We start from the raw sequence: 72,089 nt of genomic DNA, 5'->3' as shown, positions 1-72,089 counted from the left end.
TCAGATGAAATAATGTTGATAAAGAGCTTTGCAAATCTTAAAGCATGATTTAAATGTGAGCTGGTATTATTACATAATATCAGAGTCGGAAGGAACCTCAGAGCTTCCATCTAATCCAACCTGACCAAAAATCTCTAACATAAAAGCCAAACCCTCTTGAAACCCCGTAAAAGTCTTGATGTAAAACAAATAAGAGAAACATGTTCCCTACCCTCTTTGAATCTGTGAAAGACACTTAAGGGTACACTGTACTGAGAGAAATGATTATTTCTCTCTTAGATACTAATCATCAATTCTTGAATTACATTGAACTGAAGGACATTGTTGATGGATGAGATTGCCCAAATCTCTGGGGCTCATGCCTTTTGATACGGGGGGGGGGGGAGACCCCACCCAGCTGGAGAACTGTGCAAGGAATTTAATCTAAGGTGAATTCTGGCCTACTATGTTCCACTCAGCCAGGTCTGAGCTGAGGTGGACCCCCTTTTGTCTAGACTGCCTTAAGCAAGGGTACTCTGGATAAGAGACAGCTCTCTTTGTCCAAGACTGAGTGACCAGAGTCAAGTCCCCCAGCCCCTAATTAAAATAAGCCCACCTCTCATTAGAATATTCATTCTTCTCATTAATTATTAACCAATCAGAGTTGATTGTCACCCTCAGGAACATGGACTCTTCCAAGGGCAAATAAGCATTGAATGGGTTCCATGAGGGGTCTTTGGGATTTGAGAGTGCCACTAAGCCCTTTTATTATATGCTAGCATGATTAATGATATGATTAATTACCCAGAAACTATGTCTCTCAAACTTTTTCTACATCACAGTATCCAGTGGATCATTCCACAGATGTCATGGGATCAGGTTCATAGGATCTTAGTTCTAGAGATGGAAGAAGGGACTTCAGAAGCCATCTAATCCAAGCCCCTCACTTTACAGAGGAAGAAATTTAGGCCAGGGAGGGGAAGTGAACTGACTTACTAAGGTCACCCAGGCAATAAGTGCTGGAGGCAAAACTTTCACCCAAGTCCTCTGTCTCTATTTTAGCAGAGAGAATGGTCACAACATAGCTGTGGTTTCTCTTCATCTTACCCCTCAGAAGCCAACATGGTTTTATTCATTTTACTTTTATTTCCTTTATTTTTCATATCACAGTCATCCTTTCTATAACCTCCTTTGTTCTCCCTCCAAATTGCTTCCTTAGCAACTTTTCAATATTCCTCACTCACCACAAGAGATCAAGAGCAGAATAATCCCCCCCCAAAGAGAAAGAAGCCAGAGAATGTTTGTAGACAAACATGCAAAAAATGATCTCCATTTCCTTTATATAGAAATGCTCAGCATCTCCTTGGGAAGCCTACATTTCCTGCTTGGGCAGGGAAAAGATGAGCATCATAAAGCTGCAGTGGCATCTTGACTAGGTTTACTAAGACATGAGATCCTTCAAGGCCAGGAGAGTGAAAGCTGCTGGATAGGCAACTGGTTAAGGGAGGCCAAAGAGGGGCTTTGCTGCTAGGTCTCCAATCCCAGAGGAAGATCAGTCCAAGTGCTAGGATTGCTTTTGGTTCCCTTTGGTCAGAGAATAACCGGTTCAGAGATTTCAAGCCAGGATTCAGGCAGCATTCTCTGCAGGGATGGTCTCACTTCTCAGCTGCTTGGTGTGTCAAATGGCCCCAACAGGGGCACCCTCCTCTGCTGGGGACTCCAGCATAATGGCCCTCAGGTATTGCCTTTCTTAAATTAATATTTCAATTAAGACTTGCCATCTTGATCAGAAGTTGTAGCACGAAAGGCTTGATAAATTTGGGTTCCCATTGTCAATTCCCCATATGGGGAAACAGAGCATTTTTTATTTACTATGACCTGACACTATAATGGAACCTTTTACTGGAACAATTAGCTTTGCAATGGGAACTGTGAACAAATGATTTGTGGTTTCCAAGCTATCATTCCCTTCTGCAAATGTTAGTTGATCCAGGAGAAAATATACATTCAATGTTATAGGAAGCAAAAATTAGTAAGACTTAGCTGCCACTGTTTCAGCAGAATCTTCCAGTTTTCTTTTGAGCATCCCATCTGCATTGTTATTCAAATACAGTTTAAAAAATGTCAGGTCATGTCTCTTTTCTGACCACGTACTACTTGCAGCTTACCAGATAGAGTGTCGGTGGGGTTGTTTCTTTGTTTGTTTTTGGTCCCCAAATGGCATTTTTCATTCTCCTAGCTCCATGATACACAGCTAGGAAGAGGAGGAGGAGAACAGAGAAGGGAAAGGGGAGGGCCCACAAAAGGTGAGGAAGACCTCCAGCCCCAACCCAACTTGCCCCTTACTCCCAAGGAAAGCTTCTAAAAACCTTTGAAGATACTAGGCAGCATTGTGACCCTTCCCTTTGGCTGCTTTTGGAGAATTCTAAGGCAAAGCCTTTCCCTTTACAGGTATTGAATTGAGTAAAGTCAATATTTCCTCTCTGAATAATAAAAGCTATCCTTAGCATAACTGCTTTAAAGTTTACAAAGCACTTTATGGGAATTAGCTCATTTGAACAGTACAACAAAAAACTATGGTTCGAGAATCAGAGGTTGTCATCCAGTCATTTCATGACCCCATTTGGGGTCTTCTTGGCAGAGATACTGCAATGGTTTGCCATTTCCTTCTCTGGCTCATTTTACTGATGAGGCATCTGAGGCCAAGTGAAGTGACTTGCCCAGGGTCACACAGCTAGTAAGTGTCTGAGGCCAAATTTGAACTCAGGTCTTCCTGATTCCAGGCCCAATGCTCTATCCATTTAGCCTTCTAGATGCTTCAGAGGACCTAGATTCAAATCTTATCTCAAATGTGTATTACCTATGCCACTTTGGGCAAGTCACTTCTCCCTGGGCCACAGTTTCTTCTTCAATAAAATGAGAGAGCTAATTGAGGGCTTCTGAGGTCCTTTCCAGCTCTAGATCTAGGATCCTATTGTGACCTTGGGCAAGTCAGTTCCCTTCCTTTGGTCTTAGTTTTTCCCTCTGTAAAATGAGAGGTTTGGATTAAATGCCTGCTGAGGTCCCTTCCAGCTGCAGATAGATGAAGCATGAACAACACTGTGAAGGGCTATGAAATGACTTGCCCATGGTCACATAGCCATTTAGTCTCAGAGGGTGGGATTTGAACCCAGATATCTTCTGACAGCAAATCCAGGTCTCTCTGTTGCCTCACTAAACCAAGTGGAAAAGTAAGTTTGCTGGTACCACAGAAGTGGCATTCCTGTTTCTCCTTTTTTGATTCTTATTGCTATGTCTTGTTTTTAGATGACCTTCATTTACAAATAAATGCCACACCACCCCACCCCACCTCCAGTCATCCCTTGTAACAAATATGAGAGAGAGAGAGAAAGCAGTTCAGCAAAACTAATCAAACAATCAGCTGGGTGCGATGGAAAATAATAACAATATGAATAATTATAATATGCGTGTGTATACATACACACACATATGTCACTTACTAAGGGACTGTGTCAGGCACTGTGTGAAGTGCTTTACAATTATTAGCTCATTTGATCCTTGCAACAACCCTGAGGGAGGAAGGTACTATTATTATCCCCATTTTACAGTTGAGGACACAGAGGCAAACAGAGGTTAAGTAACTTGCCCAGAGTCACAGAGCAAGTGCCTGAGGCCAGATTTGAACTCAGGTCTTCTTAGATTCTAGCCCCAGGTAATTCAGTATTTTTGAGCAACAGCTCCGAGCCCAGTGCTCTATCCACTGTGCTACCTAGCTGCCAATGCAGCTATGTGGACCTATGCTCCATGTTTCCCACCTATAGCGCCACCCCCTCCCACATCCCACTGAAAAGAAAGAAAAGAAGTCTGTTTTTCCCTCTAACTAAAGAGTAATAGCCACAAATGCCTTTGTGCAGTTTTCTTACTTCTAAATGTGTCTTAGATTGCTGGAGCTTCAAAATCACAAATTCCAATAAAGCAAGCTAGCTTGAATCTGATAAGTACAATAAAATTATCTTTGAGGAATTTTAACTGTAGCTATGGGGGGTGGGGGTGGTTGAGTCCTTGGTCTTGACATAATCATTGAAGTAGCAAGGAGCTGAGGTATTTGTGACTTCCATCCCACTTAATAAACTTTAAACAAAGGTATAATGGTATTGGTTGTCATTTATATGAAATAGGCAAGAGAATTACCCAGCCCCAATTATACATTGCAGAGCACAGTGATTGCTTAGAATCTATTATCTCAGTCAATATTGACCAGTAACACTTTGCTGCAACACAAGACAATTCAAAATGTTCTGTCAATGAGGGTGTTTACATGAGGTGATCAAAGGAGGCAGCGGGTGTCATTCTCTTTACATTCAATAAGAATGTCTGAGATTCTTCCCACCTTGTCCCTCTTGTCCTTTCAAAACTCAAAAATCAAATGAGGTTTCCAGCTACCTGATACAAAGGACCCTTTGGGAGCCCAACCCTGGAGAACACCTTGAAGCTCATTACGGCCAGTAATGAAATGGAAAGGCTTTGTTAGAAATATCTGATCCATAGCTGTTGTCTCACTGGTGTTCAATGAAACTGCAAGGAAGGAAGCGAAGGGTGGGGGTGGGGAGCAGGGCAGCTGCCTCTCTGCTCATCAATGCTCTCCTGTTGGGTTCATTTCAATTCATAGCATCTCAGCCTTACTGGGTCTCTCAGAGGCCAGCTAGCCTCCCCAGTACCTGCTTAAGAATGCCCCGAACTTCCAAACAAATGGGCATCCAACGCCTCCTTGGAGACCTCTAGGGGAGTGGGAAGATGGAGCTATTGCCCAAGGAAGCCTGTTCCACTTTGAGGCAACTCTGGTCATTAGAAAGTTGTCCCTCGAGCTGAACCTCTCTTTGATTCTTTTCCTCTCCCACTCCATTGTTCCTAGTTTTGCCCTCTAGAGCCAAATAGATCCAGTCTATTCTCTCTTTCCCATAGCAGCCCTCTGAATACTTGAAGAAAGCTTTCACATCCATCCCAAACTCTAAGTCTTCTCTATGCTAAACATGCCCAGTTCCTTTAATGGAGACTTTGTATAATACACTCTCCAGTTCCTTGACCATTTTGACTCCACTCCTCTACTCCAGTTGGTCGATGCCTTTCGTAAAATTGTGATTTTCAGAACCGAACACAAGACTCCAGACATCGTCTGACCAGAACAAAGCAGAGTAAGGTTACGCACCTACCATATTCTGGTCACTGTGCCTCTCTTAAGGCAACCTGAGCTGGCATTTGCTTTTTTTGGCTGCCTCCTGCAGTATACTTATACTCCCAGATCTTTTACCACACACACCATAGGCTAGGCATGAGTCCTCCATCCTGTAGTTGTGAAGTCTATTATCAGGAGAAGTATAGGGCTTTGGAAGGAAGGGGAAGAGGAAGGGGTGGGAAGGAGGTAGAAGGAGGAAGGAGGAGGAGAAGGAGGAAGGAGGGAAAGAAGGAGGAAGAAGAGGAGGGGAAGGGGGGAGGGAGGGAGAAGGAGGAAGGAGGAGGGGAAGGAGGGGGAAAGGAGGGGGAAGGAGGGGGAAGTGTTCCAGCTTCTTACTAAAGATACTCAGCTTCTTACTAGGGATATTCAAGTAATGGTAAATGCCTACTTGTTGGGGGTAAGGTCTCTTGCAACTCTGAGATTTGGTGGTTTGTTCAAGTGATATTATTCCCCCCATGTGAATCCCCAGAAATAGGTAGTAGTCATCAAACTTAGCAGTGCTCAAGGCTCTTCCTTAAAGGCATGTAATTATCCCCTCTTAGCTCCAAATTTCCAATCCCCCCCCACTTTCCCTTCCTTCTCTCTGTCCCATTCTTCTACCCTCAAACCTCCAGCTACAAGCCAAAACTACAGTCTATCTCATCACATCTTTTTTTTTTCTTTTTCATTCCCTCTCATTTTTTGTTTCATCCTTGAAGCACTCATTCTTTCCAGGCTTTCAAGGAACATTTAATTCTCCCTGGTAGCCTGAAGAGTAGAGCAGCCAGCTAGCCACATTCCTCCTAGCCCTTTCACTTTATCCTCTAGGCTGGAGATGAACCTGAATTTTGTGCCTGCCTACAAGGCTGTTTCTTGATATTGGCAGAACCACACACACACACACACAGCCCACACTCCTCATGGGTTAACTCTAACCCTCATCTTTTCCTTACCTTCCATGCTTGCTTGAAGCCAGATCCTTGATTCTCTGTCTTCTTTTTGTTAGTTAGCTGTTGGCTAGCTCTTGTAGCTAACAGTTAGGGAGAAGTGCTCCTTTGCCACACCTAGCATACTGGGGGTTTTCTAGCTTTGGGCAAGGGAATGAGGCTACCTTCTCAGCTGCCTTTAATTAGAAGTAAGTACATTTTTGCTCTACCCTACTACAGACATAGGCAAAGAAGAGCTGATCCACAAGCAGGAATCTCATTATCTTATTAGATCTCTCTCTATCTCCCTCCCCTCCCCTTCTTTCTCTCCTCTCCTCTCTTCCTCTCTTCTGTCTTCTCTCTCTCACTTTCTCTCACTCTCTTTCTCTCTTGCCCCCTCTTTCCACCTCTCCCTCCTCCTCCCCCTTTCCCTCTTCCCTTCTCTCTCTTCTCCCCTCCCCCCCCATGCAGCTAAGCTCTCTATTTTCTTATGTGGCTTTTTTTTTTAAACAAAACAGTTATGGATTGTTTATGCTAAAGATCTACACTTCTCCTATCTTAGTCTCAAAAGTCTAGCAGTTCAGTTACCATGTCAAAGGTGAGTAATCCCACCACATGTTGCAACCAGCCAGTTGGTATTTTTCTTTTCTTTTTTCCCCCAAAGCTCCAAATAACCATGTAGAGGCTTCCTGAACAAAATGCGAACAGAACACTAGATGGCCAGGATAATCAATCCCTTTTGGCCTTGGAGTTCCTTAACTGGAATTATGGGGAAAAAATAACAGCACTTTGTAGGTTCTATTTCTAGTGCCTCTAATAATTCTTTCCCTAATATAGTACAAGCACATGAATTATCAATGAAAGAATTAGTCACAGTTTGTTGCACTTGTCTCATTGTATAAATGCAAAATGGCCTTTGTACTAAAATTTCCAGAAAAGGGAAAAAGAAATTTTGTGAGTTACCAAGGCTATATATTATTTTAAAAGATGCTGGCAGATAATGAGAGGAAAAAAACAAACACTGACAGCCTGTTATTTGAGTCAGCCTTGATTCCTGAGATTTGCCTCTCAGACATTCAAGCTCCCACTTTGCAAGGGGGAGGGGCGGCACAAAGGCAGTGGGGAAGGGGTGTAAATAAAACCAGTACGCTTGGAATCTCCTTTCTCTGGGTGCTTGTTTACCTTACCAATGCTAAGAGGCAAGAAGGTATAGTACAAAAAGTTCTGTATCTGAAATCATGGAACCTGGGCTCCAATTTTTTCTCTGCTGTTTATTATCTGTGTGACCTGGAGCCAGTTACTTTCTCTTTCCAGGCCTCAGTTTCCTGATCTGAAAAATGGGTGGGGGGGCATGGACTCAATGACCTCTGAGATCCCCTTCAATTCTAAATTTATGATCCTGGTGTGTAAAGATTACATCTCTAATGCCCTTTCAGCTCTAATAATTGAATAAAAACTCTTTGCTATTAAAATGCCAATGAATGCAACTAAGTTCAAACTCTTTTTCCTCCCTCTTCCCCCTTCTTCCTTCTCTCTCTCCCCCTTCCCCTTCTCTTTCTCTCCTCCTGTTGTCCCCTCCCTCCTTCCTCATCCCCTCTTCTCTTTTTGTCCCTCCTCCTCCCCTCCCCTCTTTTTCCAAAACACTCCCCTTTCCTCCTTCTCTCTCTCCCTCTTCCCTTTCTCTTTCCCTCCTCCTGTGTTGTCCCGTCTCTCCCTCCTCCCTCCTCCCTCCTCCCCCCTCCTCTCTTTTTCTCCCTAACTTCCTCTGTCTATCACTTGTCGATCTAGATCTATAGGAGAACCTCGAAACCATGGAGTCTAACCCCTCATTTTACAAAGGAAGAAACTGAGGTCCAGGGAAGGGAAGTAATTTGCTTAAGATTACCCAGTCAATGCCTCAAGAGTGAAACCCAGGTCCTCTTGACTCCAAATTCAGAGAATGACAAAAAGAAAGAAGGAGCAGATCTTGCTGACCTGAAGCAGACCAAGTCTAGAACTGCATCTTGGAATAAGAAGTTTTCTGTATTCTTCTGGATGCAGTCTACTAGCATTCTTACATGACCAGCTGGGCTGCCAGCTGTGACTGTTCCTGAAGGAACAGAAGCAAAGCAATGGGCACTGGACTTGACAAAGCTTGGCTTACCATTTGAGATCTAGTCATTATTTGCAAGGAATCATGCAGAAAATGCTTCACTATGTCACATCTGTTCATTCACCTGGGCAAAGCTGGGCACATACTGATTTCTCAATGCAAATCCATCTTGCAAACTAAATGTTTTCTTCCTTTGTCTGCATATCATTTGGGATCCCTGCATGCTAATGGACACTGTTCTATGACTGTAACCTAAGTCTCACAGCCAAGACATGAGGTCATAGGATCAGAGATTTAGAGCTAGAAGGGACCTCAAAGACCATCTAGTCCAACCACCTCATTTTACAAAGGAGGAAACTGAGGCCCAGAGAGGTTAAGGGACTTGCCCAAGGTCACATAGATAGTGAGTGGCAGAGGCAAAATTTGAATCCAAGTCTGCTGCTGACTCAAAATGCAGTACTCTTACTTAGGGTAGGCAGTGGTGTTAGAAATAGTTCAAAACTTGATAACAGCATTCTCTCTCTCTTTCTCTCTCTCTCTCTCCTCTTCTCTCCTTTTTTCTTCTCTATCTCCTTTTCTCTCTTCCTTCTCCTCTTTCTTTCCGTCTCCTCTCTCCCCTCTCTCCTTTCTATTTCTGTCTCTGTCTCTCTCTTCTCTTCTCTCTATAGTCTTTCCTTTCTTTGTCTCTCTCTTTTCTGTCTCTCCCTTCTCTCTTCCCTCTCTCTGTATTCTCTCCTTTGTTTCTCTGTCACTTTCTTTTCTTCTCCCTTCTCTCCCCCCCTCCTCTTTTCTTCTTTGTCTCTGTCTGTCTCTCTCTCTCTTACATACATACATACACACACACACACACACACACACACACACACACACAGAGGAAAATCCAATTGAGCATCTGGCTTTAGCCCAATTGGGACATGGTTTTCTCCATACATAAATCTTGAGTAGATAGCCCTACATTTATGATTTGAACTCCTGACACCCTGAACACAATGAATGGCCCACAGAGCAAATGATGAAGAAAGACAGAAACAGAAATCAAAATTACAAACCCAAAAGAAAATAAAGAAGCTTATCCAAAAGGCAAATCACTAATGTGAGACTGAGCTTGAGGGGCAGGAAGGTAAGATCACATTGGCCCTACAGTCAGGAGATGCCCAAGTTAGCATCCTGACTCCCACAGCTGCTGTGTGAACCTGAATCATTTAAGCTCTGTTCCTCAAGTTTACTGATCTGTAAAATAAGGATAATACTATTTATACTGCTTCATAGGATTTCAATGAGCAAAGCCTTTTGTTAACCTTAAAAATACTAAAGAAATGAGAGCTTTGATGGTTATTATTACTATTATCATGACAGATTTCAGGAAACTGGTAGAGGCTTCAAATCCCAAAGTTCCAAATCAGGGAATCTAGACCAGCAAAGGCAAAGATCCAGTTGTGCTGTTGGCCAAGCCAAAAACTTGGAGGAGAGAACAATGGTCATCCCCTCATTCTGCAAATAAGGGTTGGCTACACGATGTCAAACCAACCAATCGGCTCAGTCAAAACTTAAGCAGAAGCAGTTGGTCAACTAGATTTGGCTGAATTGATTGGTTATTTGATAAAACTAGTCCATTTGGTTAAAACAGTCCATCAGGAGATGTTAATAACATAGCCAGGACCCATTCAATCATGGGCCTCCAGGGAGCTACTACAGATTCAAGGCATGCTTTGGGTTAGCATCCACTCAAAACCACTAATAAGTCTTTCATCAGACCAAGCAGAAGATTATTAGTTCAAAGCAAAAGGGATTTACCTGAAATAGAAGTCAAATTTTTAAAAATTCAATTTTATTTTATTTTCATTTCCAGATTCTCCCCACTCCCCCTCTCCTTCCCATTGAGAAGGAAAAAAATAGAACCATTACAAATACATATAGTCATGCCACATTTTAGTGTAAGAAGGATGGGGGGGAGGGGGAGAGAGAGAGAGAGAGAAAGAGAGAGAGAGAGAGAGAGAGAGAGAGAGAGAGAGAGAGAGAGAGATTTCAGTCTGCACTCTGAGTTCATCAGTTCTCTATCTGGAGGTGGATAGCATCTTTCACCATGAGTCCTTGGAATTATGGTTGGTCATTTGTGTTGATCAGAGTTACTAAGTCTTTCAAAATTGATTGTCTTTACAATACTGTTGTTACTGTATAGATTGTTCTCCTGGTTCTGTTTACTATTCTATAACAGTTCATGTGCGTTCTTCCTAGGTTTTTCTAAAACCATACCCTGCATCATTTCTTATAGCACAATAGTATTCCATCACAATCTTATGCCACAAGTTTTTCAACCATTCCCCAATTAATTCAATTTCCAATTCTTGCCTACCACAAAAAGAGCTGCTATGAATATTTTTGTACATATGGGTCCTTTTCCTCTTTCTCTGACCTCTTTGGGAATGTAGATCTAGTAGTGGTATTGCTGTGTCTACGGATATTCATAGGTCAATAGCTTTTGGGACATAGTTCCAAATTGTTCTCTACAATGGTTGGACAGCTCCACCAACAATACATTAGTGTACCTGTTTTCCCACATCCCCTCCAGCATTTGTCATTTTGCTTTTCTGTCCTCTTAACTAATGTAATCTGAGGTGCTACCTCAGAGTCATTTTAATTTGCATTTCTCTAATTATTAGTGATTTAGAGCATTTTTTCCCATATAATTATTGACAGCTTAGATTTCTTCCTCTGAAAACTAGAAGGCAAGAATTTTGAAAAAGGGTTAAATCATCAGACGCATTGCCAGGACCCATTCCTCAAACAGCTGTCTCAACCCCACATATCTTTCCCAGTTTAGACGAATGCTGGTTTTGGCTTTCACCTCCACGTCACAGCAGGCACAAAAATCCAAGTCACACCAGCAAGAAATGAGAGAAATGTCTCCAGCAACAGCTTTAAGTGTACTGGGGCTTGGCTCTGGCCAAGTCAATTTAAACTTTCCCTGCCACATCCACAGGGCAGGCAAAGGATACAGACAGTTAATTCGCAAGAGGGGGCGCCGGTCATCTTTGGCTGGGTGCCAAAACAGCCTCCTATGCTTCCACCACTCATATATCAGGGTCCAGCTTATGTCTGCTCCATATGACACTACAGACAACTTCCTGGGGCAATGCTCCAGCCTAGTGTGTAGGGCATTTTTCCTTGTTGTCTTCAGATCTGTTACTTTCTCCCTTTGCTTCTGATTACAGCTGTCCCCAAACCTTCTGCTCCAGAACATCATCATATGCTTTATTCCTGTCAATTCCCTCCTGGCTACAGCACAGTGTCTCTGTTAGCACCACCCAGGAGGAATGTGATAGACCTTCAGAGAGGTGGAATACAATGAGAGAAGTAACAGGCGTTTAGAAAGTGTTTTACATATTGTATGGCATTTGAGACTCACAAAAAAACCTGTAAGGTAGATACAGCAGATACTATTATCCCCATTTTATAGAGCCTCAAAGAAGCCAGATGCTCTAGGAAGGCTAACAATAATTCCTTACATGTATCTGGCCTTTCACAGCTTACAGAGTATTTTACTATCCATTATTCCCATCTAAGAATGTGGGCTCTTTAACAATAGGTACTGGTTCATGTTTGTCTATGTATCCTAAGTACACACAGGAGAAAATTAATAAATTTAATAAAATTGAATTATCCTCCCAATACTCTTGGGAGAGAAGCAAGGTAAAGATAATTATCCTCGTTTGACAAACGAAGAAACTGAAGCATAGAGAGGTCAGGTGATTTGCCCAAGGTCTCATAGTTAGGAAGTAATGAAAGCAGAACACAAAGCCAGCATTCTGGTCCCCAGTCCAGGTCCTTTGCCATGACATTCAGGTGACTTCTCAAGGGACTCCTGAACTGGACAAGATGTTATACCAGATGACATCTGAGGTTTCTTTCAGTTCTATGATTCTAAGTATCTTCCCTTAACATGCCGCTAAGCTCTAAAATTCAGTGATTTTACAGGAAGAGAATAAGTATTTTTTAAGAATCTACTGTGTGCCAGGCACTATGGTAGGCACTTTGCAAATATTTTATCATTTGATTCTCATAACAACCCTGGGAGGTAGATGCTATTATTATTATCTCCATTTGACAGTTGAGGAACCTGAGGCAGACAGAGGTTAAGTGACTTGCCCAGGATCATACAGTTAGGAAGTAACTGAGACTGGATTTGAACTCATGTCATCTTGACTCCAGGCCTGATGCTCTAAAGAAGACCCATTGAATCATAAAGTTGTCATCTAGTCCAATTCTCTCATTTGAGAGAGGAGTAAACAGAGATCTGAGGAGGTTTAAGATTTGCCCAGTGTCATTGGCAGAGTCTGGATTAGAACCCAGGTCTCTTGCCTCCCACTCCTAGGTCAATGCTCTTTCCTCTGCACAGAGATGGCCCATCATGACCCCACATCAAGGTCATAAGTCCAGTTCAAAGGAAGCCACCTCCCTCTCCCCCCAGCCCATTAGGCTCCTGTTGGAGAGTACTGATCCCTTGGGCAGCCCTGGGTCTCAGATCTCCCTTCCAAAGTGTCCACAACTCATCTCTTCTGGGTGTTCTCTTCTCTCCCTCCTGTGCATTCAATATAAACAAAGTCTTGCTTACTCTAGGCTCCTCCTGGCCAGTTTTTCTGCAGACTTCCATCCCTGCAAGACTGAACTAGCATTCCCTAGTTTTTTCTCTTCTTTTCTGTTCCCCATTCTTTCTATTGCAAACCAGAGTGAGCTTTGAGGGCCCTGCCAGGTGCAGGAACACAAATTCATGCGCTTAACTGCAGCAACTGCTTGGCCTAACGGGGAAGAGGAAAAGGGGAGGAGAGGAGACAGGAGCATCCCTCAGGTTCTTTCCAGACTATAAGAGTTAGCCAGTCTAGCGCCTGACCTCAGAAACAAAGATACTTCTCAGGCCCCCAAAGTTGGGAGGGGACAGGACAAGAATGGAAACATCCCCCCCATTTGTTTCAACTGGGATGTGGTACAACAGAAAGGGTGATGAATATGGGGTCAGAGAGCTGACTCCCAAATCCTGGCTCTGCTGCTAACTGTGTGACCTTGCCCAAGTCCCTTCCCCTTGATAAAGTAGAAAAGAGTGCTTGAGGCAGATGGAGCAAGCTAGAAGATAAGATGCAGGATGTGACCAATCAGAAAAGTGATCAAAGAAGACTATGCATTGAAGCCCCCACCCTGAACTTCTCTGTGTGCTTTCACAAAGCACCTTCAATTCCAGAACAACTCTTCCCTTCCCTTTTCCTATTCTCTTTGCTTCTCACCTCCAGACTACCTAATATCCCAGGCATTTTGGAGCCGGGCTGGCTCCTCCCCTTCTTTGCCCCCTTCCTGCTATTCCATAAAATTGTATTTAAACCATACCTTTGACCTGAACCACCTTTGCCTCCTATGGGAAGCAGGGGCCTGCAGCCTATGCTCTGCCTCCCATGTGGAGTAGAGCCTTTCCTTAACTTGGAGACTGTCCGAGCGAACTCTTTCAGGACACCAGGACCCACGTGTCTATTCGTCATTATTTCAGGTAGCCCCAACATTCTTGGAGTCTACTCTGAACTCATCACCAATGGCTACAAGAGGTCTTTCACATCTGAGCCTCACTCTCCCAACTCTGACCTCAATGCCCTCCCTGTACCTCAGTTTCTTCCTCTGTAAATTGAGGAGGTTGGCCTAGATGGCCTCCAAGGTCTCTTCCAGTTATAGATCTAGGATACCATGTGTGACCCTGGACAAGTCACTTTCCCTCCCTGGGTCTCGGTTTCCTCATCTGTGAAAAGGAAGAGATTAGACTCAATGACGTCTGAGGCCCCTTCCAGCTCCAGATGTAGGAGTCTATAATTCCATAAGCACAGATATCTGTCCTCACTAGGCACAACTGTGATGGCTTCTTCTTCACCACGCCTGAAGAAGACTGGGTAAAGTATCATTCTCCCCATTTTGCATATGATAAACTAAGGCCCAGCCAGAAGCCAGTAACTGGAAGAAGGTAGAATACCTTTAACTACCTGTATTTCTCTACCGAGGACAGCCACGTGGCACCGCAGTTGATAAAGAGCCGGGCTGGAGTCAGGAAGACTCATCTTCATGAGCTCAAATCTGGCCTCAGACACTTCCCAGTTGTGTGACCCTGGGCAAGTCACTTAGTTTTATCATCTGTAAAATGAGCTGGAGAAGGAAATGGCATCTTTGCCAGGATCTTTGCCAAGAAAAACCCTAAATGGGGTCATGAAGAGTCAGACATGACTGAACAACAACTTTTCTACCTGTGCTTCCCCCAGCCCTGTTAGCCAAGGCAGGGACAGTGTTCAGCAAAGCTGGGAAGGAGGCCTTCCTTTCCCCAACATCTTCTTCCAGCCATCCTTCTAGCTACCCAGTAGAGAGTATGTCCCAGTCTTGTTACATAGAGAGTGATCTCATCCATCCCATAAGTGGCTCAAGTGGTTCTTACATTTTAAAAGAGAAAAGGCAATGCTGAATCCTGAAGAATGCCTTTTCTGCATGACCTTGGACTGCAACTTCTCACACAGAAAATGAGGGAATTAGACCAAGTGAGTCCTAAAACACAATAAGTTCTAACAACCCATAACCTACAAATAGTGACAATACAGAGCCCGGGGCTGGATACAATCAGCCCTGCAAGTCATACCCCAGAAGCTCTTGTCTCCATTACTTATGCACCAGTCAGCTTTCTGGCTGGTTTGAAACAGACAGCTTCAAGACACTTGCTAAGAATGCCTGGCTCAGACAAGAGCTTGAGTAGTGAAGTGTACCATTAGCAGTTGTTTGAGAATTTCAAGCACATCTGGTCCAGGTCTGTTTCTGCTCTGTGTGTGTTTGTGTGTATGTGTGTGTGTGTGTCTGTCTGTCTGTCTCCCTGTCTGTCTCTCTCCATCTCTGTCTCTCCATCTCTGTCTCTGTCTCTGTGTGTCTTTGTATCTCTCTGTCTCTGTCCCTCTCTGTCTGTCTCTCTTAAAGGAGGAAGAATACAGACACACACACACACACACACACACACACAATTGCACACTCTTTGAAGGTTTGTTAACTGTCAGGGAATCATACATTGGACCATAATGCTATAAGACAGGATACTCAAAAGCCCAGCTCCAACAGCTCTGGCAGGAAGAGTTCAAGGTTGTGGGAGAAAGGAACAAAAGGGTACAACTGAATAAATGTGGGAGCAGTCAGAAGACTACCCACACTGACAGGCTGATCGACTTTTCTCCCCCCCTCCAAATGGCTACCTGGTCAATTCCTCAAGTGGTCATGCTCAGCCCAGACCCATCGAGCCCTGAACATATCAATTTACACATTTGCTCCTTTAAAAAAAAAGAGACAGGTGCGGACCTGGATACACACACACACACACACACACACACACACACACACACACACACTTCAGTTTCTATCACACTACCCATCATTTACCTGCAGAGAAACACCTCCTTGTTCTTCTGTAGGAAAATGGTATGAATTATAAAAGCTAGAAGGGAGACAGAGCAAGGAAGTAAAAAAAAAAAAAAGACAGAAACATTTCCATTTGTTTCAGGCTTCAACCCAGGGATTAATTAGTGCCCATCACTCTTGATCTGTGAGGCCACTTCTAATACACTGCAACACTATCCTTACTTGAGATCCATTAATCAAGCAATCAACCTCCAAGCATTGATTAAGCACCACTGTGTGGCTGGCAGGCACATACTAGGTGCTGCAGATTCAGAGACAAACAAAGCAGTGATAGCCTTCAGAGAGCTTACATGCTAGTGGGGAGATGACATGGTCACATAGGAGAACATACCCAATATACTCAAAATGAATGTAAGGCAATTTGCTGGCGGGGAAGGCACTAGCAGCAGAGGGCATCAGGAAAGGCTTCTTGCATGAGGTGCTTCTTGACCTGAATTCTGGAGGAAACTAGGGATCCCAGGAGGCAGAGGTGAGGAGAGAGGGCATTCCCGGCATGCAAACCCCAGTGCCAAAGATGGAGCATCATGCATAAGGGACTGCAGGAAGGTTTGTTCAACTGATAATGGACCATAAGGTGCTTGAGAAGAAATAATGTCTAGTAAAGCTGGAAAGGTGCGTTGGGAAGGACTAACAAAGGTATTTGTATTTGACCCTAGGGGAGCCATGTTGTTTATTTTTGTTGTTGTTCAGTCATTTCAGTGGTATGGGACTCTGTGACCTTTGTGACCCCATTTTGGGTTTTCTTCACAGAGATACGGGGGTGGTTTGCCATTTCCTTCTCCAATTCATTTTACAAATGAGGAAACTGAGGCCAACAGGGTTAAGTCACTTGCCCAGGGTCACACAGATATGGGGGGCATAGTATTTAAATATGACACAATTCACTGACCAGTAGAATGATATGTGTTTGGAATCGATTTTTTTCCTGCACACTTGATCTCCTCAGAACCAATGGTATGCATTTGCAAGAGCTCCAGTCTGGACTAGAAGGGGGCAGAATTTTTCCCCAGAAGTACTAGAAGTCAAAAGATCTAAGGTCTAGTCCCAGTTTGGTGACCAACTAACTGTGTGACCCAGGGTAAGTCATTTAACCATCTGGACCTCATGATCTCTAAAGCCCCTTTCAATTCTAACATTCTATGAGATGCTTCTTTGAAGTTATTCCCTGGGCATAGCTAACTGGTTCACATGTAGATAATAAAGGATATCTGTCTCTGAGATTTGCCTCAGTTTATCCTTCTGGTAAATGTCAATCGAGATAGACAGAAGCTATGTGATTGGCATCATTAACCTTGTTTTCTAATCAATGGGGTTAACAGATCCAGACTTGTAAAACACTCTACTAGACTCCTGAGGGTGCAGATGAAAATAGTCCCTGTTTTTAAGTATCCTTCAGTCTAGCACGGGAAATAAGGCAAACAGATCATCAGCAATAGTCAATGGGGCGTAGGAGAACTGGGCACCTTCATCAGGGGTTCTGCACCTGCAGGCCTGTAAGTTGCTACAATCTATTTAGGAATGGATTCATGGCAAAAAGCCACAGATATGATCTGAAACCAAGCTCATCATTTTGTAATCGTGGGGTGAAATACTGGAGAGAAGCCAAGAGGGAGCTGGAAGAGATCGGCCTCACAGATTTTGCATTTTCTCTACTTACTCAGGCAGTGGGTCTGAGATCTCCAGGCACCTCTCACCCACAGCACCATCTCTCCATCTCAGAAGGCACCTCTAAAGTGGGTAGCTCTCTAATGGAGAACCTTAGTCATCAAGTTAAGCCGACTGGAGATTCCAGCAAGGGACATGAACAAATCCCAAGATGGAACCAGCCAGGATGAGATGAGCGCCCTGCTAAGTGCTGTCAGCCTCATGCTGCTTGAAATTTCCTATTTCTTTTCCCATGCAATCTTCCACCAATACTTCCAGCCCCAATCTTTTATAAAGAGGGCGGTGACTGACCCCACCATGTGTGGCTGGGACCAGGCTTTGGAAAGCAAGATGGTGAATTCACACTGGAATTCTGAAGGAATCTAATCCTATACCACCCTCTTCAGGGCTGTTTGCTCCTTTCCTCGTACTTTCAACACAAGGCAAAGTCAGCATATCCCTCACTTCCCATTGCCACTTCCAGACCTTCCCTCTGTAGCAATCTCTTCCCAAGTACTCCTCTGGGATTGGTTTTGCCTGCTCATATTATCCCATCATCTTTGTTCCTGTTATCAGTGGACTTCCACATCACTCTCCCTCATTTATCGAATGGGGTTTAGTACCCACTTCAAAATCTTCTTCACCCCAATCCCTCTCCTTATCCTTGGGACTTCAATATTTACATCAATGTCCCTGGCCTCCCTGCTCAGCAGTCTCTTCAATTCCCATAACTTTCATTTCTATCCTCATCAGCCACCAAGCAAGGAGTTCACACATAGGCCAGGAATTCTCAATCTTTTGGGGGACCATTAGCAGTCTGGTAAAGCCTGTGGACTCCTCTAAATGATTTTTGAATGCATAAATGCACTTAAATTTTTTAAATTAAAAAGGAAACCAATTATTGAAACACATCTCTCAATGTATGTATATATACATGTATGCATATGTATATACACATACAAAAGTTTGCAAACCTTAGATTAAGGACCCTTGCCTTAGACTTTACCATGAGTACAAACTGTGCCACCACCATGATCTTGAACTCTAAAATGTACCTGTGGGATCATAATCTCCTTCCCTTCCATCTCTTGCATTTCTGTAGTCTTCCTAAATCTACCCATTGTCTTCACCTCTACCTCTAGTTTCCCTAGTCCCTTCCTCCTTTCCCATTCTCTCACCCCTCCTTTTCCTCTCTTCATGGTCCTGATCCTCCCATTAGACAGTTCAACAAGACTTGTGCCGCATTTGTCCTCTGTACTTCTACCCTTCATACCCTAACAATCCTCTTAGGCTACCCCATGATCCCCCGTTTCTGTTCCTATAGGTGAGCAGCTGAATGCTGTTGGAGAAAATCATGCAATAATATTACCTAAGTCAATTACAAATTCATGTTAAACTAACCTCAGCTGTGTCATAGTTGCTTTTATTCTTCTCAGAGACTCTTTACCACACTCCCCACAGTTGTTACTTCATACCTTTGCCCCCAGTCTCCAAGGCCCTAATGCCTTTCAGCAGATGACCTTACCTCCTACTTTGCTGAGAAATTTGAGATGATCCACCATGAGATTCCCCTAGCTCCCTTAATCCACTCTGTATATTCACATGTTCTTTCATCTTTTGCTCCAATTATAGGGCACAAAGTAGACTCTGCCAAAGCTAGCTCCTCTAATTATACCCTTATACCCTTGACCCTGCCCCATCCAACTTCTTTGGGAGTTTCTCTCTCTCTCTCTCTCTCTCTCTCTCTCTCTCTCTCTCTCTCTCTCTCTCTCTCTCTCTCTCTCTCTCTCTCATCTTTATCTCTTTAATTTTAATCTGTCTCTATCTACCAGCTTCTTCCCTACTACTTACAGACATGCTCAAGTCTCTGCCACCAGTGTTGAGAGATGGGGTGTCTTCTTCGAGGAATTTAAGTAAGGAGGCTAGTGTTACCAGTTCGCAGAGTACGGAGGGCAGGGTCAGGTGTAAAATGACTAGACTGCCAGCCTGTTAGAATCTTTTTGGATCCTGAAGCCAAAATCCAGAGTGTTAGCTACCCCTCCCAACTTTGGGTCATCAGCCCGTGACAAGAATACCAGCTATGCCTTTGAATGTCACTGATAAAACTGACAAATAGCAAAGGTCAAGGGAAGATCCTTGAGCCATTCCAATACGGAGCTGCCTCCAAGTTGGTATGGGAGCATTAATGACAAATCTGTTGGTCCAGTCACTGAAACAGTTCTAATCCATCTAACTGTATTGTTATCTAGACCAAATCTCTCAGTGTTGTTTGAAAGAAGAGAATGAGAGACTTTGTTAAGTGTTCCAATGAAATTTAAGCACATGCACACATACACACACACAGATTAAGGGGATTTGTTCTGTGAAGTTTGGATTCAGTCAACAGGCCACACTTGAGGAGCTACAGGGCCACATGTGGCAGCCAGGCCACAGGTTCCCCACCCCTGGTAGAGTTCCAAGGCAGACATTTTGAGTGTGAAATACCTATGGGATGTCAAAGTGAAAAGGTCCTGCAGACAGTGATGTGGGAGAAAAATGAGAGCTGAATATGTCAATTGGGAGACATCTATGGAGAGATGCTAATTAAATTGATTGGTCACCAAGAAAAAGAAGAGAGAGAAAAGGGGGCCCAGGAGAAAGCCTTGGAGAATAACCATGGTTAAGTGGTGGGACATGGATAATGATACAGGAAAGAAAATGAGCATGTATTAAGCACCTACTAGGCACTGGGCTAAGTGCTTTATTAAATATTTCATTTGATTCTTACAATAACCCTGGGAGATTTATTGCTTTGCTGAGACACACAGTTAGTGTCTGAGGCTGGATTTGAACTCGGGTCTTCCTGACTCCCACGTCAAACACTGTATCCACTTCATCACCTAGTTGGGGAATCTGTCAGACATACCTCTTCCAACTTAAAAAAATACTCAAATTCTGTACCTCCTCTACCCACTGAGCTCACATCTTCCTCTAGATACTTTTACATTTCATAGGTCTCACAGCCACACTCTACATGTCCATCTGATATCTTGGTGGTGGGCACAAATGGTAATAGGTGCTTAATAAATGGTCAAGGAACTCAATTAATTTGACCTGTTGTATGACTAGACCCCTTTCCTTTTTTGATCATTCTTATTCTCTGCGGTATCCCTTACACCAGTGGTATTAAATGCAAATAGAAATACATCACTGCAAGCTGCATATTGACCTAGAAAACCACAAATTAACATTATCTATGTTGTAATTGTAGTTCTACTTATTGTGTTCAACATTTCCCAATGACATTTTAATACTGTTCTGGCAACATTGGCCAGTGTTGCAGCCTATGTTTGACACCTTACACCACTGTAAATAAGCAGTCTACTTGAGTTCACCACACATCTGACCATTGTTCTTTAGGTCATTGGCAACTTGGATTCTTTGGAGATTGGATGTTGATGTTCCATGATTTTCATAGAGACTGTGTGGTATAGTAGATAGAAAGAGCTGGCCTCAGAGTCACTTTTAAATCCCACTTTTGATACAATTTGACAACCTAGGTCACTTTCCAGGGGCAGCTAGGTGGTACAGTGCATAGAGTGCTGGCCCTGGAGTCAGGAGGACTTAAGTTCAAATCTGGTCTCAGACACTTACTATCTGTGTGGCCCTGGGCAAGTCACTTAACCTTTTTATCTCAGTTTCCTCATCTGTAAAATGAGTTGGAGGAGGAAATGGCAACCCATTCCAGTACCTCTGCCCAGAAAACCCTCAAATGGGGTCACAAAGAGTCAGACACGACTAATTGACTAAACAACAAAAAACCAACTTTAAGTTGCACAGAAAATACCAGCTTTCATTGGCAGAAAGGGGTTTCTTTCCCTAGGCATTTTTTTTACCAATGGGGTCACAGGTCTAGTCCCTACCCAAGATGTATAACCATTCCAACCAAATGGGAGAATAATTATATTAAGCAGATGAAATTTCATGCTGGGAAGCAGTTTGGGATTGTTAAAAAGCCTTGTGAAATTTCCCAAGTGCAATATCCATCTCTCTTTTCCCCCATATTAAATGCTGGGCCCAAGTCATTGCACATCTACAGTCCCGTATATATGTACTTCCATCCTAACTCAATGGACCATCTCTCTAGTTGCATATAGAGGCTAAACAATAGGATCTTGCATACCTGCATAAATTGGTAGGCTCATCCTTTTTGAGTAATCACGAATCTCATTAAGGAGGCCCCTTAATATGTTGGGCTTGATACAATCACAGCAGTATCATCCACAGACAGGACTACCCAGACGGACAGCAATAGAGAATCTCTTCCGTTTAATCACTGAACAGAACATCTTCCATGACAATACAGTTATCCCTTCCACATAGCATGGGTTAGAGGGGGCGATGCTCCTGCGATCTGGAAAATCCATGTGAAAATTTTTGGCTCTCCCTTCATACCAGAGAAGTCTGAATTTTTTCTTTCTTTTATGGGGTATTTGCAGTATTAAAAGATAAAACGTGTTGATATTATATAGTACTATACACATATTTTATGCATTTTTGAGTTTCTAAACTTTTTCTGTGCCATCTACTGGCCTTCATGTGTCGTCTGCGGCTTCCACAAAACTCCCCCCAAATTCCTGTTTAATTTCTTATGCTGACCCTCGATATATCAAAACCACTATGGGGAAAGTCGCAATGTGGAAGAGATAACTCAAAGTATCTTTGGTGAGTCCCCATCCTCTTCTTATTTCTCTCTTTGCTATGAATAAGCAGAGTGTTATTGAACAGTAATCTCTGGGGGTTGAGTTTATCCAGAATCCTGTATGATCATAATATAATCACCAGAGACTCCCTGTTACAGCAGTTTCTAAGGCTGCTTTTTGCTCTACCTAGATTGGGTAGGGGGTGGGGGTGGGAGTGGAGTAATAAGTTCAGAACCTCTGATTTTTATTTGTGTAGGAAACTTGTATTTAGGAAACTCCCATAACCAGTGTGGATCAACACCTGCTCTGTATCTTAATTCATTTTTAGTTTTTAATTTTTTCCCAATTACATGTAAAAACAATTTTTAACATTCATTTCTTAAAATTTTGAATTCTGAAGTCTCTCCCATCCTGCCTTCCTTCCCCCCTTGTGTATCTTATCATTTTGAAGAGCTGCTTAGAACACTGAGAGGTTAATAACCTGCCCAGGGTCACCCAGCCAGTATGTGACAGAGATGGCACTTAATCCTACACTCCAAAACCAGGGTTCTAATCATTATACTACACTGCCTTTCACCAAGTCAGGTGTTTTTTGGTAATAAGCATTAAACACAGTGACCTCTTATATTACCTGTACCTTTCAGCAAACCTTAAAGTACTAGATGAATGTGAATTTTTCTTATTATTTCAGGATGAGTGGAAGGAGTCACAATTGGTTTAATAAAGTCTGGATTATAAAATATATTCAAACAAGTGTTATTTATTCCTTTTGGAGTTATGCACAAATTAATGGCTAATAATATATGGCCAATTCTTGCTCCCACAATGCTCTGCACATGAGAGGTGATTAATCTTAGTGGAATGAAAGAAGGAACATATGAACATACAAAATGACATTCATACAATCCATCATTTTTAATTCAGGCCCTGCCATTTATAATTCGTGACTACTCGACTTGGCCTGAATTGACTGTGCACTATTGATGAGAGAAAAGTCTGCTAAGGAAAATTGCTATTAAAATTTTTAACCTACTCCAGAGAATAGTGAGCTTATCAAGCAAGATAAAGAACGGGTTTTCCTTTAAAGTATTTTAGCAGGACCCATTTGCAGAGCAACAACAGAGGTTCCAGTTTCAAAGAATCCTTATCAATTTATTCAAGCAGACCTGGCCGGGCTTCTACTTTGACATGTAAATATCAATGAGTTGAGTGTTGGAAAGACCCCTCAATTTGGAGTCATTAGATTTGAGTTCAAATACTGGCTATGACAGTGATGTTATGTGTGTCTTTGGGTAAAGTGATTTCTCTCTTTAAGACTCAGTTTCCTTATCTGTAAAATAATAATGAGAATCCCTATATACAACTGGTGAGAGAAAAGGACTTTGTAAATATGAGATATTACTACTAGAGGATTCTGGAAATACAGGGACCAGTGAGTGAGTACTGTCATTAGATCACAAAGTCCTGAAAGGCAAGGCCTATAACTTATTTATCTCCATATCCACAGTGCTTTGCATGTATTAAGCATTTTATAAATATTTGCTGGATTGAATTATGCACCTGAAGTAGACATCAAGAGGAGGATCCCTGATGACAAATTTCACTTACAATTCTGTCCAGGGATACACTTACATGATCTGAGGCCAAATCATCTGGCTGATTGTCAGATTTTCACTTGATACAAATACTGTACTGGTGCGATTATATATTCAGCCAATCAGAGAGGCAGAGCAACTGAGCTATAGGAATAAGAAGGCAGAAAGTTGATTCTAATAACCCTCATGTGTGCACCAGCCTCTCTCCTATTCTGAGGCTACTGGTAAGCAGAAGACAAAACAAGGAGAGCCCAAATCCTTGGGTTGATATCCCAAAGTTGGACTTTATAACACAGCTACAGGACTGATTGTGTTGGAAGGAGGGAGAGCAAGAATTTGAGAGACAGTTGTGACCTGGTAATGTCACAGCAGTGCTGCTCTGGGGTGTCTGGTCACCTGGGTAGATTTCCCTGTTTGTGAATGTGTCACCCTGAGGAAAATGTCACTCGGTTGGGTAGTAAGCTATCTAAGGGGTTGGGCATAGAAAATATCAAAGGGATAGGCAATGATAACTCTGTGTCAGAAGGTCAGTGATAGATGTGGTCTTGAGAATACCGTCTGAGCTTTTCTCTGTTGTCTCAGACCTGTCTGTCATGGGGTCAAAGTACCCTGGCCATCAGTAGTCAGAAAGCCCTCACAGTATAGATCACAACCCCAAAATGAAATCTTTTCAAAGAAAATATATATATATATACATATATATATATATAGTACACATTATATAAAGCTAGACATTGTATATACATACAATATATGTGAATATATATTTACTTTGTAAATGTATACAATATATAAATGTGTATATGTATGTATACATATACATATATGCACACAATGTGCAAATATATGTAAGTAGACACTGTATAAAGGTAGACATTTTGGTATATATGTATGACATATATCTATATAGACAGACTTTGTATAAAGGTTGACATATATATATTACAATGTATGTCTACGTAATATATAAATGTATACTGGTAGATACTGTATAACGGTAGACATTTTGGTATATATGTACAATATATAACATATAATATATAGGTAGACTTTGAATAAAGGTAGACATTGTATAATGTATAACATATCTCTATACAATGTACAAATATATACAGACAGAGAGAGAGAGATGTAGACATTGTATAAAGTCAGAATGCAAACCAGATTTCGGAGCGAAGTCTGACCCATAATTGGCCCAATTTCAGAAATGAAGTTGAAGGAGTTAGTGGGCACTCTCACTGGCCAAAGAGGCAGGTGACTAACTTTGTGTTTCACTTTCCCACCAGGGGTTTTCCAGCACTCTTTCCACCCCTTCCCCCACCCCAACTTGGAGAAAGCCCTAGACTAGTGAAGGAAGGGCTCCTAAGCACATAGCATGGAAAATAACGAAGCTTCTTTTAGAGGCCATGTTGGCAGCCGCTCACTGAAAATGCAGGCTAAGGTAAAGGATATGGAAATTGCCAAGAGCTCACAAATGGAAAACTGTCCACTGTCAACAAATTCGAATGCTCCATTACTCTTGCAAGCATTAGCTGCTCACTGCCTCTTCATTGGCGGAGGAGCTTGGAACAAGGAGAGACAGGAAAGAGGCCCAAGGAGAAGCAGTGAGCAGCCTCTCGGGTCCTTTGGGGAATCTCGGTCCTGCAGTTGCCTGGCACATCCTGTCATGACTTGGGCTTTGCTGTTCCAATAGCTGTCAGCTCTATGGGCTGGTTGAGCTCTGCCGAGAGCAGAGACACAGGCAGGATGCTTTGCATGATAGAATGACAGCGCATAAATATTCATATAGCCATGCAGTACATCCCCATCACTATTCATAGCAAAATAAACATAGCTAGGTCAGTTTGTCATTTCTCCTCCAAGCCTGGAGCTCACCTTGAATAACTAGGGGGAAGGGAAGTGGAGAGCCAGAAGAAGGGAGGAGTTGATCTTTGTCACTTATATGTTGTGTGACTCTGGGCAAGTCCTTTTTCACCTCTCTGGGCCTCCCTCAGTTTCCTCTTCTGTAAAATGAGGGGATTTGTCCATCTAGACCCTTTTCCAGCTCTGGATCTAAGATCCCAGGTAAATCTAGATCTATGATCTAGAGGTGTGACCTTGAGCCAGTCCTTTCATGTCTCGAGCTTCACCTTACTCTTCTGAACAATGAAGGGATTGAATAGGCTTCTGGGATCCCTTATAGTTTTAGGTCTAGGGACCTATGTGTGACTCTGGGTCAGTCACTCTTGGAGCCTCAGTTTCCTCATATGTAAAATTAGAGGGTTGGGTTATCAGGCCTCAGATATCCCTTCCAGTTATAAATCTAGGATCCTAGGTGAGGAGTTCTTAATCTCTTTTATATCATAGACCCCAGTAGTGGTCTGGAGAAACCTTTGACCTCTCCTCAGAACTTGTTGTTTTTAAATTCATTAGTGAAGGAAAGACTAAAGTTCAGTTAGAAGTTCATGAAAATAAAAATGTAAGTTCTCCTTCCCATCCAAGTTCACAAACTCCCTGAAATTTAACCATTGACACCTTGGGGATTCACAAACCCCAGGTTAAGAGCTCTTGTCCTAAATGATCCCTAAAGTCCCTTCTAATTAGAAAAGCTATGAATACTGACACCAGTAAAAATCATTTCTAGAACATTTTAAGAAAAGGGTTCTTAAGCGGGCAGGGTGGGGGGGGCATTATTCATGGATAGAGTTCAGGAGTTCCATGAACTTGGATTGGAAAAAAAAAAACAAATTTTATTTTCATTAACCTCTAACTGGTATCTAGCATTTCCTCAATTATGATAAAAAAAACCCAGCATTATTCTGAGAAGGGGTCCATAGGCTTCCTAGGACCGCCAAAGGGTTCCATGCCACAGAAAAGAGAAGAGCCCTTGTTCTGAGGCTTAGAAGGCATTTAATTCTCAACAAATCTGGGAAACAAGCAGAACAAGCATTAGCATCCTGTAGTCACAGACCTCTCTGATCTTCCAGTCCAATTTGTACCTGATCAAGGTTTATTAAACGATCAAACGTTTATTAAGCACTTACCATAGGTCAGGCCTTGTGCTAAGCACCAGACAAGGACCTGACCAAGAATATCCTCTACAGTGGAGGTATCAGATATGGAGCAGTCCTCACAGCCCAAACCAGATGAAAATGGAATTGGGAAATATTTAACAAAATAAATGTTAAAATGCAATAAAACATGGATAACATTCCATTTTATAACTGTCAATATGCAGCCTACATGGATCCTTCTATGCAGATTAGTGACTCCTGTTTCTATTTGAGTTGGACATTTCTGTTCTATAGCATCCCAGCCAAGAGGCTGGCCAGCCAGCCTCTGCCAGAAGGTAAACATGGTGAAATGCCCCCACATTTGCATTGGGATGTATTATTTGGGGGAGGGGAATGGAGAAACAGGCCTTTCCAATCTCATAGTCACACAATTAATAAGTATCACTGTCCAGACTGTGGCCTAGGTATTCTGACTCCAGGCCAATGTTTTATTTATGCACTGCTCTGAATCTATAGGAAAAGCATTTTTGAGCAATTATGGCAGAGGTTCTTAATCTGGGTCTGTGAACTTGGGTTTCTAAATAGATATTGATAACTATATTTCAATATAATTGGTTTCCTTTCTAATCCTATGCATTTAGAAACATTATTCTGATAAGGCCAGGACCCAGATGGCTCCCGAGAAGAAAGTGAGGCTGGTTGCTTTGCACAGCCCTCCCTCATTTCAATCCAATTCACTTGAAAGTCATGGCATCACCTTCCTGGTGGCATGGTCCTCTTTGAGAATGAAGGACAAACAACAACCTCTTACCTAGCCTTAATCACTGAATGGGTGTTGCCTCAGTCAAACTGAGTCCTGTTAAAGGCCTTACCTTTAAAAGACCAAGGTCTCCCACTGCATCCTGGACCATCTCCAGTCATTTTGATCTTTATCTGGCCACTGGACCCAGATGGTTCTGGAGGAGAAAGTGAGGCTGGTGACTTTGTACAGCCCTCCCTCACTTCAATCCAATTCATTTACAAGTCATGGCATCACCTTGATGGCATGGTCTCTTCCAGAATGAAGGATAAACAACAACATTCTTATAAGGCATCCACAGGCTTCCCTGGGATGCCAAAGGGATCCATGATAACACGGGCACACACACACACACAAGATTAAGAATGCTTGTTGCAGAGGAAAGGAGAGCGTACTTGTTCTGGGTGTTATAAGCAGGCTTAGGGGCAGTATGAGGACCTTTCTAATGATATATGGTTGCCCCCAAATAGAATGGGCTGCCTCAGAAGGTAGTAAGTTTCCTCAGAGCTGGAAGGATAGTTAAGCAGACATTCTGTGATCACTTCTTAGGATTCTTACTCAGGGACAGTTTGGGCTGGATGCCCCCAGAGGGCCTTTCCAACTCTGAGATTCTCTGCTATACCCAGAGCCTGTTGTGAGCTACCCTGTGGTGTGGGCAGAGGATGGAAGACTGAAGAAATAGAGGATGCCAGCTGTGCCCTCAAGGAAGAAACAACTATATGGGGCTACAAAATCCCCACAGAGGACGGCCTGGCCATGGACTACACTGCAAAGTTGGCTAAATTCCTTTCTGGGGCTTTATTGATACCCTTCCAATTCCTTCTGCTCCTTGCTGGTAATCTTGGCTACATTCAAGGTTCCCAGTTTGTTCTGTGTGGGTTCTCATTTGGGTTTCTCATCTGGGCTTGCATTCCCAAATCCTTTCTATTTCCCCTTTTCATTCTAGCTAGCCCAGTTTACCTGTCCCTATGACCCATTCACTTAGGCTATTGCTCTCCTCAGGGCTAATCTTACAACTGGTAATGGATAGGTTCAACAGTTTTACAATTCATCTTCACGGCCACCCTATGAGGCCAGTGGTGCAGAAATTATTATCCCCATTTTTGAGGTGACGAAATTGAGGCTCAGAGAGGGGAAGCAACCTTTCCAATGCCACACAGCTAATAACACAAGTGGACAAGCTGGACTACAGTCTCCCAAGACTCCAGTCTCTAAGTTAGGTTTCTTCCCTGACTACAGTAGGCTGCGTCTTCTGTTCTCCACCTTTCCTCAGCATCAACATACCTTTTTGTGTCCCAGAATAAGAGCTGACATTTACAGAGAACTTTTCAAGACATTATGTCCCTAATCTCACTTGAAAAGGCAGCTAGGTGGTACACTGGATAGAGTGTTGAGCCTGGAGTGAGGAAGACTCAACTTTGTGAGTCTGGCCTCAGACACTTGCTAGCTGTGTGACTCTGGCCAAGTCACTTAACCCTGTTTGCCTTAGTTTTCTCATCTGTAAAATGAACTGGAAGAAGACATGGCAAACCACTCCAAGAAAAGTCCAAATGCAGCCACAAAGAGTCGGACACAACTCAACAACAAACCTCACTTGAGCCTTACAAAAACACTGTGATGTAGACTAGGCTCTTATCTCCATTTTACAGATGAGGAAACTGAGGCTCACAGACTAGCACAGGGTCATGCTCAGGGCCTAGCACAGTGCCTCACACATAGTAGGTGCTTAATAAATGTTGACTGATGGATTTCCGCTTCTGGGAGCCAAGATGGTGGAGTAAAAATGTAGTTGCTCTCACCCTCCCCTATCAACCTCTGAAAACCCAGAAAATACCACCCCAGAAAAAACCCTGGAACAGCTGAACTAGAAGAAAGACGGGGTGCAGCAGTACAGTAACCCAGATAGCTAGAGGGATTAACAGGAAAGGCCCCTCTTACCCTGGGGAAAGGGGAGCAATATGGAACTGGGAGTCGTCCAGCCAGCTAGTGGAAAGACCCACTTTAGCACACCAGGAGGAGATCCTGGTGCCTCGGCATTCTATAGCAAAAGGGTCTCCGAGTGCCTCAGCAAAAATAAGGGAAGCAGCACTACAAAGGGCCCCAGGTGGATAAGCACCTGGCAGCATTGGTCTGAAAGGAGCTGAAGAAAGCAACCTAGAGTTGCCCAAAAGTTCCAGCCTTGTTGATTCCAGCCCAACACCAGGTAAGCTGTCAGAATCCTACAGCTTCCAACTGCCAACCAGGAGGAGATCCCGAAGCCCAGGTGGTCGAGCAGGCAAACACCAACACCTGGAACTCTGAGTGCCTCAGTGAGGGCGGGGGAACTGGTGAAAACCAGCTCAGAAAACCACCAGGTGCCTTGGCATTCTACAGCAAAGGAATCTCCCAGTGCCTCAACAGAACTAAGGGAGGCAACACTGCAAGGGGCCCCAGGCAGATAAACACCTGGCAGAACCCATCTAAAAGGAGCTGAACAAAGCTAAAGGAAAGGAAAAGCAGGCAACCTAGATTTGCCTGAAAGTCCCAGCCTTGCTGATTCCAGCCCAACACCAGGTAAGCTGCAAGAACCCTACAGCCTTCAAATTGCCAACATAAGAGGCCCCAGCACACAAAGCCAGTGACCTTGGGTCAGTGCCCTCTGCTCCCCAGCAGGAGAGCATAATCTCTTTAAAGGTCAGGGAATAAAGAAATACCATGAGTAAAAAGAAACGTAAGATAGATTCATATTATGAGAAGAGTGAAGATCAAGACAGAAATTCTAAAGAGAACAACACTGTCATCAAACCCACATCTGCAACATCAAAAGGGAATATGAACTGGTCTGAAGCCCAAAAAGCCTTCTTAGAAGAGCTCAAGAAGGATTTTAAAAGTCAAATGAGAGAGGTAGAAGAGTGCTTAAAAAGTATAACTGGCCAATTGGAAAAAAAAAGTACACTGAAGAAAACAAGTCCCTAAAAAATACAATTGGCCAACTGGAAAAAAGTATACTGAAGAAAACAAATCCCTTAAAAATACAATTGACCAACTGGAGAAGAAAGTACAAAATCTAACAGAAGAAAACAATATGTTAAAAATTAGAATTGAACAAATGAAAACTAATGACTCTATGAGAGAGCAAGAATCAGTCAAACAGAAACAAAAAAATGAAAAAATAGATGAAAACATAAAATACCTCATGGGTAAAACAACTGACCTGGAAAATTGATCCAGGAGAGACAATTTAAAAATTATTGGCCTACCTGAAAATCATGATGAAAAAAAGAGCCTGGACAATATCCTTTAGGAAATCATAAAGGAAAACTGCCCTGAAGTCCTAGAACCAGAAGGCAAAATAACTATAGAAAGAATCCACTGCTCCCCACCTGAAAGAGATCCCAAATAGAAAATGCCAAGGAATATAATAGCTAAATTCCAAAATTACCAGATTAAAGAGAAAATAATGCAAGCAGCAAGAAAGAAACAATTTAAATATCATGGAACCACAGTCATGATTACACAGGACCTTGCAGCCTCTACATTAAAAGACCATAGGGTGTAGAACATGATATTCCGTAAGGCAAAGGAGCTTGGAATGCAGCCAAGGATTAACTACGCAGCGAAAATGAGTGTGATCTTTCAGGGAAGGAGATGGATATTCAATGAAATAGGGGACTTCCAAACCTTCCTGATAAAAAGACCAGAGCTCAACAAAAAATTTGATCTTCAAGTACAAGATTCAAGAGAGACATAAAAAGATAAATGGGACAGAAAGATGCAATATGTTGTTAATAAGGGCAAAATGTTTACATCCCTACAAGGGAAGATGACACTTGCAACTCTTGAGAACTGTATTATTATTATACCATGTTAAAGGAATAAACATAAAGTGGGTGGATATAAGTTGACTTTGATGTAATGATAAAAAAAAAATCTAATCAAATGGGTTAAATGGATCCAAGGAAGTGGATTAGTCTGAGCTAAGAAAATGTACTGAGAAAGGAGGGGGCAGACAAGGGTAAATTACATTACAGGAAAAGACACAAAAACCTATTAGAGCAGAGGTAAAGAAGGGAGGGGGATGAGCATCTTTTGAACCTTACTCTCATCAGATTTGGCTCAAGAAGGGAATAACATAATCAGTTAGGTATAGAAATCTACCTTGCACTATAGGAAGTAGGAGGGAAAAGGGGAAAGAAAATGGAGGGGGGATAGAAGGGAGGGAAGAAGCAGTAAGGGTAAAGGGGAAGAAAAGGGAAAGGGATAAGAAGGGAGGTGGGACTGAAGGAGGCGGTGGTCAAAAGCAAAACACCAGTGAGGGGGGGAAAAGGAGAAAGGAGAAAGAAAAGCATAAACAGGGGGGAAAAGGGATGGAGAAAAAGACACAGATAGTAATTATATCTGTGCATGTGAATGGGATAAACTCTCCCATAAAACAGAAGCATATAGCAGAATGGATTAAAAACCATAATCCTACAATATGTGGTTTACAGGAAACACATTTGAAAAAGAGTGACACATACAGGGTAAAGGTAAAAGGCTGGAGCAAAATATATTATGCTTCAGCTGAAGTAAAAAAAGCGGGGATAGCAATCCTGATCTCAGACAAAGCAAAAGCAAAAGTAGATCTTATCAAAAGAGATAAGGAAGGAAACTACACTCTGCTAAAAGACACCATAGACAATGAAATAATATTATTACTAAACATATATGCACCAAATGATATAGCATCCAGATTCTTAGAGGAGAAGTTCAGGGAGTTACAGGAAGAAATAGACAGCAAAACTATACTAGTGGGGGCCCTCAACCTCCCCCTCTCTGAACTAGATGAATCTAACCACAAAATAAACAAGAAAGAAGTTAAAGAGGTGAATAGAACATTAGAAAAGTTAGGTATGATAGACCTCTGGAGAAAACTGAATGGGGATAGAAAGGAATATACTTTTTTCTCGGCAGCACATGGCACATACACAAAAACTGACCACGTACTAGGGCATAAAAACCTCACAATCCAATGCAGAAAGGCAGAAATATTAAATGTATCCTTTTCAGATCATGATGCAATAAAAATTATATGTAATAAAGAGCCATGGAAAGATAGACTAAAAAACAATCGGAGACTAAATAATCTAATCCTAAAAAATGATTGGGTCAAACAACAAATCATAGAAACAATCAATAATTTCATTCAACAGAATGACAATAATGAGACAACATACCAAAACTTATGGGATGCAGCAAAAGCAGTTCTTAGGGGAAGTTTTATATCTCTAAATGCTTACATAAATTAAATAGAAAAAGAGGAGATCAATGAATTGGGAATACAACTAAAAAACTAGAAAAAGAACAAATTAAAAATCCTTAATTAAACACCAAATTAGAAATATTGAAAACCAAAGGAAAAATTAATAAAATTGAAATTAAGAAAACTATTGAACTAATAAATAAAACTAAGAGCTGGTTTTATGAAAAAACCAATAAAATAGATAAACCTTTGGTTAATCTAATTTAAAAAAAAGAAAGAAGAAAACCAAATTACTAGTATCAAGAATGAAAAGGGTGAAGCTACCACCAAGGAAGAGGAAATTAAAACAACAATTAGGAATTATTTTGCCCAACTATATGCCAACAAATTTGACAATCTTAGTGAAATGGATACATATTTACAAAAATATAAATTGCCCAGATTAACAGAAGAGGAAGTAAAATACTTAAATAACCCCATCTCAGAAAAAGAAATTGAACAAGCCATTGATGAACTCCCTAGGAAAAAATCTCCAGGGCCAGATGGATTTACATGCAAATTCTATCAAACATTTAAAGAACAATTAATTACAATACTATATAGACTATTTGGGAAAATAGGTGAAGAAGGAGTCTTACCAAATTCTTTTTATGATACAAATATAGTGCTGATACCTAAACCAGGAAGAGTCAAAACAGAGAAAGAAAATTATAGACCAATTTCTCTAATGAATATAGATGCAAAAATTTTAAACAAAATATTAGCCAACAGATTACAGTAACTTATCACAAGAATAATACACTATGACCAGGTAGAATTTATACCAGGAATGCAGGGCTGGTTCAATATAAGGAAAACTATCAGCATAATTCATAATATCAACACCAAAACTAACAGAAACCACATGATCATCTCAATAGATGCAGAAAAAGCTTTTGAGAAAATACAACACTCATTCCTATTAAAAACACTAGAGAGCATAGGTAGAAATGGAGTCTTCCTTAAAATAATAAATAGCATTTGTCTAAAACCTTCAGCAAGCATAATATGTAATGGGGACAAGCTAGAAGCATTTCCAATAAGATCGGGGGTGAAACAAGGATGTCCATTATCACCACTCTTAATCAACATCGTACTGAAAACGTTAGCTTTAGCAAAAAGAGAAGAAAAAGACATTGAAGGTATTAGAATGGGCAAAGAAGAAATAAAGCTATCACTCTTTGCAGATGACATGATGTTATACTTAAAGAATCCCAGAGAATCAAGTAAAAAACTACTTGAAATAATAAACAACTTTAGCAAAGTTGCAGGCTATAAAATAAACCCACATAAATCATCAGCATTTCTATATATTACCAACACAGCCCAACAGCAAGAGATAGAAAGAGAAATTCCATTTAAACTTACTGTAAACATTATAAAATATTTAGGAGTCTACCTCCCAAAACAAATCCAGGAACTCTATGAACACAATTACAAAACACTTTTCACGCAAATAAAGTCAGATCTAAATAATTGGAAAAACATCAGTTGCTCATGGGTAGGCCAAGCTAATATAATAAAAATGACAATTCTACCTAAGCTAATTTACTTATTCAGTGCCATACCAAACTACCAAAAAATTACTTTATAGAGTTAGAAAAAATAATAACAAGATTCATTTGGAAGAATAAAAGGTCCAGAATATCAAGAGAACTAATGAAAAAAAATGCAGGGGAAGGTGGCCTAGCCATTCCAGATCTTAAATTGTATTATAAAGCAGCAATCATCAAAACTGCTTGGTACTGGCTAAGAAATAGAGTGGTGGATCAGTGGAATAAGTTAAATATGCAAGACACAGTAGTCAATGACTATAGTAATCTATTATTTGATAAACTCAAAGACCCTAGCTTCTGGGATAAGAACCCACTCTTTGAAAAAAAACTTCTGGGAAAACTAGAAAAGAGTATGGCAGAAATTAGGCATAGACCAAAATCTCACACCATATACCAAAATGAAGTCACAATGGGTTCATGATTTAGATATAAAGGCTGATACTATAAGCATACTGGGAGAGCAAGGAATAGTTTACCTGTCAGATTTATGGAGAACAGAAGAATTCATGACCAAACAGGAGACAGAGAATATTACGAAAAGCAAAATAGATAATTTTGATTACATTAAATTGAAAAGTTTTTGCACAAAGCCAATGCAACTAAGATTAGAAGGAGGGTAGAAAATTGGGAAAGAATTTTTACAACCAGTCTCTTTGATAAGGGCCTCATTTCTAAAATATATAGAGAATTAAGTCAAATTTATAAGAATACAAGCCATTCCCCAAACGATAAATGGTCAAAGGATATGAACAGACAGTTCTCAGATGAAGAAATTAAAGCCATTTATAGTCGTATGAAAAAATGCTCTAAATCACTATTGATTAGAGAAATGCAAAACAAAACAACTTTGAGGTACCACATCACACCTATCAGAATAGCCAACATGACAAAACAGGAAAATGATAAATGCTGGAGAAGATGTGGGAAAATTGGAACACTAATGCATTGTTGGTAGAATTGTGAAATGATCTAACCATTTTGGAGAGCAATTTAGAACCATGCCCAAAGGGCTATAAAAATGTGCATACCTTTTGACCCAGCAATAGCACTTCTAGGGCTATATCCCAAAGAGATCACACAAACGGGAAAAGGACCTACATGTACAAAAATATTCATAGCAGCTCTTTTTGTGGTGGCAAAGAATTGGAAATTGAGAGGATGCCCATCAATTGCGGAATGGCTGAGCAAGTTGTGGTATATGAATGTGATGGAATACTATTGTGCTATAAGAAATGATGAACAGGCTGACTTCAGAAAAACCTGGAAAGACTTGTATGATCTGATGCTGAGTGAAGTGAGCAGAACCAAGAGAACATTATGCACGATAACAGCCACATTGTGTGATGACTAATATTGATAAACTTAACCCTTCCTGGCAATACAAGGATCTAAGACATCTCCAGAGGCCTTGTGATAGAAAATGCTATCCACATCCAAAGAAAGAACTATGGAAGTTGAATTGCTATTTTTTTTCTCTTCTGTTGAGTTTTGTTTCCTCTTTCTGATGGTTCCTCCTATTGGTTTTAATTTTGACTTACAACATCACTAATGTGAAAATATGGTTAATATGAATGTAAATGTATAGCCTATATCAGATTGTGTGCTGTCTTGGGGAGGGTGGTAGGGAGGAAGGGGGAGAAAAATTTTAAACTCAAAAGCATATGGAAGTGATTATTGATAAATCAAAATAAATTAATAAAAAAAGAAAAAACAAAACAAAAAACCAAACAAAAATAAATAAATAAATAAATGTCGACTGATTATAGAAAGAATAAGCAGAAGTCAGACACACTGAATTGCGGGAAACAAACAAGTAAAGAGCGTGAAAGTATTAGAGGCAGGATTTGAACACAGACAGATCTGTCTTGACTCCAAATATAGCTATTCACTCTTGTACTATTCACTATTCACTGCTTCACATGTTCTAAAGGAATATTCCTGTTCTCCAGTAGTAACAACATGTGGCTATGAGTTTTAATCAGATGAACTAATCACTGGTAATATACCCATACCAGATTTTAAAAAAGGCTTAAACCCAGTTAAAATGCTTTAAGTTTCCTTAAGAAAATCCTTAAATGGGGCAGCTAGGTGGCCCAGTGGATACAGCACTGGCCTTGGAGTCAGGAGGACCTGAGTTCAAATCTGGCCTCAGACACATAACACTTATCGGCTGTGTAACCCTGGGCAAGTCACTTAACCCCAATTACCCCCCCCCAAAAAAAAACAAAAAGTGTTTAAACAATGAATGGCCCTCAGATTGGGATGTTCTGACCCTAAGGCAGGCAATGGACATATCGACGGTATGTTTGTTGGAGGGTGTACCACTTGGGCTATTTATCCATAAGGTAGGCTGTGTGGTGAGCACTAGGCTGAAGCATTGTTTGGGGCTACCTCCAAGCTACTGAAGCAAGTTCTGGGAAGGTGACAGTTCACAGCCAGTATTCTTCCCCTTTCAATTGTGCCAGCAAGTCAAAGGAAACAGTCATTCAGAATTTGGATCCCTTCTTGAGTCAATAATAATGTCAAATGCAACAAACATTTATTGAGCTTGAACTTCAAAGTCAAATATATGTGAAGGGTCAACAGCTTATTCATTCAACAACCACTCATGAAGAGGCCTTTTTCACCTGCCAATCAAAGTTGCTAATACTTATGATAAACATTTGCTTGTTTAAGAGTTATTTGATTGGCTAGGCAAGAGAAAGGCTTATTGTAGAGGAAAGAAGAGGAGGGAGGCAGGGGATTTGTGTCCCCAGATGAATGGTTTGCATTGTGAAATACTCAGGGTCTAGCACAGTGCCTGATGCGTAGTGGATGCTTAATAAATGTTGACTGATTGCAGAAACAATAGGTAGAAGTCAGACACATTGAATGGGGGAAACAAACAACTGAAGAGTGTGAAAATCATAACTCTAGAGCTTAGAGATCTTTTAGTCCAATACCCTTGTTTGACAGAGGAGGAAACTAAGACCCAGAAATGACTTGCCCTGGGTCCCATGAGTAGTAAGTTGGTAGAGGCAGGGTTTGAACCCAGGTCCCCTGACTGCTGAGTCAATGCTCTTTCTACAGTACTGCCTAGATCACAAAGGTAAGATGCCCTACAGGTGCCCTACAGCAATGGCCCAAAAACTATTATATGCTCACATGTCTCGCCTGGCTGAATGCAAGTGCACTGGGAAGATGCAAATTGTTTTCGCAAAGGGATAAACACCAATATGTAATGGGACCTGTATGGTAAGATGGTATCATAGTGGACAGGAGTCTAGAAAGCCCTATGAGGCTAACAGCAAGCTGAACTCCTTATGGTTAACAACAGAGCTGCTCCCTCAGTAAATGCAATCAGTGGGAGCAAGGCTTTGACCTCAATAACATACGTGCATTTTAGCACTGGCCTTCTGGGGAAAATATCTGCTCTCTACTTCTAGGACAATGATTCTAATGGCTATAATACCAGGTTAGGATGGACAGTAGGTCAGTACAGCAGGCCAGCAAAGATGATGCTTGGGGTCAGGGGGCCCTTTTGACACTGCTTGCATCCGTCATACCATTTGGTGACTGGCCTTCTCTGACCCATAGATTAAAATTAAGTCTTTTGCAAGCATATGCACAATTGTCTAGAGTTCACTGTATAAGAATTTTCTTTCCCTGGTTCTGCCCCTTTATGCAGGAGCAAATTTCATCAATAAACATTTATTAGGCACCTACTTTAGGGAAGACACTGTCCATGGTACTTCAATAAAGAAGTCATATTTCTTCTCAGTTCCCAGAATCCCAAATTGGGGGAGTTAGAAGAGTCCTTCAAGTTCCGTGTGTCCCTACTGAAGCAGAAAGGGAGACTTTAATAGAATATTATTTTGTTAGAAGGGAAATGCTTGCATCTTTTGAATAGTGTGTCGGGTGGCTGCCTACACGCTCCTGGCTAAAATGCCAAGGAAGTCCTGTTTTTAGGAAGTCCTGCTTTCGTATTCCTTCCCAAATCCAGGAGACCTGTATCACTCACTCTGTGTATTGGCACTGACATTTTATTTCCACTGACTGCTACAGTGAATCAAATGTAATTTCCTCACCTGTCTGATCCATCTGTCAAGGTTGAAGAGTCTTCTTGTCCTTCATTCTCTTCCTGTCTCTGTCTCTTGAAGTTGATGACCAAAAGGTCATTTATTCTCAGGTATGGCTAACCTTCCTGTTTTAAACTCCTAAGCTGTATCACATCCTGAAATCAAACAAAAAAAGAGAACCTTTCCTACCAGCCTCATGTGTATTCCAAGAAAGAAATGAAGCTGGGACATTATTTTTGTGGGCATATCCCCCCCTCACCCCTGTCATAATTACCTACAGTTGAAAATTCTTCTATCACTCATTGCCTCAAACTCAACAGGTGCTCACAATGAAGCCTGAAATCAATGTCATAGATGAGAAATTTTGATATAATTAAATGTGAAGCATCTCATTTCAGGTAAATGGCTTCACTTTCCCTCACACAAATTAAACAGTACAGGATACTTTGAATTGCAAAAGGCAATCATTGAAAGTATAGGCAAAATTTGTTACATTTTGTCAACATACAGTAAAAGCCTTTTTCTATTCAGGGAAAAAGAAGATTTTTTCATCTCGTAAACTATTCATTTATTTCTTAGTCTACGTGATGCAATTTACATTCAGAAAAAAATAAGCCAACATATTCAAGGAAAGATGATTTCAGTAGATAGCAGCTTAACTCTAATGGTTTTGGCCTGGACTACATGTACCTTGTAGCTGAGGACAGAACCCAAATTTAGCATTCAGGAAGACAGGAAAAAACCACTATGAGCTTGTATAGAAGATGGTTATATGATAGCATAGCACTGTCAGAAGGCTGTGTCACTAACTAGCTGTGTGATCCTGGGCAAGTCACTTCCCTTGGCTAGGTCTCAGTGTCCCCACCTATAAAAGGAGGTGATGAGAAGGGAAGCAGCATAGTATAGTGGAAAGAACACTGGCTCTGGATCTCAGAACCTCAGTTCAAATCCTGTTTTTGATACTACCTATGGAACTCTGGACAAGTCACTTCATCTCCCTGGGTCTGTTTCCTCTTCTATAAACTGAGCATCTTGGATTCAATGACCTCTGAGGTCCCTCCCTTCCTGCTCTACATCTATAAACCTATGTGTGACCTCCCTGGGCCTCAGTTTCTTCATCCATAAAATGGCAGGGTTAAACTAGGTGATCTCTGAGGCCCCTTCCAGCTCTAGATAAGTTGATAATGCATTTCTGAAGTCCTTTCCATATGCCAAGCATTTTGCTAAGGGCTAGGGATACAAATACAAGCTCTGGGTCTATGATCCTATAACTAGATGATTTCTAAGGTCCTTCCTTTCTAGCTTGAACACTGTCTGCATGATTCTTTGATTAGAGGCCTTTTCTCATTCTTCCAGGTGTTGGCACTCCCCACCCTCATCACTATGTACAGCAGAATCCCAGTTTTGGAGATGGAAGGTATTTTGGTGACCATCTAGTTCAACCTATTCCTACCTAATAAGTAGTCAGCCAGGTTTTGCTTCAAGATAGGGGAACTCACTATATCCGAGGCAGACAATAGTACTTTGGGATACTTTACGAGACTCTTCCTGACTTCAAGTCAAATCTGCTCATCGAAGCTTCTGACCACTGCTCATAATTCTGCCCTTTGGTGATAAGCAAAACAAATCTAAGACCTAATTCAAGTAATAACTCACAAAATGCCTGAAGGCAGCTATCATATCTTCCCTGAGTCTACTCTTCTTAAGGTCAAATATCCCCAGTTCCTTCAAACTATCCAATCCAATTCAACAAGGATTTATTAATCTCTTACAATGTGCAGGGCACTGTGCCATCAATTGGGGATACTGAGAAAAAATGTACTCCCCTTTAAGGATTTTCTATTCTCCTGGGTGTGGGGGAGATAGAACATATAAACAGATAAGTCTATGCATGGTAATTTGCAGAGGAGGGGGTCAGCATTAGCAATCAAGTGGATAAGGAAAGGTTTCTTCTAGGAGAAAGCCCATGCACTCAACCTCAAAGGAGCTAGGGATTTGAAGAGGCAGAGATGAAGGGAGAGACCATTCAAGGCAGGCAGGAGTAGAATTGGGGAATGGGGAGAGGAAGGCACACTATTGGGAGCTGGAGGGCTCAGGCTAGGGACAAACAAGTGTACCAGTTTGGCTGGAATGTACAGGACACGAAGGGCCATAATGTGCAGCAGACCTGGAGAGACGGGCTAGAGCTAGACTGGACAGGTCTGAAACGTTACACTAAGGATCCCCATATGTCATGGCCTCAAGGCCCTTCACTAGCCTGGCTGGCTTCTTCTGGAAGCTATGGAGATTAGCAATGCCCTTCACCAAAATATGGTACTCAGAAGTGAATGAAACAATTCAATTCAACATAACTGAACAGTGATGTACCTACTATGTGCCAGGCACTATGGATAAAAAGACAAAAAGTGAGCAGTAAGCCAAGGGACTTATATTCTACCAGATGTGGTCTAACTAGGCCAAAATACAGCAGAACTATGGCTTCAGTAGTACTGAGCATTAGGCCCATGATCAAACATCTCAGAGCAGGGTCAAGACACAAACATAGTAGTAGGAACTGCACAGACACAGCCTCTATGTCAAGGGCTGAAGAAGTTATTAGAAAACTTGTTTTGCCCTTTTCTAGTCTTTTTCCAATATGAAACAGAAGAGAGATTAATTAGGCTCTTGGGAAGATTATGCTCTAGGTCAGGAGTTCCTAAACCTTTTTCGTGTCATGGATCCCTCTGGCAGTCTGGTGAAGCCAACAAACCCCTTCTCAGAATGTTTGTAACTGCATAAGTTTGTGTGAGATAAGCACTCACATGGAGGTCAGAAGAAGCAATACAAGGACATTCTCAAGGTCTCTCTGAAGAACTTTGGAACTGATTGTGTGACATGGAAGACACTGGCAAAGGACCACCCAGCATAGCATGCCTGCATCAAAGAAGGTGCTGTGCACTATGAGAAAAGGAGAACTGAAATAGCTCAAAAGAAACACAAGACTGGCATATTTAGAGAATCCACCCCAAATGTTCATATGGACTATTTGTGCCCAACCTGTCGTAGAGCCTTCCAAGCTTGTATCGGTCTGATCAGCCACAATCGGACACACCATAACTTGACTCTAACATAGTGAGGTCATTTTGGTCCTCTTCAAGAATGAAGGGCAACAACCAATTGCATAAAATTTAAAGAGTATTACAAAAGCAATCAATTATATTGAAATAGTTATCAAAATCTTTTTTTTAAAAAAGTTCACAGACTCCCAAGCCAAATTCCCAAACTCCTTCTTTTAGGGGCACACATGCAAGGACTCCTTTTACAATCTCCACAGACAGTTTAAGAATAATTTTCTTCTAAACTATGTCTGTTTTAATCTCTGTCAAGTTTGCTCCATGAAGATTTGGTCAATCAGTTCCACTCTCCACGGCATGTACAGAGGAATTTATTACAGGACTAATCTAGCAATGAACATTCTGGCATATAGCCAAGGATAAGGACTAAATTCAAATACTGTACAAGGCAATAATGATACCAAACTAAATGGGCAATGAGAAATGGCATAGTGTTTCCTCACCAATCCTCCAATATTCCAACGGATATATGATCTCATTCATGTGGGTAACCCCTCCAGTGAGGCAGATTACAAACCATACATGTGAATTTTTCCTGTGTGATGCTTACTTAACCTCCCATGGCTCCTCATCACACCACCCTTTCAGGTGAGAATCTTGTCTCATATTTCACTGAAAAAAATTGAGGTCAATTGTTGAAAGCTTCCTTTTCTCCCCTCCTCCTCATCTCTCATCACCTAGATGCCTTCTACCCCTATCTTCTCCTTCACCCTAGTCTCAAATGAAGAGATGACCCTTTTCCTTACCAAGGCTGACTCCTTTATGTGCACATGTGATCACATTTCATCCTTTCCTCTACAAAGATTGCTCTCTTTATCATCTCCATTCACTTTTCTTCAATTTCTCTCTATCTAGTGGCTGTTTCCTTATTGCCTCAAAACATGTCCGTGTCTCCTTCATCTTCAAAAACCCCTCACTTAATCTGTCCCTCCCTACTATCAGTAATTCTGTATCTCTTCTCTGTTATGGCTAAACTCCTTGAGAAAGTTTTCTATAATCAATACCTTCACTTTCTTTCCTCTCACTCACCCAATAGATCAAAAGATAAGAATGTTTTCAAGGGGAGAAACCTATGCTGTCAACAAGCATATGAAAAAAAAGTTCCAAATCATTGATAATTAGATAAATACAAATTAAAGCAATGCTGAGGTTCCACCTCACACCTATTAGATTTGCGAAGATAACAAAATAGGAAAAGGCAATTGCTGGTGTGGCAGCAGGGGGTAAAAACATACTACTGGTGGAATTGAGAATTCATGCATCCATCCTGGAAAGCAATTTGGAACCATGCCCAAAAAGTCACTCAATTGTGACCTTTGACCTACCTGGGAACACATTACGAGGCATATACCTTTTAAAAAAAAGAGGAAAAGAGCCTATGTACAAAAAATATTTAAAGCAACAATTAATATAGCAGCAAATGACTAGAAACTAAGAGAGTATCTATCTATTGAAGAATGATTAAACAAATTATATATTAATATAATGATATGTTATGCAACCAAAAGAAATTACTAAATGGAGAGTTTGAGAGAAACTTGGGAAGATTTGTATGAACTGATGCAGAGTGAAGTGAACAGAGCCAGGAGAAAAAATTATACAACAACAAAAAACATGTAAACAACAACTCTGAAATACTTAAGAACTCTGATCAACGTGATGAACAATCATCCATATTACATATGAATGTAATGTAATATTATTATACCATAAGAAATGATGAAAGAAACAATTTCAAAGAATCCTGAGATGTATTCACTGGTACCAAATAAAGTAAGCAGAACCAGGAAAACGATTTATACAATAACACTGTAAAGAAAAATAATTTCAAAAGACTTAATAGCACCAATCAAAGCAATGACCAACACTGTCTCTAAAGGACTTAGGAAATATGTTACCCATCTCCCAAGAGGTGACAGATTCAAGGTTATAAAAGAAGGCACAGATTTTTGGACTTTACCACTGTATAGAATAGATGTTTTTCTTAACTAAGACTATCTGTTATAAGGGTTTTTTTTCCTTTCCATTTTTAATGGGGAATGAGGAGGGAAGGGGATAGTGACACTGACGGCAAAAAAAAAGGAAAAATGAGAGGGACATTGAAACATTTTTAAGTGCACAGAGTAGTCCAGAAGGAAGTTCAAAAGGAAGCCCAGATAAGCAGGACAGTTTGAAAAGTAATGTGTTGAATTTATATGGTTATAGATATAGATGCAGATATAGATATAGCTATACACATGTACATAACTTAAGGTAAGTAGGATGAAGTAGAGATTCATACTTTCATATATGATCCTCTTTTGTGTTCTACTTTTTACATGGAAATACTTTTTTGGTGTTAAGTTCAAATAAATTTTTTTAAAAGATCAGATCATATGACCAACAAGATTGAGGACTAGACATGTTCTCTGATCTACATGACCTCTCAAAAATTCCTTCAAATAAGACTTATATGCAAGAGATAAAATATCTGCAATTATCTCTACAGATTAAAAGACCTAGTATGCTAATAAGATAACAACTTGAATTGACAGCAGAGAAGGCTAATCCCTAATATACTCACTCCTAATATACTCCTCTCTTCCACCAGCCCCCACACTCTGGCAGAACTCTACCATGAGAACCAGAGTTTATATTCTGGGATCCACTCAGAAATTATCTTGCTGTATCTATAGTCTCTGCCAGGACACCATCCTGCTCTTGCTCTTACCTTATCATTCCACAACAAGCAACAGAATCCAACTCTTCCCTTTCCTTCAACCTGTATGGGGATGGTAAACATACAGGGCAAAAGAAGCTTGATCTGTCTTGGGGTGGTGAGCTGCTATGCTGCAGCAATGCCCAGTCACAGAGCTAAGGAATAGAGGGAACTAGGGCAGGAAGCCAGCATATATGTATTTGTGTGTGTTGGAGTGTGGGGGGAATGGGGACTCCACCAGGCCCGAAGCAAAGGGAACTGGTGTTCATATGAGGACAGTTCTATCCCCCAAGAAGTCACTTGGGGCAGAGAATGAGGCCTGTGAAGAATGACTTCCCCAAGGTGGTAGGAGACTGAGACAGCTTTGAGATTTAGATTTTAGATGATCTTTTACCAAAGGGGAAGGAATCAGAAAGGGAAATATATGGTAAAGAAAAAGCCTGAAATTACCAAATATCCCAGGAAGAAAAAAAAAACTCTGCCCCTTCCTCTATCTTAGTGGTTAGTTAATTGCATTCATGTACAAGTATTATTAAGCTGTTTGCCCTTAATCAAATCCCATTATATTGTCTTTTTTTCTCCTCCTTTCTAAGAAAAAAAATAATCAGCACTACTTATCTGCAGAATATAGCTTGGAACAATTCAGTCCTAGGCTTATTCTTTTTCCCATCTCAGCTTAGATCGAAATTACTGAGTCTTGCCCTCTCCCACACTTTTTTGGTAACTAACCATAGCCTCCCCATGACTCTACCCTCAGGTGGACATCCTTCCCTCTGAATCAAGTCTTTTGCTTTCTTAATTATACTTTCACTATTGTAATAGTTTTTTCTTAATCTCCCCTTGATTTGCCCAGATAACAGTGAGGTTCCTGAGATTATTCACTCTCTCTTCATTCCTCACCTCTAGGTCTGAATAACTTTCATCTGTGGAAGCACAATTATAACAGTACTTTCAGCCCCTTTCAGAATTAAGTACTAGGCAATCACTTTTGAGGCATTCAAACTTATTTATTTTTCTTTACAAAAAATGGCTTTCATAATAGGAATGCTTTGAAGTCATCAATTCTCTTAAAAAGTCCTATTTTTTCTATAGAATTTTGTTCAGTTTTCCAGCTTGGGTAATTCTTGGTTGTAATTCATTCTTTGCTTTTCAGATTGACATAGTCCAAATTTTTCTCTCCTTTCTTACACTTAATTCACAGACTTGCACAACCATCACCCAAGTTCTTTCAATTGTTATCTCTGACATATTATTTTATTGGCTCTGCCTTATTCACTCTGTTATTCTTTTACTTCATTAGTCCCATTTTAACTGTGTGGGGAACAAAGCTAGGTTTAACTTGAGCCTTTCACTGAGCAGTATTGCTGGAATTCTTGAGACTACTGTCTCTTTCAACACTACACCTATGTACCTACCTGGTCAGGTCTATGCTGTATATTATCATGCATCAAAACTTGCACACAGCCTTATGGGAGAAGCATCCCAGAGACAACATAGGGTCTATGGAGGGACATTCCCCTCCTACACTAGACCTACTACAATAGATATTGCCAGAGAGTCATTGTTGAACCTGGTTTCTCAGTGTTTTACTCTTAGCTGCAGGCAATTTATATACAATTTGGGAAGATATTGATAAAGTTGCTCTACTATTTTCATAATAACATTATGTTCTGCCCCCTTCCTTCTCAACCCCCCTTCCTAGGAACCTTCATTAAAAAAAAAACACAAACATCATTCTAAAGTCATAAAATCTCAGCAATGATCCGTTATAGGAAAGGATAGTAACAAGTTTTTCATTAACTAAAATCAATAGGTTACACCAGTACAATTTGCTTTCATGGTGAAAACATATTGCATTCCAATCAGTGTGGCTATAAGAGGTTGTAAGTTCTTACAAGTCACATAGGTAACCAAAATTAGAGCAGTAAACCAGTCAGTGGTATGGAATCAATAAAATGAATGAGTTCCAAATGCTATGTAGAAGTCTTAATGGCAAGAGCATATGATTTACTAGGACAATCAAAAATACCAATCAATGACAGCCATCCTGAAACTGACGACAGACCTTCGGCCTTTTATTCTAGTTGCCTTTTGATATAGACCTGAGCTTGTGAATCATGTTTATTTTAGAGAAAACAATTCTAAGTACTATGGGTTTCTTGGATTTGAAGGTCATCTGCAGATTTCCCCAAGGGACTTGAGCTAGAAAGATAAAAAGTGTCTCAGCCTGGAATCTACCTTAACAATGCCAATCCTCTGGCTAAGTAAGGTGGTTAGCTCCTCTGTTTAATGTTTTAGTAATGATTTGTTAATTTTTATACAACTACTGCTTCCAAATTAACCCTTCCTCATATTATCCTCCCTTATAAAAAAAAGTTTAACAAATTGACACAGCAATTACTACTAGTACCGTATGTGTGTGTATGTGTGTGTGTGTGTGTGTGTGTATGTGCGTCTGTGTGTGTGTGTGTGTGTGAGAGAGAGAGAGAGAGAGAGAGAGAGATGCTTATGTGGGTTACGTGGATGTCACATAGGTTTGTCTAAATGTGGCTTGCAAAGAAGCATGAATAGGGATCTTTGGAATCTCGTACATATCCCCTTCAAGGGAGATTTTGTTTCCTGCTTGGAAGGGGAGCAGGAAGTAGGGCAATGAGCTGACTATTTTGCTCTCCTCAAAGAGGCCATACTGAACTAGAATCATATCTATCTGTCAGCCTAAATAGTGTTAGTCTAGGAAAAATAATGTTTAGGTTCCAGCTGATCCTGTGGTTGCTGCTCCTTATAAGAAGAAGTTGTACCACTTAAGGCTTGACTCCATCCCATCAAATGCTAGTTACATAAAAGATCATCACAAATAATGAATGGTGAATAAATCCATCTACTCAAGCAAATACCAAAGACAGCTAAAAGAAGTCAGAGATATTAGAATATAACACAGAATACAGAAAGTGAATGAGCTCTCCCACAGGAAAGAGGGAGAGCCTGTTCTCACTCAAGAGGAAATTCCCTGAAGTCTCTAGGGAGGCAATCTGGAAATCAGGGCCATGTTAAGGTGCCAGCTCCTATACATGTCTGGTGTTTCACAAAGTCTTTTTTTTTCTCTCTCTCTGGACTTTTCCCAAAAAACAATCTGGAATCACCTGTGTCCTGTCTCGAATCAGGAAGTATCCACTCTCTTCTACTATGCCAATCCTGTTCCTCACACAAGAATGTAGTGTCAAGCCATCATCCTCTCTACCAATGAGCCTTTCATAAATGATCCAGATTGGAACTCTAGGTTACAATCTGCATACTTTATACATTAATTCTGTACCAAGATGGAGGAAGTATGTGTCATTATTAGTTCTCTGAAGTCAAGACTAAAAATCATGTATCTAACATCAAAAATCACTTCTGAGCACAAGAGCCTGGGACACTGCACCTAGTTCTTTTCTGCTAGAAGTCCCTCTGCTCTTCATCCATGTGCTCAGACTGGGTTCAGCTCTAGAGAGAGCCTGACCATTTAAAGAGGGCTTAGACTTCCTTTCTCACACTATCTGACTTGTTAAATGTCCACCTCAGCAGCCTACAGGATATTTTCTTGTCTCTTGGGTGTTGGCCCATGTCTAGTGTCTCCCCAAAAGAGAGAGTAAGAGTACTCAGATACGGGACAGGCACCTTTAGTGTTTCAGAAGAAACACTAAACACTGAAGAGACTGTAAATGACAAAAGGACTTAAAACAGGATTCAGTTACTTAAATGATAACTACTATCATGCTTTATCTTGGGAGGTTATTAATTAATCCATATCAGAACATGAAGCCGTTTGGATGGTACTGAAAAGGTACTCCACATTTCTCTCCCTCTCTGTACTTTCGCCTCTCATGATAGACATCTTCTAGCAAGACAGGCCTGGGATTAGGTAGTAGTGCTTGTAGTCATCTCTGAGAATGCTGAAGTAGTTACAAGAGACTTCTCTTGCCAAAGGACTCAGGTCTTCCAAGCTTCTCCAACTCACAAAGTGGCCCGGAAGCTTAGATACAGCCATGTCTGAATCAATACCCATTCACCTAAAATCAGAAAATATGGGCAAAGCAGCACAAAACCCAGGATCAGGCTTATCTAGGGAGGATATGGCCTTTAGCAGTTATGTACTCGTGGTGGCCATTTCAGCTATGATGAGGAAAGGTAGCCACTTCCTCCTCAGAAGAACCATTTGCCAGATGGTGATTCTAAAGGAGAAGAAAGCCGGGGATGGAGTCATTCCCTTTTGAAAGTTCCATTGAGTCATGGGCCTTCCACTGCTCAGTGGTCAGTAAGAGGATTATCCTATCTCAAAGCACCAAGCCCCCTTAGCATTAAGTCACTCACAGTTGACCAAAAGCTCCATTCCATTCAACCTGTGGTTACATGTACAACCTACAGTCTAATGTCTTTTTGTATTATCTTCATTTACATTGTCATAACCATGTCTATTTTTCTCCTAGTTCCATTTACTTCACTCTGCACCACTTCATGCATATTTTTTCGAACTTTCTCTGAATTCCTCATACTCATTGTTTCTTATGGAACAAAAATTTCCAATTCATGAGTATCCACTTTATTTCCAAGTTTGGCTTTTTTTTTTTTTGCTACTATAAAGAATGCTGCTGTGAATTGTCTGGTATACATCTATCTCTTGTTACATGGACCTTTACAGATTTTAGTTTTAAAGTCTGCAAAAATAGTAACTTTAATTTATTCTTTTAAAATATGTAAAAATTGTAGTTTTTACCTATATTTTGCTATAGCAATTACTTTTTCTCATTACACACATAAATGGAGAAATACAGTACATGCTGTGGAGAGAAGAATGCACCGTGCTTCCACCACCCAGATAACCACTAACCAGTTGATATTGACAAGAAGCCTTTATTATCACCTTAGAAGTGCCCCAAATCTTCCTCCAAAACTAATACAAACCTCCCCAGATTCAGATGATTCTGGGGCCCTCTGGATTAAAGACAATTATTATATTTACTTTACCACTGTCAATTTACCAAGAGCCATGATATTTATCCCCTAACAAGACTCTGAAACCTGTCTCCTCAGAAGAAAGGTAAACCAGGAGTACCTTAATGCTTCAGGGATCCTTGATGAATTATATTAGTATCTATTTATCCTTCGGGGGGGGGAAGTTATCCCATAATCTACACTGGAAAATAACTATTTTTTATTTTCTTACCTCTCTCCTATGATATGGTTCCTTATATATACAGATCCTGGAACCAAGCTGCCAGCCCAAGAGAAAATATCCAAGTAACTACAGCCTGGTTAGCTTTTAGCTCCCATTGAGTCTGCTAATGCGATATATGGTAAATGAGATGGGAAAGGCCCAGTGAAGACCTGAAAACTACATTTGGTTCTTTCCAAGCTCTATCATCTGGAGATCTGTAATTTCATGTATATTTCCCCTTCTCTGTTCTATGATATAGAAAGTTTGCCAAACTCTAAATAAAATAAATACATAAGAAAATCATACCCCATTGCAACAAAAAACCATTACAGTAAGATCTGATTTTCATGGAAAAACAAACTATCATCATTATTTCATTATTCTCTCCTTTGCATTCATTCACTAGTAGCAAGCTCATTGTGGCAGCTCTATGTTGGGGAACATGACAAAGACCTCATACGGCCAGTCAACATGTAGAATTGAAACTGGGGCTCCACTACCATGAGGGGGCTGGAAAGTCTCTGTTCTTCTACCATTGGCTCAATAGTGTTCTCTCATTTTAGGGGCCAGTGACTAACACCTTAGTTCCATTTAACCACTTATTAAAAAGGCCATTTGCTTCAAAGATACTGCAAAAACAAACATATCAACATTTCTCCCTATACCACTTTAGTCTTTGGGGAGGGGAAAAGGATTCCATTTACAATTTAACTAAGTTCCTACACAGCATTAATCCCAACAAGGCCAAAGTACTTTGCTTACCAGATCTTTGCTTCTCAGGGTTTCCCTACTAGGCTGGCTGTTATATCTGGCCTGGATTCTTGGAATTTGGGATCCTCATGGTTTACTCTCAGACTTCTGCCTGCACCTAGAACTCAAAAGGACAAATGAAACAAACCAAAACTTAGGCCCATTTCTTGGGGCCTCATGGATATAAAAGTATGGGAGGTGGCCCTCATTCCTCTTCCCCCATTACTACATGGTGTCACTTACTGTGAGTGGAGTTTTTCAACCTTAGACAAGAATTCAGAGAAAAAGATCATAGATTGTGCTCAGTCAGTTCCAACTGTGTTAGCTAATGGGAAAAAAGCTACTCCCAACCACTTGATAAGCCAATGCTGAATGTTCAAGCATATGCCAATTCTTGTCTCCCAAAAGCAGGTCTCCAGGAATCTCCCACATGAGTGACACCATTTTAGGTGCAATAGAGGGTGACGATCCTCTATTACACAGAGTCAAGAGCTTCCACCACATCATGAACTAGGCTTCTCACCCTGTGATGCCTGGTTTTCTAGGTCCTGAAGTATGAATGATTTTTAGTGCTGGTGATAATGTCCACTGATGCATCTGAATTCAATGAAGGGTTCACCCCTTATAAGCTAAGCCTCTCTTCAGGATGTGGTTCAGTTAGTACAGCATGGTAAATAATTTCCACAGTACTCATGGGATCTTTGTTATTCTCTATCCTCTTCTAGGTTTCTTCTCAGTAATAGAGAGCCCCCAGGAAGGAAAGATAATCAGTTCCCCGAAATAAATTTCTATTTCCATTTCTCTAAGTTCAGTTGTTTATTCTCTGCAAACCTTTGTGGCACAGACAGAATGTGCTGATGCTCTCTGGGAACTTTTCTTCCGTATCTTGAGGAAGACTTATGTTACTCTGGGGGTTTCCCCCAGTCCCATATCCTTAGCAGCAAAAGATGAGCTTTTCCCAGCAAGCTTTTCCTTGCTTTATCTTGAAGGCCTTGAGAGCTGCTACTTCTCCTCCACTCTTCCATATTGTTTGGAACTAGAACAAAGTCAAAACTCTAGCTGCCTCCATCCTAAAGGACTGGTACAATGCACTGCAAGTTCTGTAATCCTCAGAAAAATCAAAGGAAATACATTAAAAACAAATGGAAACAATCTGAGGCCAAAGCATTTTTAGTGGACGTGTTAAAACAAAAGGCAATCTAGTTCCCCATTTCACTGGACATTTCCACCTAGATATTCTGAGAACTCTTCAGCTCAGGGGATGTCACATTTTAGTTTGTTTTTACAGTTTATGTCGTTTAAGAACTCCATTTGGTTGAATTGTTCCTAGGTACCTTTGGTTAAGTGTTGGGTCAGTTTGATTTCACACCCAAGTGGTTGGTAGAGGGCTCTGCTTCAGAGATTCAAATGAACTTTTCTTCACACACTACTTGGTGCTCACCAGCTAGCAGCTGAGCTCAGAAGCTCCCAGTATAATGTGATTCACAAAACTGTGGATTTGAATAGTTCAGGAGACAATTTGCTTTATAGATTCTTAGGTAAGTTTGGTTCAGAGGTCAGTTTTCTCCAGACATCAGTTAATTTCAATTATTTGACAGTACAATTAGCTTGAGCTATTCTTAAAAGTTTGGCTTTTGGTTCACACCTTTGGGTTAGTTCAAAATTCAGTTCACCTGTACATGCCTTTTCTTTAGCTAAAAGTTCAGTTTCTTGGTTAGTTTTTATTGATGAGACAAGTTATTCTGCAAGTGAGTTTATGTCCCACATTGTTACTGGAGTCCTGTTCCCGCACTGTTTAAATAGGAATTTGGTTGGCAGGACAGCTTGGCTGAGCTGTTAGATGGTTGCAGAAGCCACTACTAGTCATTTTGTTTCAGAAATTAATCTGGATTTTGGTTCAAAGATTCACAGTTCAGTTTGTTCCACAAGTCAGTTTGGTTTATAGATTCAAAGTTGAGTTTGGTTCAGAAGTGTGTTTCATCCAGAAAACAAATCATTTCAATGCTTCCTATAAGAGCGTCCTTCGGGATGGACTCAAAACAGCTGGGCTGATGGTCTCACACTTGTGTTTGTTTCACAGTTTACTGCTGATCATTATTCCCGGGTTTCTTTGGCCAAAAGCTGGTTTACAGATGAGTCTGTATGAACAGACAGAGTTGTTTCGATATCCTTATTAGTTTAAGATCATTCTGTGTCTGTCTCTGTCTCTCTGTCTCTGTCTCTCTCTGTCTCTCTCTCCTGTTTCATAGTCCAGACTGACTGACTAAACAGTTAGCTTCAGAGGTTCACAGAACACTTTGTTTCAAAAGTTAAATCTGACCTTGGTTTACCGCATATTTTGGTTGAAAGTTTCATGGATCAATTTGTTCCACATATCACTTTAACTTACGCAATCAAAAGTTAGGGGAGTTTAAAACAGAAAAGCACAGAATCCCAAAATAATACAGGTCAGGTTCCTTTGAATGTGCTCAAAATAATACCAATCAAGGTATCACATTTCAGTTTGCTTCAAGGTTCAAATTAGTGGAAAAATCAGTTTTTGCTCACTTGTGTTCCCAGGTACCTTTGGGTAAAAGCTGGTTTTACATATAAGCTGGCTTGTGCACAAATGGTTCTTAAAACATTCAGGTTTCAGAAGTACATCTGTAGTTAGACTACAGATTACTTGGTAGAAATGAGAGCCTCCTCAAAGGGTGGCAGTTCAAATAGATAAACAGGTGTGATGGGTTAGGGCTAGGCAAACAATGGCAATTAGAAATTCATTGTGCAATTTGGTTCAGAGGTTGATTTTTACATGACAGCAAGTTATACACTATTTTACAGGAGAGCTTTTCTTAAGGTGCCACATTATCAATTTGGTTCAAAGTTTACATCAGTGTGAAGCAGCTTTGTTTCTATTAACCTTTTTTTAAATAAGAATTTATTTTACAAGTAATCTGGCTGAGCAATTCATTTCAGAAGTTCATAGGACATTTAATATTGGAAGTTAATTAAGATATTGGTTCAATCATTACTCCAGTCTAAAAGAAAGCTTAGTTCTAAGTTTCAAATTCAGTATGGCAAAATAATTAAAGTTGGGTTAGTTCAAAAGCTACTTTTAACAAGAAAGAATTTTACTTTCTGGGAACACAACTGAAAAAGGACATTGATATATAGGGCAGATTAATCAGGGTGAACCACAGAGAGCAGAGCACAGAAAAGTTTTTTTTTTAAGATGTCCACTGGTGGCATGGGTGTAAGAAAGGTTAAAAAAAGGCCATTAAGGCTTTCTGTGCCCAACTGGCACTGGAAGACCCTCCCCTCTCCACACTGCAGACTACCTCTGATACACTTGTCAAGGCCCTGGCTTGTTCTTCTTCCAAAGGCAGGAGGTACTTGAACCCTCTCAGCTTAGGGGTTTGTCCCTCGCCCTAGTCCCACAGGATCTTCACTCTGCCTAAACTACAACTGGGACTCAGAGAACCATGTAAAGCACATCACTGGGTCTCCAGCAACACTTCCTGATCCCTGGAACCCAGCAACAGCCCTGGACAGGAACCTATAGGACCCAAGAGACACTATCCCACTCAACCCCCTTTCTGCCAAAGATGACTACCAGACAAAGGGCAGAACCCTGCTCTGATCACAAGGAGCATGGCATGGCAAATCTATGGACTGGCTGGCCATCAACTACTTGGACTGAACCACTTAGGGACAAGGAGGTATAGGAGGACATGGAGGAGGCCAGTGGTGGTGCCACTCTGGGTTTAAAGCTCAGAAGAGGCTTGAGGGTCCTCATAGGACAGGTTCAGACCAGAGAGCACAAAGGGCCAACTACTCCCAATGACCCCTGGCAGAGCTGTGAGGCAGGATCCCTCAAGTCTATCACCAGCCATTCCCTGACCTGGCTCTTCCTCCAGAGGGCCTGTGCCAATACAGGGCTGGTCACAGGGCCTTGGGAGCAAAAGACCACATCCCACAAATTGCCCTGGCAGGTCCCAAGCCCAGAGGGTCCTCCCTCTCCACAAACCTTGTGGCTTATGCCCTCAAGTGACCAGTGCCCCTGAAATGAATGGAATCCTCACCCTTAGGCCCCCTCCACTTGTGGCTGAGCACTTTTCCAGGGGTGGCAGCTCCCAGGAGCCTCAGTGGACCAAGATTCTGTCAAGTTTAGGTTTGCCCTGTAGGCCTGTCAGTGTTGCTACCAAGCTGATTCTGCCAGTGCGGACCCAAGAGGAACTAAAGGTCAGTACATTTGCCACATGCCTGACGGTACCTTTAATAGAGTAGGTCATGTCCAAGACAAGCAAGAAAGGTCACTCTTTTACCCTCTAAATATCCTTCAGCTCTTGGCCTTAAGGCAGCTGAGAGGAACTAGGTTGACATAGAGTATCCCAACTAGCAGAGCACCAACAAAGGAAAGGCCACACTGGGGCTAATCATCCTTTGGAGAGATCAAGAGGCTTTCTTGCATTAGAAATACATCCCAACTACAGGACACCAGGAATATCCTCTCCTTACTTCCTGTATTAACTAAATTTCCAGTTTTCAATCCTACACTTTGGCATATAGAATGTTTTAGGTCAAGCAATGTGGACTTAGGTAACAATCAACCTCTATAATCTTAGGGACATATAGCCACTAAGACTTCCAGGAAGCTCCATGTATGCTGGGGGTACAACGCCAGGAATTCTGAGTAGCTGAATCACCACCAAGATGAGAAGTGGTGAGAGGCCAAATTGTGCTTTGTTCTTTCTTTGTCTTCTATTAAAAATCTATGATTCTCACCCACATAACCCATTCCATATATCATGATACTCTGCTCCCAATGATGCCATCAATAGTTTTGAACTTGTATTACATGGACTACCTCACCTCTAACATGACAACTTTTTGTAGTCCAGATTTCCCAGAAAGCTTGTCTTAATATAAGTTTGACCCTATGATCTTTACCTGTAGCCTTTTCATCATTCATGGTCTGGCCCCTGAAATTGCCTCAGCTCCCTTAGTGCACTCCCACTTTGTGAGAGTTCACAGCCATCCTTCTATCAATTCAATCCACTCATCTTGCATATTTCCTAGTTAAACTTTGATGCAGTGATAATTGATCAATTCCCCTTCTTTAATCTTTAAAACCATCCATTCAAACACTAGTGAAACCCAATGAAACATAAGCTCCAAATCTTGTTCTGATAAATTTATAGGCCCTTGTAAAGCTTTCATTATATTGCTGGTTTTAACTCTGGGTGAAAGATTGGGTTTTTCTCATAATTCTCTTTGGTTATCCTTTCTCCCCACTTTTAACAAAGTGTTCATGGTGTATTTCTGTTGGGGTGATCATACTGTTTGTTCATGGTTTTGTTGGGCTCTGTTACTTAAATTCCCTTAGACTTTGCTCTCCATAGTCCTTTGGTTCCCAAGGCACTTCTGTTTAGACACTCACTGTTCCTTTTGGTTCCTTCATCTTTTCTCTTTACAGTTGTGAATTTGTTGCAGAAATTAGTTTTATATGGAAATCAGTTCATTTCACTGCTTCACAACATATTTTCCTTTGGATGAACTCAAAACAATCAGGCTTAGATTATCATATTTCTTTATTTTTCATACTTCATATTGCCTAAAATTCAGTTTGGTTCTCTTGTATTTCCAGGTACTCGTTTTTCAAAATCTGAATTATAGGCCATTCTGTTTTAGAAAACCACTTGTTTCAGAGAATCTTAGAGTACTTTTATTCAGAAATTTACTTGTGATTTGGTTCAGGATTACCTGAGTTCAAATCCAGCCTCAGGTACCTACTAACTGTGTGACCCGGACAAATCGCTTCTCAATCTGCCTCAATTTCCTCATATATAAAAAAGGAATCATAATTAATAGCATCTACCTCCCAGGGTTGTTGTGAGGATCAAGTGAGATAATATTTATAAAACAATTAGCAGAGTTTGGGATACATAGTAGGTACTTAGATGCTTCCTTCCCTCCCTCCCTCCCTCATTATTTTGACTGACAAAACAGTTTGTTTCAGATTTCCGAAATTCAATTTAAGTTTAGTTTGTGTTACAAAATCTTGTTTGGGTTTGGTTCAAATTCATTTGAAAAAATCAGCTTATTTACATAATTCTTGCAGGAAAGTTTCCTTCAGATATTCTGAAAGCAGTTTGGCTTCAAGTGTGAAATTTCGGTTTGTTTCATACTTCAGGGTGTTTCAGAATTCAATTCAGTAAAACTGTGTTTTCAGATATCTTTTATTAAAGATTAGGTTTGCAGGTAGAATGGATTTCATACACGGTTCACAGAGCAACGTGATACAGAAATTCACCTGTAGATATTTTACACATATTACCTGCTACCCTAGGCAGTTCAAAGGCTCATATTTCTTTTTGGTTCAAATGGTCACAGGTCCAATTGAGTCATTTGATTCTGAAGTCGGTTTTCTAGAGACATGAGTTTATTTCACCTCCTAGAACAGCTAGTTTCCTTCTTCTGTTCTCCAACAGTTCGCCATGGAGTAGCCCACTTCACTATGGTTTTCAGTTTAGATTGGTTATTTATTCCATTTAGTTTTTTTCCCTCGATGTTCCCAAGTTTCTTTGGCTAAGAGCTTTAACAGTTCAGGTTAATTGAGCAAACAAATTGTTTTAGTCTCTCACAGAGGGCATTATTCTACCAGCTCACAATTAAATTTGTCCAAGGAATAAGTTTGGTTTATAGATTCAAAGGTTTGTTCAGTCTGGGGCTAAGTCTCCTCCAGCAGCTTTCATTTCACCACTTCACAGGAATGTTTCCTTTCCATAAATACAAATGACTTGGGAACAAGATGTCACATTTCAGATAGTTTCAAAGTTCAGATTGGTTGACAATATACTCTGGTTCCTTTTGTTCGCAGGGACTTTTGGATAAAGGGTTTGTTTCCTTTAAGTTTGGTTGTAGAGTTGTGCAGTTGAACAGGTAGTTAATTGAGATGTTGGATTTGGGTGGTAATATGCAGGTTGCTTCACACATTCCGTGGTTCTCAAGTCAGCAGGCTCAAAGGGTCATAGTTCAATTAGATTCACAACAATGCAGGTCAGATTGGTTCAGGAGACAATCTAGTTTCACAGTTGTGTTTGATTTAGAAGTTTGTTTGCTCTAGACATCAGTTTGTTTCCTTATTTCAGAGGGCAGCTTCCCTAACAGGTTCTGAAAACAGTCTGTCCAAGAGCGTACTATTTCACTGTGTTCCAAAGTTTTGGTAATTGAATCGAAGTCTCTGGGTTAGAGGGCAGGCTTTTGAGCAGACAGGTTGTTTCAAGATTCACTTCATTTCTCAAGTTCACTTTCAATTTGGTTTGTTCAGCTCATTTTTGAGGTTGATGGTTCAATTTGGTCTAGGAGTTGATCTGTTTTTAGTGATTCACACGTGGATTTTCATTAGAAATTAGTTTTATCCAGTAATCATTTCTTTCATTGCTTCTTAGTGAAGTCCAAACTTCAGCTTGATGAAGTCAACATAGCTGAGTTGAGGATGTCACATTTCAGCTTGGTTCATAGTTTGGGCTGCATCAGTTGTATTCCCAAATACCTCTGGTTCCAAGTCTAGTTTCCAGTTCAAATTGGTTGTTCACACTGCTGTTTCACAGAGTAGACTGTTGTTTCACAAGTCCTTCTCTGGTTTGTGTCAAACAAATGCTTCTTATTTCATCTCAGTTGAAAACTTGAGGTTCTATAAGAATTCAGTCTGGTTTAATTTTGTTCTCACCTTTCTTTAGCTAAGAGTTTGGTTTCCAAACCAGTTTGGTAGAGCAGACAATTTCTTGCAGAAGCTTACATGGTCTTTTGTTTAAGAAAGTGGCGCAGTTTGGATCACCCATTGCTTTAGTTAACAAGACAGGGCATTTGAGAGGTCCACAGTTCGGTCTGGTCCCAAATCAGAGGCAGATTTGATTCATAAGTCAGCATCAGCCCCAAATTGTTTGATTTCCCTGTTTCACTGAACAATTTCCTTTGGAAGTACTAAAAACAGCTGGGCTTACAGTGTCCAAATTCAGTTTGATTCATAATTGAGGTTGATTCAGAATTCAGTCTTATTCAGTTGTGTTCCAAGATAACTCAGGCCAATTCTTTGGTTTACAGGTCATTTTGGTCAAGCACTCAGGTTATTTCAAAGGTTCTCAAAGCTCAAGGTCAGATCTTCATGGAACATTCCTTTACAACTTATTAATTTCAGAAGGCAGCTGAGCTCCTAAGTTCAATGTTTAGTTTGGGTCCTAGGTTCATAGGTAGCCTGAAGGTGTAACATGTCAGTCTGTTTTACTATTCAGGCTGATTCAAAACACCATTTTGTTGAAATGTGTTCAATGTTGCCTTTTAGCAAATGTATTTTTTATAAATTAGTTTGGACAGATCCACATGTAGTTAGTAGGGCATCTGGGTTCAGAGAATGGCCTTCAGTTTGTTTCAAACATTACTGGGTTCACAAGCCAGGTGGGCTAATAGATCCACAAATCAATTTGATTCACAGGTTCACGGTCCCTGCACAAATGGCCATTTAGTGCTTGAGTTTGATCCAAGGATTAGTCAGTTTGGTTTACAGATTCAAAAAGGAGTTAGGTTCCAAAGCGAAACATGGAAGCAGGAAGGCAGGGGTCAAGGAGGACCATGACCAGCCGAGGTGCAAACAACTACAGGGGCTTATTGACACCTTATCTTTTCTGTCACCATTGGTCATTGCCATCCGTCACATAAAGAGAGTCAGCACCTAGCCCCTGGAAGTGCCTTCTCTACCTGATGTGGGGCTCCAGGAGAGCTGCCTGATGGGAAACTCATTCCTGCTTCAACTGGCCCGCGCACAGTCAGAACATTGACTTGTTAGGACAAAGATAAAAATTACCATAAAGCTAGAAAAAAAGAATAAAGAGGCAATGTGCAATAGTGCATAGGGAAGCCAGGAAATCCTAGGTTTTGAGAGAGACAGATAAATGGTTGTTGGAAAGCAGCAGCCAGCTGACTGAAGGAGGTCACCTTGGGGCTTGGTTATAAGCTCTATTTGCATTTCTTTACTCCCCAATAGCTCATCAATGTATTGAAAAGGAAATGCTAGGGTTGAAGCCATCAGAAGGTGAGTCAGGAAGCTTGTCACTAGTGTTTCTGCCCTCGTCCTCTCTTCTCTGGCATCTTGTGGCACCTATATTCTCTACCTCCCAGCTGACCATTAAAATCGATGTTTGTTTGGTCTCCTTCTCTCATTGTTCAGTCTCTGCTCAAAAGTCCACCGACTCCTTGAGAATGCTGCAAACTTGGGAACAGTTACTTGACTTCTGAAGAGAGTCAGGAGCTCTATGTGGAGTCAGACCCCAAAGGCCTGATGACTACTTCAGTCTAAGAAGATCTAGGGCTGAAAGGGGAAAGAAGCAGGATGCAAGTGTGATCCCGTCCATTTCGGTTGCCTCCTGCCAGGTACAAAATGCCTCAGTTAAAGGGACCATCACACTCCCACACACACAGTCCCCCCTTTTGTTTTCCAGCTGCATCATAAAGGCTGCTCAGCTGCCCACAGCTATTGATTGCTCAGTGCCCTTTGGGTATACAGGATAGAGGACATGGCATCCTTGTTCTCTCTCTCTCTCCCATGGCACCTAGTATTAGCTGATCACAATTTGATATATACTGGATTTAGCATGTCTGCACACATCTTTGTCATTGCACTCTTCCGCCAACCCTTGGTCCCTGTGGTGAGTATCAGGTAACTACCAGCTCCTAAGGGAAAGAAGGAGATATTTTAAGACACAATAAGGTAAAGCACAGGACTGAGAATTTAATAATCTGGTGCTGTTAGCAACACTATCTCCCATCTTTTTCTCTTCCTCCACCAGACTCTGATGACCCTGAAGTCAGGGATCAGGTCTTCTCCTTCTGTTTTCCCAGTACCTACTCCTGGGCTGGGCACCCAGGAGCAGTTCCTTATTGATTCTATATTATTGGTCCTACTGCATATATCCCTATCAATTATATAGGGCTAGAAAAAGGGACCTTGTTATTCTTATCATTGATATCAAGAAGTTTTTCTTAAGTACCCAATTGCATATGGATCACTAAGCGCTGAACAAAGGGAACTGAATTTCCAAAAGTTTAAACTATCACCTGAATTTATTTCCCCTTTCACAAATAGACTTTTTTCAAATAAATTCGATGTGATGGCTTTACTAAAGCAATTACCAGACTTTCTCTCTTGTATGATGCCACATTTCCTGATATGTTGCCCTTGGCCCCCTCCAGTTTCTAAGAGTCAATTGAGGATGACTTTTTTCCTAGCTGCTTTCTCTGTGAAATGACTTGCTGTTGTCAGCAATAGGACTCCTGAACATTTGAAGTCTTTATAATAGCCCTCCAAGTGATGTGAACTGTATTTAATCTGGCTCCATTCCCAACTCTTTACCTGTTCTTAGCAAGCCTTTGCAAGATTTCCTTTCAAGAGGATTGCAGCTGAGACTGAGGGCAAGCAATCAGATGCCATGACCTTTCGGGGTCCCTGAGAATCTCAAAATTTCTATTATTTCCAATATTTCATTCATTCATCATTCTGTGCAAGTCTCTGATCCTGGTTCTGTGAAGAAGACAAATACAACACATAATTCTAGGCCTCAGAAAGCTTCCAGTCTCATTTTCCAGGAGTGGAATAAGTGTTTTAGTTTCTTAGCACTGATAGTCTTTAGACAGAAGACAGCTAGAACTGTTTCCAATCATCACCCTTCCAAGTGGTTTTGCAGCTTCTATCTAAAGACAATCAGTGGTAAGAAATAAAACAGCAGCTCATTAAATATATATTGTGTGTATGTGTATGTGTATATGTGTATATATGTGTGTACATGTGTGTGTATATATGTGCGTGTATATATGTATATATACATACACATGCCTATATGTATGCATATGCATATACATACACATGCACACAACGCATACATGCATGCATGCACACATGTGTACATGCATGCATACATGCATACACAGAGAGAGAGAGTAAGGAGATTCTGGTGAAAGTCCTAACTCTGCTTCTTCGTACCAACATGATCTTGGTCAAGCCATTTCTCCTCGAGTGGCCTTGGTTTCCTCACCTGCAAAAATGAAAAGGTTAACTCATGCTGTGTTGCTGACAAGATGCCTGTACCGCCACATGTTGGAGTAACTGGTTCCCAAGATCCCTTCCAACTCTGAGGTTCTGGGATTCTGAACTGCTTTGTGTGTCAATATGGTCTTCACAACTAGATGGGAGATATGCATGATGGACCATATCTTGTATTGCCCTTATACCCTCCGTAGCGCCCAGCACACACAGCAAAAGTTCAGTAAGTGCTTGCTTGACTGATCAATCACTATTCCCTCTTATCTTCCCATGCCATTCCCCAGAGAACTACAGGGAGGTTTGATTGCTGCATACTACTCACTAAAAACTCAGCAAAATGCCTGCCAATTCCCTTCCTCCTAACCAAAAACCTCTGTAATTCTAATTGTTTTCCCTTTAATAATTCAATGCCACTGTGATTCAAGATAGTGTTAACAAAAAACCACAACAAAAGGATGCCCTTTCGATTGTATCCCACCATTTCCTGGAGCCAAGAAGGGTTCATTTTCTTTGGCAACATCAGGCTTCTAAATCAAGTCAGCGACTTGTCCCTCAGAAAACAAATCGCTGCTGCTACATTCACCTAAGACCAAAAACGAAAGGGGTAGAAGGCCAGAGTGGCTTGCAAGCCCACTTACCTCAACAACTACACTTGCATGGTCCAGCTATGCTTGCCCTTGCCCCCTCGGCCAAGCAAAGTTCCCTTGGTACTCACCAGGAATTTTCCCTACAGTGAAAACCTCCAGATCGAGAGAGTAGGAGTATGAGAGCTTCTAATCCTCCAGTCCAGCAGAGAAGTCGGGACCACTTGGGAGTGCAAGGTGGTGAGACAAGACAAGAGCAGCAGCTAACCTCGGGCCAACTACTTCTACCATCTCCCTTTCTGTAATGCTAAAAAGTCCAATGGCAGCTGATGCTAGCAAGTTCTGTCTAAGAAATGAGGCCCAACCCAATCACTGAGCAAGGGCAACCTTCCTCCAAGAAAGTAAAGTTCATCTCCTACTTAGCTCAGGGGTTCTTAAACTGAGATCCTCGAACATTTTAAACATTTTAATAACTGTATTTCAGTATAATTGGTTTCCTTTGTAATCCTACATATTTTCTTTTATGAATTTTAAAACATTCTTCTAAGAAAGGGTCCATAGTCTTTCGCAGATTGTCCAAGGGAGGTCCATGATCCCCAAAAGGTTAAGAACCCCCTTTCTTTGATGAAAAGGCTCTCTCACAGCAGTCTAGTCTAGCTGCTTCCATACCATAGTCTGCTGCGTCACCCACGCTGCCCTCAGCTGAATCCTAAAGTCCTTGAAAGCTGGACCCATGTTGTGCTATCTATCTAGAGTCGAGGAGAGGAACAGAAAACCTCACTCATGGCATATGCGCCTAGAACCACGGTTCAAATCAGGAACAGGGACTATATCCACTCTCACCAAGGAGCAACCTGAGGATGACAAAGGTGAAGTCTCCCCCCACCCCAAGGCTTGCAGTAATGACCAAATGTACTCAAATAAATAAGACCAGAGAGTGAAGGAAGCCAGACTTGAATCCAAGTTTCCTGACTCCCAGGCTAGTTGTACTAGTGAAGTTTGGATTCAGTCAAAGGGTTGCACTTGAGGTTCTAGAGGGCCACATGTGGCTTCGAGGCCACAGGTTCCCTATCCCTGTAAATCCTTAGGCTTACTGAGTCTTCTTTCAGCCATCTAGGTGGCTCAGTGGAGAAAGTAGTGGACTTGGGAGTCAGGAAAACCTAAGATCAAATACAGCCTCAAACACTTACGAGTTGTTTGACCCTAGGCAAGTCACTTCACTTTTGTCTGCCTCAGTTTCCTCACTTGTAAAATAGAGATAATAACAGCACCTACCTCCCGGGGTTGTTGTAAGGATCAAATGAGATATTTCTAACATGCTTTGTAAACCTTAAAACACTATATAAATGTGAGCTACTATTGTTCATTCTTGTTCTTTGGAGAAAGTGCTCTTCAGAGAATGGCAGGATTTCTTTTCCAGGTGACATCTCTACGGCTATGCTATAAGCTTTCAAAGCTGAGGGGAACTCTGAAGCTCCAGATACTCTCTGACTCTTGCTGTCCACATAAAAAATATTTATCCTGTATCTTAGCTTTAATCAATACTGTTTTTCAAAGCCCTTGGAGGTTTCCTGGGGAAAATGACTTAACACCTAACACTAATATTTGCTCAAAGTTCCATAAACCATCCTCCCCAAATGGCCAATTTTAGGAAATGTGGTTACCCACCTGCCTCAACCCTGAGTGAGTAGGGTAGGGGTGTTACTTCACTTTCCACAAAATATATAATATAAACCTGAAGGCAGAGAAATAAGATTTCCTGCCCATCTGTTCAATGCTTTCATTCTGCAGTTTTATCTGCTATCCAAAGCAACTTGTTTACTCAGGCAAAGTCAGACACACTTATCTTTGCTCTGTGGGAAACATCCTTGCCATAAATAAAAGGCCCCAAATCTGACAGTTCGAGGACATTTGCTGTTGATTTGGAACCAACTGAAGGCTTCATTTTGAAGCCTTCGTTTCTCAGGTGTTTGTTTTCCATCTAATTCTATAATACCCAACAAGACTCAAGCCATAAGAGTCTTCCTCCACAACAGAACCACAGGACCAATATCATGAAGGCCACCCAGAAGGAGTGACTTACTGAGTTTTTCAAATTAATAAACAATTCTCTTATTCTAAATCAAGTGATCTTATACCAGGGCTACCCAAACATTGAGGCATGGGTTAGGGGAAAGCAGACCTTGGGGGCTTGGGGTGGGCATGAGGATCAAAGGCTCATAGATTTATATCCAGAAAGCATCTCTGAGGTTTAAGTTCAGCTTTCCTCATCCATTTATGGATGAGGAAACTGAGACCCAAAGTAAAATGACTTGCCCAAGGTCACACAAGCAGAATGTGACCAAGGTGACATTTGAAAACCATTTTGTCTAACTCCAAATCCTGGGCTCTTTCTACTGTATCAAATTGGGAGGGAGGGGTGCCAAGGAAGGAGGGAGCCTTCCCCACTGACTGAAAGCATGATCAACTATGGTAGTCTCGTAACTAGACTATGGGAGAAGAAATAAGGGGTGCCCAAGTCTAGTATTCTTCCCACTATACTCCATTGCCCCTTCTTTAGATGAGTACAATCGTCCAAACTGACCAGCATAATCGCACTTAGGACATCTATAGGCTGGCAGAGGAAACTTGGGAAGGGGACAGACACATAGAAAGTGGACTGGACTCACTATCTACTGCCTAGTTCACAATTTTACTGAGGGTAAGCCCTGTAAACAGGTACATACCCCAGGGAGAGATGCTGGAACAATTTTTCCACTTGAGAGATTATTATAAAATATAAAGATTTACTTAGCGTGTCATCTGGTAAAGACTTCCCTGGCTCTAAGAGAGGGTTATACTTGATGTTGGGGCTGAAAAAATGAAGAAAAGTGGCTCAAATGGCGTTTGCCCAATTAAAGAGACAATCATTCATTTCTTTTCATGAATCTTGGAATATAGCATTGGGTTTCCCCCATTCACATGCAAATACATTAGTTCAGGTGCACAAAAAAGATGCATAAAAAAAGAAATTAAAACATTATGTGTTCTAATACTAGGGGTATTGAATGCCAAGCGGATTTCTCTGCAAGGCTTTTGTTTCTACTTTTGTATAAGACAGCTGTTTCAATTCACAGACTTCTTTCCCAAGTCCCACCCTCCTCACCCTCTCCTGCCCAAGAGAACTGCTGACTATGGCTGAAGCAGAATTTCTATCTTTGAAAGTCATTTTCAAAATAGCAAAATTGCTTTAAAGGGAGAATGGTAAAATATTTCTCCACAGAGGCTAAAACACATGAATGCAAATGCTTGTTTGGCCCAACAAGGGAATTGGAGGCCACTGCCAATTCTTTCTCACTGGAGTTTGCAGGCTGTGAATTCTACCGGAAGGACAGCCATCTCCAACAGCCCAATTTAGGAATGTTTCCATACACGATCCAACATAAGTCATGTTTTTGCTTGAGTACTAAACACATGTCTAGATTTATTTCTATTTTGAAGTGATTAAATTATATTTCCCATTTGTATCAGCAGTTGTACAAAGTAAGAAAGAAAAAAAAAGTAATGTGATGAGGAAATGGATTTCTCCATATAGAGCAAAATCAAATCAAATGATAGAAATATTAAATATGTCCCAAACTTGATTCAACATTCATTCAATCCTACTATGCACAATGTACGTTAATTAGGCAGTAGAAGAAGGACGAAAGTGAATGATACAGTCCCATCCTCAATGAAATTTAGTCTTGAAACAAAGATATGATGCATACACAAATAACTACAATATTTGGAATATGGTAAACATAAAAAGACACAGTGCTATATGAGAGTATAGAAACAAAAGACTACATCTCTATCCACTGTGTGAAGATGATAAAAATGTCCAGAACTTCTCAAAACCAGCAGCTGAAAAAAAAAGAGTACCTAAACTTTAACATTTAAAGGGATGGAGCGCGGGGGGCAGAAATGGTTTCCTTTGTTGAAAATATTCTTGTGATTTTCAGTTTTACAAGATCCTAGAATGCTAGAGCTTAGAGTCTTAGAGATCAACAAGTCCAAGACCCTCATTTTTCAGATAGGGAAACAGAGAGTCATAGACATTAAATAACTTGTCCGGGGTCACAAAGGTGGTAAAATGGCAGAGCTGGATTTATGGGTCCTGGTGATATCCAGGAGGAATTTATAGGATTTCTATTTCAACAGAACCTTCCTACCCAAAACCATCCATCTATTTTAGTATAGCTCCCATTTCTCTGGCATTTTATAGTTCACAAAGCACTTTCCTCACAGTAGTCATCTAAAATAGGTGGTATGACATTAGCCCATTTTACAGAGAAGAAAATGAGGCTCAAAGACAGAGGAATAATGAATTTCCCCTCCACCCACTAGCTAGCTAGTAAGTGGGAGTGCTGGAACTTGAGTCCAGTCTGATCTTTGGAATGATCTACTGACAATGGCCTTCCTCCTGTTCCTCACACAAGACACTCTATCTTCTGTGTATTTTCTGACTATCCCTGCCATGTCTGGGACTCTCTCCCTCCTCCTCTCTTGGCTTCCTTCAAATCTCAGCTAAAGCACCACCCTGTGCAAGGAGCCCTTCCCAGTTCTCCTTAGCCTTTGGACCCACTTGCTGCAGCCAGCCTCAACTCCTCCTGTATGAACAATCTTGTTTGGACTGAGTTGTTTACACCTTGCTTACCCCATTGCACCATAAGCTCCTTGAGAGCAAGGGCTGGTTTCTGTTTGTTTATTTTTGCCTCTCTCTTTTTCCCCAGATAGTGCTCAACCCACCACTCTATAATACCTGCCATCCGCATATTTTCTAAATAAGTCTGTTCTTCAAATATGAAGATAGTGTGAGCATATACCCTTCAACTCCTTTTCCCACTAATGGGGATGAAATGGTGTTGATGATGATGATGACGATGATGACGATGAAGAAGATGAAGAAGATGAAGAAAAAGAACAGCTAACATTTCAAGATTTGTAAAGCACTAGGCATATCTTATATTGTTTGATTTTTCAAACAACCCTATGAGGTCAGTACTGTTATTATCTAAATTTTACAGATAAGGCAATTGAGATACAAAGAAATTAAGTGGCCTAAATATCAGAGCCTGAGAATTCCAACCTAGATCCTCCTGAATCCAAGTCCAGCACTTTTCACACTCTATTTCACTGTCTCTTTTTTTCTGTCAGTAGGGCCATCCATATTCACTGGCATAATTCTCCTTAGGACATCTATAGGCCTGCTGAGGAAACTTAGAAAGGGAATAGACACATAGAAAGTAGACAGGACTCAATACCCACTGAGGGTGCTGCTCCTTACCACCTCCATCTCCTACTCCATAGTTCTCTAGAAAAGCAGGGAGATGGAAAGTCAAGGGAAAATCAAAGGCAGCTAATGGTGCCACCGAAGTAGGAAACATAAAAAGAGATGGATGTAAGAGGACCTATGCTCCGAGGATTTCGTAATACATATCAACAAAAGGGAGAGTGGAAAACAAAACAAAATATAAGCAATGCAATGAAAAATGCAAAAAGGGAAGTAGAGGCTACTAGAGAATGTCTATGAAATTCCAGCTGTCATTGGACATCTCAAACTGGTCCAGGACTCCCTGGCCCCAGCCAGCTTTGCTCTCCACCCAGGTTGACCCTGGTCCTATAATTCCTTTTAAGGTCACAAGCCTTTACAACCAGCTTTCAAGCCTTGATCCTCTGAGGACTGCTCAAAGACATATCTTCTGTTTATAATGTTGTTCTGAATGAAGCTAACTATCTCTCTTAAAGATGTTTTACCTGCCATATTTAGGCACAAGCAATTAACAACATTAAGTAGGGTATGTCTATAAACTCTTAATGCCTGTGAAAAAAAGTTGTCAAAATAAGATTATTATTATTAGGTGAGGAAGGATCATTTTCTTACTGGAAACTGAGTTGATAACACCGAAAGCTAAAACCCCATTAATCCACGTGTCCCACACTTGGAATCTGTGATAAATCAAGCCATGTTGGCCTCAAGTTTTGTCTCAGAACCATTTATGAAGAGTTAACAAAGCAAACTGATAGTATAAATGAAATGTGAGGTGGGAGTGGGGTGGAGAATGATTTGCCAAAAACTGTGAATGAGCAAACTATTTAAAGATTTAATATGTACTCCTATGCTAATGGGTAACAGAAATTATGAGAAGCCTTACCTATCATTAGAGAAGACTTTTAGTATGGGGATCTCCTCTCTTCCAGTTAAATTACCATAGGTAGTGAAGACTGAAAGGAAGATAACTCCATTCCATCATCTAGTTTCCACATATGGCCTCGAGGCTGCAGGCTCTCCATCCCTGAGACTCTTTACGAATTCAAAGGCACTGCTCTCTCACATACTAACTATATGACCTTGGGTATATCACTTCATCTCTCTGGGCCTCACTTTCCTCATCTGAATAATGAGGAAGCTGAACTAGAAAGTCATTTCTAACTCTAGATCCATGATGAAATGATTATTTGGAAGTTGGCCTATTGTAAGTTAATACCTAAACTTCTAAGAGATTTTGTCATGATTGTGAAGAATATTTCTCTATCAGTTTTTTCTTTATTCTTTGAGGTGGTATAAAGAAATGAAGAAAATTTTGGCAGGTATATATCTTATTCTGCTACTTCACTAAGCTTGTTGATCACCCCAATTGGCGGAGCAGCTTAGGTGGCGCAGTGGATAGAGCACCTGCCCTGAAGTCAGGAGCACCTGAGTTCAAATCTGGCCTCAGACCAAGCACATGACACTTACTAGCTGTGTGACCCTAGGCAAGTCACTTAATCCCAATTGCCTAAAAATATAAAAAAAATTTTTTTTAGTTTTTAAAAAATTTTCAATTGGCTATCTGAGGTTTCTCAGGTATAGGGTAAGAAAAACATTAATCAGCAGAATTCCTGTTCTATGCAAATTCAGCTCAGTGACCTGAGCTAGCTCTGGAACCAGAAGCTCTGGTTAGGGAGAGGTTATGCCAAGGCTGACTTTTTTTTTCCTCTGCCACACTGGGCATCATCCAGCAGCCTTCCTATCTTTGTTAATGGATGGTGAAGAAAGCAACAGAGCACTTACTAGCTGTGTGACCCTGGGCAAGTCACTTAACCCCATTGCCTAGCAAAAAAGAAAAAGAAAACAACTGAGAAATTGAAAGATATTCAGTCATTTTTTCCACCAAAGGAGAAGTGGGAACATCAGATTTCCAAGCAGATCTCCACTGCTGACTCCCTCCTTTAGAGCAATCTTTTTGACATGAGATTAACACTGTTTTCTCCCAGGCTTCTCTCCTAACAAAGACTGTCATTTTAGTGATTTCTGCAGAGCTCTATTTACAAACAGTCAAGTGTGGCTAGGAATTCTTGCTCGAATTCATGGCAAAAGGGTGGGGTAGAAGAGTTCAAAAGGCTTCTGATCACTCCTCTTTTCTACTGTACAATTCAGGGTCCTCTTCGCTTTGCTGGCCATGAGTCCAACCTCTGACATGTGCTATGTGACCCTGGGCAAGTCACTTTCCTCTGTAGTGGCCCAGGTAACTGTCTGACATTTGGACTTGTAGAACCCTTATAGCTATGCTCTACTCGCTAGTGGCTCCTCACTGGAAGTCCCCAATATAAAATATAAAAGAAATCACAGATGTGAACCACAAACATGCTGCTTTGCATAATATGTATATTCTTGGAAACTCTGTGGGTGAATCAAATCCCATTTACAGTACGCCAGAGAAGCTAGCTATTTTAAAAATCCTATGGTGAGGAGACCAAAAAGATAGCAGATTAACCATTTCCTCCAGTCCTCACCCTCAAAACTCCCCCAAACAGAATTATGTGGCAGTGACAGAGCAATTACAGCTGTCTCTCTCCACAGGCCAAGACACCTAGAAACCTAACAAGGTAAACCCTAATGAACTCACTCAGCACAGCCCCATGGTCCAGTAGGGCACACAACCCAGCTTGGTGGCTTGGGCTCCGGGAGCCATTGAGCGATGCTGCTGCCATAATTTCTGTTAGCATATCTTGCCCCTGCCCTCACCTGCCCATTCTATGGTAACAATCAGCAGATTTCAATTCTGCCCACCTACTTGTGGAGGAGGGGAGGGGGAGCTATAGGAAAGGGAGAGCAGATGCTTCCTGGAGTGGTAGCATTCAGCCAGAAAATGTAAAAAACAGAGAACACTGAGGCAAGGCCCCAGCATTCATCTGGAGTTGCATCAGGTCTGAAGAAAGGGAGACTGGCATCCAGTTGGGATCAGTCTTGTTCCCCCCAGAAGTCACTTTGGGTAGGGAAATAAGCTGGTGAAAAGTGGAAGAGGGAGGAGGCTGGCACAGTTTTGCAGTCCAGTCCCTAGAGGATCCACTGTTAAAGGAGAAAGAGTGAAAAAGTGAATAGGGGAATATAATGCGTAAAACCACCAAAGATCTCAGGAGAAGGAAAACTCAGTTAAACACTTTTTAAAGCCCAACCAGATAAACGATCAGTTTAGATATTAATGCAAATGGGAGCAAACATCCTTAAAAATATTTCTAGACAAAGAAAACTGATAAAACAGGAAAAGATCCAGTGGATTCTAGAATGGTTCGAGAGAGAAATCAGAATCTTGAAAGCAGAAGCTTAAAGGGATCAAATGGAAGAATTTATGGCCTGCAGAGAAGAACTAATTAGCAGAAGAGAAAAAAACCGAGTCTGCAGGGGTGAGAGTGAACAACTGATTGGAAATACAAATATACTGAAGTGAAGAACAATCTGGAAGATGACAAGCAAAATGCAATAACTTTAAAAGAACACATGATCTTTACATAAGCAAAACCCATTGATCTCCAGATGTCTACAGACAACTTAAGGATCATAGGCCTCCCAGAAAAACATGACAAGTCAAAAGACCTAAATGTTCTAATGCAAGAAATAATACAAAAAAAAACCACCCAAACTTTTGAATACAGAACAAAGCACCAATCTAAAGAATCCACAGATTGCCTCCAAAAAAACAAAAAAACAAAAACACCCTAGACAATAAAACTCCAAAACACATAATGGATAAATTAACATCTCTGATAACAAAAGAGTCTGCCAGAGACCAGGAGAAAAAAAATCTTTAAATTTAAAGGAAAAGAAATTTGAATAACACAAGACTATTCTGTATTCATGAGAAACTGTAAAAGTAAATGGAATAATATATTCCAAAAAGCAAGGGAACTCAAGATCTAATCCAAAAGGGCATGTCCTACAAATTTGGGCCTAATCATAAATGAAAAGAGATGAACATTCAATAAAAGACAGGCATTTGAAGTATTCCTACCCCTCAAAAAAGATGTCAGCAGATTATTTCCTTTGCAAACACCCTAGACAAAAAAAAAACACAAGAAAGGTAAATAAAGCAACCAAGGAAAGCACAAATAATGAAATAAAAACCCCGGAAACAAAGGAAAAAGAAAGAGACACCTATGGAGTTGTTATTTTTGAAAGAAAAAAACAGAGGGACCAGTTAAGCGATTTCTTTCCAAAATACACAAATCAATAAAGCTGAAAGTGGAACAAAGAATTAGGAAAAGTGATGGAGGCACTAAACCTCACAACTCCTCCTTGCCTTACAGGTGAATCAATGTATGTTGTGGGACTACACTATAGAATGGGAGACAAGTCAAAGTGGGAATATGGGATGTGCCTTAATCAAGTCAAAGGTTAACAATGAAGTTAAAATAGCCCCTGCAGTTCTTTAGCATGAAGAGGGGCTACAAAAGATTGGGTGAGGTGACAAGGGGGCAGCTAGGTGGCACTGCAGTGGATAGAGTGCTGGGTCTAGAGTCAGGAAGACTCACCTTCCTGAGTTTAAATCTGGCCTCAGACACTTCCTAGCTGTGTGACCCTGGGCAAGTCACGTCACCCTGTTGGCCTCAGTTTCCTCATCTGTAAAATGAGCTGGAGAAGGACATGGCAAACCACTCCAGTATCTCTGCCAAGAAAACCCCAAATGGGGTTATGAAGAATCTGACACGGCTGAACAGCAATGAGGTAACAAAGAGATGGAAGCACCAATAATGGCCTGGGCCCCTAGACACTGTCTGCCTGAGAACTAACCTGTTCTCTCTGAGGACATTCTATATTGTTTTCACCTAGAAGATGATTCACAATATAAGGGGAAGGAGGAGGTACTTTATGTCACTCACTTTCTGAGCTGGGGGCTCTAATGTTGAGAATTTCATAGTAGGAACCACCTAATGAATCTTCAGTTACAATGACCAAATCTGCTTCTGATCCCCGTCTGTGTTTTTGGTAATTACGTATTTGCTAAATGACTATATAATCAAGGCCATTGTGAATTGCTGTTATTCGAAAACAAGAGAATATTCTCCTTTTAATTGGTAGTAAAACCAAGCAATTTCTGTGTTCGAGAAGCTCAAAAAATA

The sequence above is a fragment of the Vombatus ursinus genome, unplaced genomic scaffold (genome assembly GCF_900497805.2).
Source record: "Vombatus ursinus unplaced genomic scaffold, bare-nosed wombat genome assembly UNPS02004596.1, whole genome shotgun sequence".
NCBI classification, from domain to species: Eukaryota; Metazoa; Chordata; class Mammalia; order Diprotodontia; family Vombatidae; genus Vombatus; species Vombatus ursinus.
The sequence above is the reverse complement of the archived record's forward strand: the minus strand, read 5'-3'. Positions refer to the sequence as shown.